Source organism: Ranitomeya imitator, chromosome 6 (genome assembly GCF_032444005.1).
Source record: "Ranitomeya imitator isolate aRanImi1 chromosome 6, aRanImi1.pri, whole genome shotgun sequence".
In the NCBI taxonomy this organism is placed as follows: domain Eukaryota; kingdom Metazoa; phylum Chordata; class Amphibia; order Anura; family Dendrobatidae; genus Ranitomeya; species Ranitomeya imitator.
The window spans coordinates 99,888,530-99,957,460 of NC_091287.1; the positions used below are offsets into that span (position 1 = coordinate 99,888,530).

A 68,931-nucleotide genomic window follows, 5' to 3' on the forward strand; every position below is an offset into this window, starting at 1 on the left:
TATTATCTCCATCCTGCAGTTTATTGCCCCTCTCAACTCCATCTATGTACAGCATAAATCTGCAGTACATTGCTTCCTCAATCCCAGTATATACAGTCCCCACACTAAAGAATATCTGTCCTCCTGGCCGTCTGTACAGTATATACAATCACCATCCTGCGGGATATTTTTTCTCTCTGCTCCTTTTACATACAGTCCCTATCCCATGCTCTTATCCTAAGGTTAGGAAGAGTCGAGGCTCCAGAAATGTGCTACAGCTTCTCATGCTGCCATAGATTTAATTACCAGACTAGTAAATGTTTAGGGCAATTTGGCCACTGTGTGCTTTAGAGGCACTGTACCTGCACTAATCTATAGCCACATCACAATCTGTAAGATGTTGCACATTGTGATACGGCTGCCAGGGATTCAAAGCTACAAGACGCTAAACCACCTGCATTAAAGAATTGCTAGGGAACCAGCCTGGGGGGCATCTACCTCTCTGCCCCATGACCCAGCTTGCCCGTTTTCAAATCAAATATTAGTGTGAGTTAGATTTCAGTATTGTACATTGTCAACTTGCATTTAATTAATTGATGAAAATGAACAATCAATACTTCAATTTTTACATTTTTTTCCAAACCTACCTAAAACATTTGCACGCAAAATATACACAGTATTTAAATCTGTCCCTGCTATAAAGTGATTTTCAGTTTATTTGTATTGCGCTTTACAGGATTTTTTTATCATAAAGTATGGTAATAGTTTAGAAAGTTAATGTGTATCGATAAAATTACCTCTTGAAATGTCTCATTAAATTGTTTCAGCTTATTGTACCGTTTCTTTTATTGTACTGTAATTACATATTTTTGTTTGTATGAAAATCATGTCCACTAAAAATCATTAGCACTGACCACTTCTCTCCCAAGCATATTAGGAACAGACTGCGTTAAAAATACAGTGCCACTTTCAAATAATGGCTGTTAATTCCGAGGTGCTCTATAGTGCAATAGGATTCCTATTGATTTAAGAATAGATTTGCACTCAGACTAAAATGAGTTCATGACAGATAACAATATTACAAAATGGATAATGATTAGATACTTACTATTGCTGCCAAAGGAAGAGCAGCAAACAATGAATGTATTACGCTATATGTTCGATAATACTTGGACTTTCTTATTCACTGTCTCTATTGACAATATATATCTATATGGATATATATGTAATTTCTTTTTTTACATTGATAGAGTTCTTATATAGAACTCAAAAATGCCATGAGAGTTAGGATTGCAATCAGATCCTACTTCCTTTTAATTTAGTTTATATTGGAAAGTATATTTTGTAAAAAGTATGCCATCTACACGATCCTGCAGGGTTATGTTTACAATTGGCGATGGATGCATGATACCCACTACTGTTGCACATGTTCCAGTGAATATCATGCACCTGTCACTAATCATGTTTGCTTCCTTGCTCATCGGCGCTATTCACCTTCTGCTGCAGAAGTGAGTTGTCAGAGCAAAAACAGCATGGAAAACTGAATGTGAGCAGCATTCACCACGGTACATGAAAATACAGCAATTTATTGTGGTCATCAACTGAGGAGAGGAGACATACAGAGGTAAGTAAGCGAGAGCTGTTTTATGTAAACTACGAAGTGAGTTGTGTAAGATAATCCCTCTAAACTTATTAATCTTATATTATTAATTATTATTAGTGCAAGTTATCAATATAAGTTTTGTATAAAGAGTACTTTTTAATGGAATCCCAATAAAAAAGATTTGATTTTTAATCAAATGGATTTGCTGTTTACCCCTTTTTTGGATTGCATCAAGTGGTGGTGGTCTTCAATGGGATGAGCACCCACAGATACAAGAGGCCATATGTATAGATTCAATTAGAAAAATATTTAGAATTGAGAGTCTTCAGTCGTTGATGCCTTTAAATGGCTAACTGAAAAGATGGTAACAAATTGCAAGCTTTCGAGACTACTCCGGCCTCTTCATCAGGCTTAGATGAATAGATAAAGCATAGATGAAGAGACTGGAGTAGTCTCGAAAGCTTGCAATTTGTTACCTTACCATCTTTTCAGTTAGCCATTAAAAGGTGTCAACCACTGAGGTCTCTCAATTCTAAATATTTTTCTATCCACTGGCTAACACGTTACCAAGATATATATCTTTCGTAGATTCGATTAGTGACATGTAAAGCTGTATCAAAGACTGTGTAGCGTACTTACATATCTTGAATTGAATAAACACTACCATGACTGGGCTGTTAACTTACAGGGTTATAGTCTGTTCAGAAATGACCGAATGGATAGACGAGGGGGAGGGGTGTGTCTATATGTAAAATCGTTCTTAAAACCCATCGGCGTGATAATATAGGTGAATCTAATGAAAATGTAGAGTCCCTGTCGGTGGAGATAAGGGGAGAGGGAAAAAATAATAAAGTACTGATAGGGGTTTGTTATAAATCTCCAAAAATAATGGAAGCAGTGGAGAATATCTTTGTAAAGCAAATAGATGAAGCTGCGACTCAAGGAGAAGTCATCATTATGGGGACTTCAACTACCCTGAAATAGATTGGGGAACAGAAACCTGCAGTTCCAGCAAAGCTAATCGGTTTTTTAGAGACAATTACCTTTCACAACTGATTCAGGACCCAACAAGAAGGGGGGGGGGGCACTGCTAGACCTATTATTAACAAACAGGCCAGACCGCATATCAAATATAAGGGTTGGGGGTCACTTGGGGAATAGTGATCACAAAATAATAAGTTTTCATGTATCCTTTAATAAGATGTGTAGTAGAGGTGTTACAAGGACACTAAACTTCAGGAGGGCAAATTTCCAACGCATGAGAGAGGATCTTGGTGAAATTAATTATCCTGAGACATAAAAATACAAAAAGAAAATGGGAGACATTTATTAGCATCCTGGAGAGAACCTGTGCACAGTATATACCGTATGGGAATAAATATACTAGAAATAGGAGGAAAACAATATGGCTAAATAGAGCTGTAAGGGGCACAATAAGTGACAAAAAGAAAGCATTTAGAGAATTAAAGGAAGTAGGTAGTGATGAGGCATTAAATAAATACAAAAAATAAACAAATTCTGTAAAAAGCAAATCAAGGCAGCAAAGATTGAGACAGAGAGACTCATTGCCAGAGAGAGTAAAAAAATGCCAAAATATTCTTTAACTACGTAAATAGTAAGAAACTAAAAAATGATAGTGTTGGCCCCCTTAAAAATAGTCTGGGTGAAATGGTGGATGAGGATGAGGAAAAAGCCAATATGCTAAATTACTTTTTTTCATTAGTATTTACACAAGAAAATCCCATGGCAGACAAAATGACTAGTGATAAATATTCCCCATTAAATGTCACCTGCTTAACCCAGCAGGAAGTACGTCGGCGTTTAAAAATCACTAAAATTGCCAAATCTCTGGGCCCGGATGGGATACACCCCCGAGTACTGCAGGAATTAAGTACAGTCATTGATAGACCATTATTTTTAATCTTTAAAGACTCCATAATAACAGGGTCTGTACCACAGGACTGGCGTATAGCAAATGTGGTGCCAATATTCAAAAAGGGGACAAAAACTGAACTCGGTAATTATAGGCCAGTAAGCTTAACCTCTACTGTGGGTAAAATCCTGGAGGGCATTCTAAGGGATGCTATACTGGAGTATCTGAAGAGGAATAACATCATGACCCAGTATCAGCATGGGTTAACTAGGGACCGTTCATGTCAGACTAATCTGATCAGCTTCTATGAAGAGTGTATATGGACTTTTCAAAAGCTTTTGATACGGTGCCACACAAAAGGTTGATACATAAATGAGAATAATGGGGATAGGGGAAAATATGTGTAATTGGGTTAAGAGCTGGCTCAGGGATAGGAAACAAAAGGTGGTTATTAATGGAGCACACTCGGACTGGGTCGCAGTTAGCAGTGGGGTACCACAGGGGTCAGTATTGGGCCCTCTCCTTTTTAACATATTTATTAATGACCTTGTAGGGGGCATTCAGAGCAGAATTTCAATATTTGCAGATGACACTAAACTCTGCAGGGTAATCAATACAGGGGAGGATGATTTTATATTGCAGGATGATTTATGTAAACTAGAAGCTTGGGCTGATAAATGGCAAATGAGCTTTAATGGGGATAAATGTAAGGTCATGCACTTGGGTAGAAGTAATAAGATGTATAACTATGCGCTTAATTCTAAAACTCTGGGCAAAACCATCAATGAAAAAGACCTGGGTGTATGGGTGGATGACAAACTCATATTCAGTGGCCAGTGTCAGGCAGCTGCTACAAAGGCAAATAAAATAATGGGATGCATTAAAAGAGGCATAGATGCATATGAGGAGAACATAATTTTACCTCTATACAAGTCACTAGTTCGACCACACTTAGAATACTGTGCACAGTTCTGGTCTCCGGTGTATAAGAAAGACATAGCTGAACTAGAGTGGGTGCAGAGAAGAGTGACCAAGGTTATTCGAGGACAGGGGAGTCTGCAAGATAGGTTATACACTTGGGGCTATTTAGTTTGGAACAACGAAGGCTAAGGGGTGATCTTATTTTAATGTATAAATATATGAGGGGACAGTACATAGACCTTTCTCATGATCTTTTTAATCATAGACCCGAGACAGGGACAAGGGGGCATCCTCTACGTCTGGAGGAAGGAAGGTTTAGGCATAATAACAGATGCGGGTTCTTTACTGTAAGAGCAGTGAGACTATGGAACTCTCTGCCGTATGATGTTGTAATGAGTGATTCATTGCTTAAATTTAAGAGGGGACTGGATACCTTTCTTGAAAAGTATAATGTTACAGGGTATAAATACTAGATTCCTTGATAGGGTGTTGATCCAGGGAACTATTCTGATTGTCGTATGTGGAGTCGGAAGGAATTTTTTTTCCCCAAAGTGGAGCTTACTATTTGCTACATGGGTTTTTTTTTTGCTTTCCTCTGGATCAACATGTTAGGGCATGTTAGGTTAGGCTATGGGTTGAACTAGATGGACTTAAAGTCTTCCTTCAACCTTAATAACTATGTTACTATGATATTCTGCTAGATAAGGAAAAATGGTAATATGCTTTAGGGTCGGCAGTTGTAAACTGGCTAACGCACCATCAATAGTAAACATAGAAGGTGAGCTAAAAACACAACAACGAGAGTAGTGATTGTAAGGCCGGCGTCATACCCAACATATCATAATACGGTCCTTTTTTATGGCTGAGATGCGCAGAAAATTTCCTGAACAGTGATCCGTATTGTTAGAGTTGGCGGAACGCACTGAGTATATATATGTGTTATAATAGGTGCGTTCGCAACTCGGGGTCCACCGTGCAGGAGAGAAACCTGCTGCTAGTAATTGGCGGCACTATATGGTGGTATAAGCAAACTCTGTTACTTCACAGAATCCCTTAGATAGGAAAATGCTGTGCCCTGTTAACCTCACAGAGGATCACAGCTACCTAACAGAGCAGAAAGCAAACAGTGGTCATGCAGTCGGCATAGCACACGAACAACTCCTCTCCGGTGGAGCCAGAATTCTAGTGGCTATAAGTCAGCCCTGAATTCATACACACAAAACTCCTCACCAAAGGTGCTTGTATTCTAGGGGCTTATTTCAGCCAACCCTGACCACATGCAGACAAGACCACAAAGTAGCAAAACTCATGACATAGGTTGATACTAACGCATGGCCATGCAAACCTTTTATAGCCGTAGCAGACAAGGACCTTCCTAGTGGTCCAATAGGAGCTGCTACAGGACCTGAGCGTATGACCACAGACCGCCAATGGAAGGTCGACCCTTGGGCATGCTGTTATGACCTGGTGGTCAGGACGATAATGGACCTGGTGGTTAAGAGCACACGGAATGACCTGATAGTTACTGATAATAAGGACGAGCTCTGGGACGTGGGAACTCTGCTGACCGCGATCCCTAAACCTATCAAACACACTAGAAATAGCCGTGGATTGCGCCTAACGCTCCCTATGCAACTCGGCACAGCCTAAGAAACTAGCTAGCCCTGAAGATAGAAAAATAAAGCCTACCTTGCCTCAGAGAAATTCCCCAAAGGAAAAGGCAGCCCCCCACATATAATGACTGTGAGTAAAGATGAAAATACAAACACAGAGATGAAATAGATTTAGCAAAGTGAGGCCCGACTTACTGAACAGACCGAGGATAGGAAAGGTTACTTTGCGGTCAGCACAAAAACCTACAAAAAGGCCACGCAGAGGGCACAAAAAGATCCTCCGCACCGACTCATGGTGCGGAGGCGCTCCCTCTGCATCCCAGAGCTTCCAGCAAGCAAGACAACAAATTAAATAGCAAGCTGGACAGAAAAATAGCAAACCAAAGAAATACAAGCTGAAACTTAGCTTCTGATGGGAAGACAGGTCACAAGAACGATCCAGGAGTGAACTAGACCAATACTGGAACATTGACAGGTGGCATGGAGCAAAGATCTAAGTGGAGTTAAATAGAGCAGCAGCTAACGAATTAACCTCGTCACCTGTGAAACTCAGAAACACCAACCAGAGGAAGTCCATGGACAGAACCAGCCGAAGTACCATTCATGACCACAGGAGGGAGCCCGACAACCGAATTCACAACAGTACCCCCCCTTGAGGAGGGGTCACCGAACCCTCACCAGAGCCCCCAGGCCGACCAGGATGAGCCAAATGAAAGGCACGAACCAGATCGGCAGCATGAACATCAGAGGCAAAAACCCAGGAATTATCTTCCTGACCATAACCCTTCCACTTGACCAGGTACTGGAGTTTCCGTCTCGAAACACGAGAATCCAAAATCTTCTCCACCACATACTCCAACTCCCCCTCAACTAACACCGGGGCAGGAGGATCAACAAATGGAACCACAGGCGCCACGTATCTCCGCAATAACGACCTATGGAACACATTATGGATGGCAAAAGAAGAAGGAAAGGCCAAACGAAATGACACAGGATTGATAACCTCAGAAATCTTATACGGACCAATGAAACGAGGCTTAAACTTAGGAGAGGAAACCTTCATAGGAACATAACGAGACGACAACCAAACCAAATCCCCAACACGAAGTCGGGGACCCACACAGCGCCGGCGGTTAGCGAAACGTTGAGCCTTCTCCTGGGACAATGTCAAATTGTCCACCACATGAGTCCAAATCTGCTGCAACCTATCCGCCACAGTATCTACACCAGGACAGTCTGAAGACTCAACCTGCCCTGAAGAGAAACGAGGATGGAAACCAGAATTGCAGAAAAACGGCGAAACCAAAGTAGCCGAGCTGGCCCGATTATTAAGGGTGAACTCAGCCAACGGCAAAAAGGACACCCAATCATCCTGATCAGCAGAAACAAAGCATCTCAGATATGTTTCCAAAGTTTGATTAGTTCGTTCGGATTGGCCATTTGTCTGAGGATGGAAAGCCGAGGAAAAAGACAAATCAATGCCCATCCTAGCACAAAAGGATCGCCAAAACCTTGAAACAAACTGGGAACCTCTGTCAGAAACGATGTTCTCCGGGATACCATGTAAACGAACCACATGCTGGAAAAATAATGGCACCAAATCAGAGGAGGAAGGCAATTTAGACAAAGGTACCAAATGGACCATCTTAGAAAAGCGATCACAAACCACCCAAATGACCGACATCTTTTGAGAGATGGGGAGATCCGAAATAAAATCCATAGAAATATGCGTCCAGGGCCTCTTCGGGACCGGCAAGGGCAAAAGCAACCTACTGGCACGAGAACAGCAGGGCTTAGCCCGAGCACAAGTCCCACAGGACTGCACAAAAGAACGCACATCCCGCGACAAAGACGGCCACCAGAAGGATCTAGCCACCAAATCTCTGGTACCAAAGATTCCAGGATGCCCAGCCAACACTGAACAATGAATCTCAGAGATAACTCTACTAGTCCATCTATCAGGGACAAACAGTTTTTCCGCTGGGCAACGGTCAGGTCTATCAGCCTGAAATTTTTGCAGCACCCGCCGCAAATCAGGGGAGATGGCAGACAAAATTACCCCCTCTTTGAGAATACCCGCCGGCTCAGGAACACCCGGAGAGTCAGGCACAAAACTCCTTGACAGGGCATCAGCCTTCATATTCTTAGAGCCCGGAAGGTACGAAACCACAAAATCAAAACGGGAGAAAAATAACAACCATCGAGCCTGTCTCGGATTCAACCGTTTGGCAGACTCAAGATAAGTCAAATTCTTGTGATCTGTCAAGACCACCACGCGATGCTCGGCTCCTTCCAGCCAATGACTCCACTCCTCGAATGCCCACTTCATGGCCAACAATTCACGATTACCAACATCATAGTTACGCTCAGCAGGCGAAAACTTTCTAGAAAAGAAAGCACATGGCTTCATCACCGAGCCCTCAGAACTTCTTTGCGACAAAACAGCCCCTGCTCCAATCTCAGAAGCATCAACCTCAACCTGAAACGGAAGCGAATCATCTGGCTGGCACAACACAGGGGCAGAAGAAAAACGACGCTTCAACTCCTGAAAAGCCTCTACAGCCGCAGAAGACCAATTGACCACATCAGCACCCTTCTTGGTCAAATCAGTCAACGGTTTAGCAACAGTAGAAAAATTAGCGATGAAGCGCCGATAAAAATTAGCAAAGCCCAGGAACTTTTGCAGGCTCTTCACAGATGTCGGCTGAGTCCAATCGTAAATGGCCTGGACTTTAACAGGGTCCATCTCGATAGTAGAAGGGGAAAAATGAACCCCAAAAATGAAACCTTCTGAACTCCAAAGAGACACTTTGACCCCTTCACAAACAAGGAATTCGCACGAAGGACCTGGAACACCATTCTGACCTGCTTCACATGAGACTCCCAATCATCCGAAAAGACCAAAATATCATCCAAATACACAATCAGGAATTTATCCAGGTACTCTCGGAAGATGTCATGCATAAAGGACTGAAATACTGATGGAGCATTGGAAAGCCCGAATGGCATAACCAGGTACTCAAAATGGCCCTCGGGCGTATTAAATGCTGTTTTCCATTCATCGCCTTGTTTAATACGCACAAGATTATACGCCCCTCGAAGATCTATCTTGGTGAACCAACTAGCCCCTTTAATACGAGCAAACAAATCAGACAGCAACAGCAAAGGATACTGAAATTTGACAGTAATTTTATTAAGAAGGCGGTAATCAATACAAGGTCTCAAAGAACCATCCTTCTTGGCCACAAAAAAGAACCCTGCTCCTAACGGTGATGACGACGGGCGAATATGGCCTTTCTCCAAGGATTCCTTTATATAACTCCGCATAGCGGCGTGTTCTGGCACAGATAAATTGAACAATCGGCCCTTAGGAAACTTACTACCAGGAATTAGTGTTGAGCATTCCGATACCGCAAGTATCGGGTATTGGCCGATACTTGCGGTATCGGAATTCCGATACCGAGATCCGATACTTTTGTGGTATCGGGTATCGGTATCGGATCCATAGGGATGTGTAAAATAAAGAATTAAAATAAAAAATATTGATATATTCACCTCTCCGGCGGCCCCTGGACATCACGCTAGTAACCGACAGGCTTCTGTGTTTAAAATGAGCGCCTTTAGGACCTGCGAATGATGTCGCGGCTTCTGATTGGTCGCGTGCCGCTCATGTGACCGCCACGTGACCAATCAGAAGCCGCGACGTCATTCGCAGGTCCTAAAGGCGCTCATTTTAAACACAGAAGCCTGCCGGTTACCAGCGTGATGTCCAGGGGCCGCCGGAGAGGTGAATATATCAATATTTTTTATTTTAATTCTTTATTTTACACATCCCTATGGATCCCAGGGCCTGAAGGAGAGTTTCCTCTCCTTCAGACCCTGGGAACTATCAGGATACCTTCCGATACTTGGTGTCCCATTGACTTGTATTGGTATCGGATATCGGTATCGGCGATATCCGATATTTTTCGGGTATCGGCCGATACTATCCGATACCGATACTTTCAAGTATCGGACGGTATCGCTCAACACTACCAGGAATCAAATTAATTGCACAATCACAATCCCTATGAGGAGGTAGGGCACTGGCTTTGGGCTCATCAAATACATCCCGATAATCCGACAAAAACTCTGGAACTTCAGAAGGAGTGGAAGACGAAATAGACAAAACTGGAACATCACCATGTACCCCCTGGCAACCCCAGCTGGACACAGACATAGATTTCCAGTCCAATACTGGATTATGAACCTGTAGCCATGGCAACCCCAAAACGACCACATAATGCAGATTATGCAACACCAGAAAGCGGATATCCTCCTGATGTGCAGGAGCCATGCACATGGTCAATTGGGTCCAATACTGAGGCTTATTCTTGGCCAAAGGCATAGCATCAATTCCTCTCAACTGAATAGGATACTGCAAGGGCTCCAAGAAAAAACCACAGCGCCTAGCATACTCCAAGTCCATCAAATTCAGGGCAGCGCCTGAATCCACAAATGCCATAACAGAATAGGATGACAAAGAGCAAATCAGAGTAACAGACAATAGAAATTTAGACCGTACCAATGGTGGCAGACCTAGCGAACCGCTTAGTGCGCTTAGTATAATCGGAGATAGCATGAGTGGAATCACCACAGTAAAAACACAGCCCATTCCGACGTCTGTGTTCTTGCCGTTCAGCTCTGGTCAAAGTCCTATCACATCGCATAGGCTCAGGCCCATGCTCAGATAGTACCGCCAAATGGTGCACAGCTTTACGCTCACGCAAGCGTCGATCGATCTGAATGGCCAAGGACATAGACTCATTCAGACCAGCAGGCATGGGGAACCCCACCATGACATCCTTAAGGGCTTCAGAGAGACCCTTTCTGAAGATTGCTGCCAGGGCAGATTCATTCCACTGAGTGAGCACAGACCACTTTCTAAACTTCTGACAATATATCTCTGCTTCATCCTGACCCTGACACAGAGCCAGCAAGATTTTCTCTGCCTGATCCACTGAATTAGGTTCGTGATAAAGCAATCCAAGCGCCAGGAAAAACGCATCAACATCACGCAATGCCGGATCTCCTGGCGCAAGGGAAAATGCCCAGTCTTGAGGGTCACCACGTAACAAAGAAATAATGATCTTTACTTGTTGAACAGGGTCACCTGAGGAGTGAGGTTTCAAGGCAAGAAACAATTTACAATTATTTTTGAAATTCAAGAACTTAGATCTATCACCAAAAAACAAATCAGGAATTGGAATCCTAGGCTCTGACATCGGATTCTGAACCACAAAATCTTGAATGTTTTGTATCCTTGTAGTGAGATTATCCATCCAAGAGGACAGACCTTGAATGTCCATGTTTACACCAGTGTCCTGAACCACCCAGAGGTAAAGGGGAAAATAGAGACAAAACACACTGCAAAGAAAAAAAAACGGTCTCAGAACTTCTCTTATCCCTCTATTGAGATGCATTAGTACTTTGGGCCACCTGTACTGTTATGACCTGGTGGTCAGGACGATAATGGACCTGGTGGTTAAGAGCACACGGAATGACCTGATAGTTACTGATAATAAGGACGAGCTCTGGGACGTGGGAACTCTGCTGACCGCAATCCCTAAACCTATCAAACACACTAGAAATAGCCGTGGATTGCGCCTAACACTCCCTATGCAACTCGGCACAGCCTAAGAAACTAGCTAGCCCTGAAGATAGAAAAATAAAGCCTACCTTGCATCAGAGAAATTCCCCAAAGGAAAAGGCAGCCCCCCATATATAATGACTGTGAGTAAAGATGAAAATACAAACACAGAGATGAAATAGATTTAGCAAAGTGAGGCCCGACTTACTGAACAGACCGAGGATAGGAAAGGTTACATTGCGGTCAGCACAAACACCTAGAAAAAGACCACGCAGAGGGCGCAAAAAGACCCTCCGCACCGACTCACGGTGCGGAGGCGCTCCCTCTGCGTCCCAGAGCTTCCAGCAAGCAAGACAACAAATTAAATAGCAAGCTGGACAGAAAAATAGCAAACCAAAGAAATACAAGCTGGAACTCAGCTTCTGATGGGAAGACAGGTCACAAGAACGATCCAGGAGTGAACTAGACCAATACTGGAACATTGACAGGTGGCATGGAGCAAAGATCTAAGTGGAGTTAAATAGAGCAGCAGCTAACGAATTAACCTCGTCACCTGTGAAACTCAGAAACACCCACCAGAGTAAGTCCATGGACAGAACCAGCCGGAGTACCATTCATGACCACAGGAGGGAGCCCGACAACCGAATTCACAACAGCATGCTCAGTAGAGGAAAAGCAGGACTTAGTCCCAGGAGCATCTGCCCGCCGAAGAATAGTGCTAGTAGTTACAATGACTGAGCCTGGAAGATCAGTAGTAACCAAGTGGACATTATCTCCCTGAGCCAGATGCTGAGACCGACGTCTCCGCTGAGCAGGTTCCACTGCAGCTGGAGAAGAATGGGAGACCGCAGCAGACATGGTTCGAGATTCCCCCTGTGCAGCGGTGGGAACTCGACACCTAATATGGACCCCCCTCCTTGGGTCCCAGGAGCATGAGCCCTCCGAAGAATAGTGCTACTTACAATGACTGATACAATGACTGAGCCTGGAAGATCAGTAGTAACCAAGCGCACATTAACTGCCTGAGCTAGATGCTGAGACCGACGTCTCCGCTGAGCAGGTTCCACTGCGGCTGGAGGAGAATGGGAGACCGCAGCGGACATGGTTCGAGATTCCCCCTGTACAGCGGTGGGAACTCGATGCCTAACACGTATTCAATGCGATGATGCAATTTTTTCTCCAAAAATTATCCGTGTGTCACCCGTATGGCATCCGTACTGCGAGATTTTCTCGCTGGCTTGCAAAATGGACATAGAATGGATCCATGGGCTCACATATTTGTGAGAAAATATATACAGTTTATCTATAATATAACGCTGGGAGCGTCAGTCTGTCCGAAGCCTTTATAGACTGCGCAGGCGCAAGTGCCGGCGCAGTCTGGGCCTCACAGAGTGACGCTCCCGGGAGATCGCGGTATGCGTTCACACTGAACGCACACCGCGATCTCCAACAGAGAAGCAGGGACCGCCAGGAGGGTGAGTATCGGCCATATTCACCTGTCCTCCGTTCCACCGCTGAGCGCCGCCATCTTCCCGGTCTTCGGCCTGTGACCTTCAGTTCAGAGGGCGCGATGACGCGCTCAATGCGCGCCGCCACCGCCCTCTGACTGAACAGTCACAGTCAGGAGACCGGGAAGATGGCGGCGCCCAGCGGTGGAACGGAGGACATGTGAATATAGTAAGTGCTGGGGGGCCTGAGCTGGAGGCGATACCGGCACCTGACCCCCACGGCGCGCCGGTGTCCCCGCCTGCTCATGCCCCCGGATGGGTGCAGCACATGACAGGATGGGGACACAGGATGGGTGCAGCAGGATGGGGACGCAGGATGGGGACGCAGGATGGGTGCAGCACATACCAGGATGGGGACGCAGGATGGGTGCAGCACATGACAGGATGGGGACGCAGGATGGGGACGCAGGATGGGTGCAGCACATACCAGGATGGGGACGCAGGATGGGTGCAGCACATGACAGGATGGGGGTGCAGGATGGGTGCAGCACATGACAGGATGGGGACGCAGGATGGGTGCAGCACATACCAGGATGGGGACGCAGGATGGGTGCAGCACATGACAGGATGGGGACACAGGATGGGTGCAGCACATACCAGGATGGGGACGCAGGATGGGTGCAGCACATGACAGGATGGGGGTGCAGGATGGGTGCAGCACATGACAATATGGGGATGCAGGATGGGTGCAGCACATGACAGGATGGGGACGCAGGATGGGTGCAGCACATGACAGGATGGGGACGCAGGATGGGGACGCAGGATGGGTGCAGCACATACCAGGATGGGGACACAGGATGGGTGCAGCACATGACAGGATGGGGGCGCAGGATGGGTGCAGCACATGACAGGATGGGGACGCAGGATGGAGCAGCACATGACAAGATGGGGACGCAGGATGGGTGCAGCACATGACAGGATGGGGACGCAGGATGGGGACGCAGGATGGGTGCAGCACATACCAGGATGGGGACGCAGGATGGGTGCAGCACATGACAGGATGGGGACGCAGGATGGGTGCAGCACATACCAGGATGGGGACGCAGGATGGGTGCAGCACATGACAGGATGGGGGCGCAGGATGGGTGCAACACATGACAGGATGGGGACGCAGGATGGGTGCAGCACATGACAGGATGGGGACGCAGGATGGGTGCAGCACATACCAGGATGGGGACGCAGGATGGGTGCAGCACATGACAGGATGGGGACGCAGGATGGGGACACAGGATGGGTGCAGCACATACCAGGATGGGGACGCAGGATGGGTGCAGCACATGACAGGATGGGGGCGAAGGATGGGTGCAGCACATGACAGGATGGGGACGCAGGATGAGTGCAGCACATGACAGGATGGGGACGCAGGATGGGTGCAGCACATACCAGGATGGGGACGCAGGATGGGTGCAGCACATGACAGGATGGGGACGCAGGATGGGGACGCAGGATGGGTGCAGCACATACCAGGATGGGGACGCAGGATGGGTGCAGCACATGACAGGATGGGGACGCAGGATGGGTGCAGCACATGACAGGATGGGGACGCAGGATGGGTGCAGCACATACCAGGATGGGGACGCAGGATGGGTGCAGCACATGACAGGATGGGGACGCAGGATGGGGACACAGGATGGGTGCAGCACATACCAGGATGGGGACGCAGGATGGGTGCAGCACATGACAGGATGGGGCGCAGGATGGGTGCAGCACATGACAGGATGGGGACGCAGGATGGGTGCAGCACATGACAGGATGGGGACGCAGGATGGGGACGCAGGATGGGTACAGCACATACCAGGATGGGGACGCAGGATGGGTGCAGCACATGACAGGATGGGGGCGCAGGATGGGTGCAGCACATGACAGGATGGGGACGCAGGATGGAGCAGCACATAACAGGATGGAGACCATATACCAATATAAATGCTCGCCACCCGAGCGTAGAACGGGTTCAATAGCTAGTATATATATATACAGTACATATATATATGTCAGTGAGACACATTTATATAAATGTATATTACATACAGAGCTAGATAGCAGAAAAGCCGGTAATTCAATTGCCGGCTTTTGCTATCTCCTTATCAAACCCGACAGGATATGAGACATGGTTTACATACAGTAAACCATTTCATATCCGATATATTTTTACATATTCCTCACTAATAATACTAGAAGTGTCTGTGTGCAAAATTTGGGAGCTCTAGATGTTAAAATAAAGGGTTAAATCATGGAAAAACTGACGTGAGCTCCCGCGCAATTTTCTCCGCCAGAGTGGGAAAGCCAGTGACTGAGGGCAGATATTAATAGCCTAGAGAAGGACCATGGTTATTGCCCCCCTCTGGCTAAAAACATCTGCCCCCAGCCACGCCAGAAAAAGCGCATCTGTAAGATGCGCCTGTTGTTGCACTTAGCCACTCTCTTCCCAATCCCAAGTAGCGGTGAGATATGGGGTAATAAGGGGTTAATGTCACCTTGCTAATGTAAGGTGACATTAAGCCAGGTTAATAATGGAGAGATGTCAATAAGACACCTATCCATTATTAATCCAATAGTAATAAAGGGTTAAATAAACACACACATTATGAATAAAGTATTTCAATGAAATAAATAAACACATGGGGTTTTAATATCTTTATTGTACGCTCAATCCAACTGCCACGACCAATCAACGACTTGGATTCCATGACAGACAGAGGCCGCGACCAATGAATATCCGTGACAGAAGGACAGACAGAAAGACGGAAGTGATGCTTAGACAATTATATAGTAGATTCTATTCTAACCTGTCAGTGTGATTTTACTGTACATCGCACTGAATTACTGGCTTTTCTATAGAACACCGATGCGTATTTCTCACAAGTCACACTGATGGTCCGTGTGTAATCTGTATTTTTCTAGCCACCATAGACTTTTATTGGCAGATTTTTTGCGCAATACGCTGACAAAAGTAGCATGCTGCGATTTTCTCAGCCCATAAAATACGGCCGAGAAATACACAGCTGATGGGAGCTGCCCCATAGCGAAACATTGGTCCGAGTGCAATGCGTTGTTTTTGCGCATCTTGCTCATCCATTTTCCTCTCTAGTGTGATGCCGGCCTAAGTGATGTGACTCCACTGCTGCAGCCGATTGCATAACTAGAGAGAATGTAAGACTTACAGGAAGGAAAATGTCCCTTTGGCTCATAGGAGAGGACTAATACTTTCAATGGCAATGGGTGGCCATGTTTGAGATCGAATGGAGGGTCACTTCTGACATTCCAATCATAATCTAAGAGATTGATGAAGCTACCTGATGAAGCACTTGTGCATGTGTACAGGGAGTTTGGCTTTTGGATTTAATGTTGCAAGTTCTGTTAGAAATTTTGCATTAGAGTCCATGACCTTTAATTTATGCCACTAACTGGAGCTCTGTCATCAAAAACAGTGGAGGGAGCAGCACAGAAGGAGATGCAGGGCTTCAGTAAGTAAATAATGCTTAATTTGTTATTTCAATGCATAATTAGCATTGACTACATTCTTGGATTAAATTGGAAAAGCCCTTAAATATATTTTAAGATATTTATTAATGTATATTAATATCTCCCGGATACCAAAGTGGTTAATGACAAACATTAATGGTGGTTTAAGGTAATAAACTAGGTAACGGATGATGATATGGGTAGTAAAGCAATTAAATACCAGTTGTCCAGTGCTTGCTTGCCTTTGTCAGCCCTGAACTTTCTCTATCCATCTTTGTTGCATTGCACTTATACAGATTATATAATTTTAGCGCTCGCTCGAGAGGGTTGTACAGCCACAGAAGAGCTTCTCAAATCTCTCCACATTTTGTTTAAAGCAACACTCTGAGGACTATTGCTGAAGAATTTCTTTCTTGCTTGCAATGCTCTTATTGTAAAGTGCTGCGGAATTTGTTGGTGCTATATAAATAAAAATTATTATTATTATTATTGTGTTTCTGTTAAGAGTTTTGCTCAGTTTCCCCTCGCTACCTCTAGTCGCGCATCCCGTGTCATTTCTTTGTAAACTAAAGGACAATGCTCTTTTTTGTTATTGGGAATATTGTCTATAAAAGTGACAGAGAGTATGCATTTTAGGTGCTTTTTAGGAGGAAAACATAAATTCTTACAGTATATAAATGTATTAAATTCTTGCTTTGAATGTTGATCCAGAGGAATGACACTAAGAATTAGGAAAGAAAAGTTTACTCTTTAGGGCAGACATGATCATGCATTCGAGACTTACAAACAACTCATTCCCTTATTCTTTCCCATTCCTTGGTTGGTGGACATGCGGCTATTTTCTACCATATAATGTTGATGGCACATTTGTGCATTATCTATCATTTGCATTTATTACTATGTATGTGGAGTGTGATTTTTTTAATATGTTGTTGTGTCTAGTATTTGTATTGAATCGTTTCTATATTGCAGCATGCATCTCCTGTAAAGCGTGTGAAATAATCTCATAATGTCTACTTATCTCATTGTTCTATCTCACTGTATGTGTACTGTGTGTAATTGTGCTCATGAGAATCAGCCTGTCAATCTGTGTTCTAATATAGATATTTTCAAACTGAGAAAGGGGGATATGTTAGGGGGGCTAGACTTATGTTGTTTTCTGCGACCCAGGGGCCTTTAGCTACATCACTGGATTGTTAAAAATGAATAATCCAAATTCGAAAAAGCAATTCTCCGCAGCACCAAAAGTCATTCAAGGACAACATTAAAACTATAAAATCGATGTAAGATACAAATATACTTAAGACAAGTAGACATTTATTTCTAATGAGTGCAGAGTGCAGACATTAGCTTGTATAAAAAATCATAATAAGATATTTATTATTCTGAATAAGAGTATGTCAGCTGTAGAAGTGACCGAAACTTTTTAAATCTCAATTCTTCCTATTCAATGAGCTCTTCCCAAAAATTTGATTTCCTTCGAATATTACAAAGTCTCCAAATGCCCTGAAAAAATGAGTGTCACTCTCCTAGGACTATGTCTATCTCCTTTGAAATTCTTTAACACAAACACAGGTTTAGTATTGTCAACATTACCTAACAATGAATAAATGTGATTAAAAAACAGTAGCAACCAACAAGCCATTTAATAACAAAGAAAACTGACAGACTTTTCATGTCTTTTAAACTTAAAAAAATAGCCCAAAAACTATCCCTTTAGTTATTTGTGACTAGACAGATTATTTTGTCCAGAACTTTCACTCAAACGTATGATGTCGCTGTGAGAAGTAACATCATTCTGCTATGACCGGGACGAGTGATGTGCTATATATTACCAGATGACGTTTGCTTCCTACCAACTGATACACTTGCCATAGGCAAAGGAGGCCTATTGTTTTTTGCATTTGGTAGTACCCCTGCCCAGACAGTTGGTGCCAGTGGTGGTGGTGGTGGTGCTTTTGCTTCTAGTGGTTTCCACATTCTTTGCAGTAGCATATTTCTTTTATCTTTTACACTATCTGTCCATTGCCATTGCCACTTTAACTATTACCATACATTTCGCGTAAACCTAAAATTAATTTTTGACAAACATTTAAACCCGAATTGTTGAATAGTTGCCAAAAAGGACACAACAAGGGATATTAAGTAGGTAGAAATCAAGGTGTGGCATGAGCCTACAGTATATCCGGTACGTGCAAAAACAGACATTTCAATTTTTTTAAATCAACCCTCTTCCCAAAATGGATTCAATTAAATGCTATGTAGGTACTTGTCCAAATAGCCTGCACCTGCAACAAGGCACTGCATTGGCGGGGTGCGTTCATGTGTAAAATTTGACTGCAAAATTTGATATGTACAGTATGTTTTCATCACAAACTTTGTGAGGAACACAGACTCTGCTGCTGGCACCTCGCCTATCTCTCGCTCCCTCTATGAATTGAATCTCTGTATTATAATTCACAGATTTTTACACTGATCTTCTTCACTGCCGCAGTTGTACAACACATTACTGTCTGGGATATTTGTTCAACATTTTAAGGCTTTTTCTTTCATTCTCTATTATCAAACTATGAGCTCTGGCAACTTCTCACTATCTTAATTCACCTTACCATGGCTGATGTATTCCCCGCCGTGGCTGCTATACAGGTTATGATAGTTCTCCTGACTGATTTTCGCTTTACCAGGTAATGTAACACCTACAAGGCATTATGGGGAAGTCAGCGCAGTCCCACTCAAGGTAACGTCAGCCTGTGGCTAATGTAATCTTCTGCAATATGTAAAAAGACATTGGGCATTTTTTTTACAATTTATGTGAATCGAATTGCAAATTGTTCACATTTGCCGGGACCTGAGGATTTCATATAATTCCACTCAAATTTTATTTGTATCAAAATGATTCTCTCATCTCATCTCTAACCATTCTAAAAAGGAGGGTTGGGGTCCTGCTTGCAAGAGCTTACAATCTGTAAGGAAGTAGGGATGACACAAAAGGTAAAAGAGGCTGCTTGTGTATGGTCGAGCCACATTTTATAAATAAGGGTACTCTGTAAAGCTGATTGAATGGTCACCAGCCAGGTGGAGAACTGAGAGAACTTAGATTAGGCAGCTGATGTGATAGATCATCCTAAAAGGAAGTCTGGACACTGAGAATTAACCTGATTGACTGAGATAGTTCATGCAGAGAACTGGCACAGTACAAAAAATTGCTTTTTCATAGGAGTGGGTGGTAGGAATTAAGTTGCTAGTCTTAGGTCAATGGCAGAACAGAGAGCACAGGTATGGTGATAGATAGAGATGAGGGAGGAGATGTAGGACAATGCAACACTGTAGAAAGCTTTGTAAGTGACTATAATAAGTTTGCATTGTATTGTGTAGAAAGGAACACAAATTAGTGAATGAGGTTGTAATTAGGCACTGTAAGTTGTCACATGGCAGCTGCAAAAAATGGCTACCATGGAAAGACTTAGTGCAAATCATTCCATTTAACAGGGTTAGCTGCTGACCGATGGTGGAGGTTGACACGAGTGGTTGGGTAGCCGAGTAGTCACAACCAGGATGGCAGAGAAGGTGCAAAATCCGAAGACTGGAGAGAAGTCAGTAAACAGGTCAAGATCCAAAAAGGAAACAAATACACACAACAAGAGCTGAGCACACACGACTGAACCAGAGAAGCACAAGGCTATATCTGGCAGCTTCTGGCAATATGCTGGAAGCTTTAGTAGGGTGTGGTGCTATCCAATTGAATGAAGCAGGGAGCCGATAATTCCAGCTGGACCACACACACACCCATACTGCCAGACTGGATAGTACTACAGGTACCGGCCATCCTAATCATTTGGTTCCAACATCTCCATCACCAGCCCCACCTGAATGAATATTGCAGCTCCTTGTAACAGAAGTAAAAGTCACAGAAGCAGGTCCTGGAAGAAATGTGACAAGATTAAATCAGAGCTACGGTAACAATTTTTGCAGTTTCGAAGGTAAGAAAATGGCGGATTCTGGAGAAGATTTTGATGTGTAAAGTGACATGAGCATGCAAATGGGTAAAGGGGTGCTCACAAACTAACAATTACTTTATGTACTCAAGTATAAGCCAACCTGAGTATAAGCCGTGGCACCTAATTTTGCCATGGAAAACTGCATTGTCCCCTCATCCCTGTCCTGGTATACAGTGGGGCAAAAAAGTATTTAGTCAGTCAGCAATAGTGCAAGTTCCACCACTTAAAAAGATGAGAGGCGTCTGTAATTTACATCATAGGTAGACCTCAACTATGGGAGACAAACTGAGAAAAAAAAATCAAGAAAATCACATTGTCTGTTTTTTTAACATTTTATTTGCATATTATGGTGGAAAATAAGTATTTGGTCAGAAACAAAATTTCATCTCAATACTTTGTAATATATCCTTTGTTGGCAATGACAGAGGTCAAACGTTTTCTGTAAGTCTTCACAAGGTTGCCACACACTGTTGTTGGTATGTTGGCCCATTCCTCCATGCAGATCTCCTCTAGAGCAGTGATGTTTTTGGCTTTTCGCTTGGCAACACAGACTTTCAACTCCCTCCAAAGGTTTTCTATAGGGTTGAGATCTGGAGACTGGCTAGGCCACTCCAGGACCTTGAAATGCTTCTTACGAAGCCACTCATTCGTTGCCCTGGCGGTGTGCATTGGATCATTGTCATGTTGAAAGACCCAGCCACGTTTCATCTTCAATGCCCTTGCTGATGGAAGGAGGTTTGCACTTAAAATCTCACGATACATGGCCCCATTCATTCTTTCATGTACCCGGATCAGTCGTCCTGGCCCCTTCGCAGAGAAACAGCCCCAAAGCATGATGTTTCCACCACCATGCTTTACAGTAGGTATGGTGTTTGATGGATGCAACTCAGTATTCTTTTTCCTCCAAACACGACAAGTTGTGTTTCTACCAAACAGTTCCAGTTTGGTTTCATCAGACGATAGGACATTCTCCCAAAACTCCTCTGGATCATCCAAATGCTCTCTAGCAAACTTCAGATGGGCCCGGACATGTACTGGCTTAAGCAGTGGGACACGTCTGGCACTGCAGGATCTGAGTCCATGGTGGCGTAGTGTGTTACTTATGGTAGGCCTTGTTACATTGGTCCCAGCTCTCTGCAGTTCATTCACTAGATCCCCTCGCGTGGTTCTGGGATTTTTGCTCACCGTTCTTGTGATCATTCTGACCCCACGGGGTGGGATTTTGCGTGGAGCCCCAGATCGAGGGAGATTATCAGTGGTCTTGTATGTCTTCCATTTTCTAATTATTGCTCCCACTGTTGATCTCTTCACTCCAAGCTGGTTGGCTATTGCAGATTCAGTCTTCCCAGCCTGGTGCAGGGCTACAATTTTGTTTCTGGTGTCCTTTGACAGCTCTTTGTGCTTCACCATAGTGGAGTTTGGAGTCAGACTGTTTGAGGGTGTGCACAGGTGTCTTTTTATACCGATAACAAGTTTAAACAGGTGCCATTACTACAGGTAATGAGTGGAGGAAAGAGGAGACTCTTAAAGAAGAAGTTACAGGTCTGTGAGAGCCAGAAATCTTGATTGTTTGTTTCTGACCAAATACTTATTTTCCACCATAATATGCAAATAAATTGTTAAAAAAAACAGACAATGTGATTTTCTGGATTTTTTTTTTCAGTTTGTCTCCCATAGTTGAGGTCTACCTATGATGTAAATTACAGACGCCTCTCATCTTTTTAAGTGGCGGAACTTGCACTATTGCTGACTGACTAAATACTTTTTTGCCCCACTGTATGTGGCTCCCCCTGTTGTGTGCATAGCTCCTCTGTCCTCCCCCCTTTTGTGTGCATAGCTCCTTCGTCCTCCCACTGTTGTATGCATGGCTCTTCTGTCCTCCCCCTGTTGTGTGCATGGCTCCTCTGTCCTCCCCCTGTTGTGTGCATGGCTCCTCTGTCATCTCCCTATTGTGTGCATGGGTCCTCCGTCCTCCCCCTGTTGTATGCATGGCTCCTCCGTTTTCCCCCTGTTGTATGCATGGCTCCTCCGTCCTCCCCCTGGTGTGTGCATGGCTCCTCTGACCTTCCCCTGTTCTGTGCATGGCTCCTCCCTCCTCCCCCTGTTGTATGCATGGCTCCTCCGTCCTCCCCCTGTTGTGTGCATGGCTCCTCCATTCTACCCCAGTTATGTGCATGGCTCCTCTGTCCTTCCCACGTTGTATGCATGGCTCCTCCATTCTCCCCCTGTTGTATGCATGGCTCCTCTGTCCTCCCCTGTTGTATGCATGGCTCCTCTGTCCTCCCCCTGTTGTATGCATGGCTTCTCTGTCCTCCCCCTGTTATGTGCATGGCTCCTCCGTCCTCCCCCTGTTGTATGAATGGCTCCTCCGTTCTCCCCCTGTTGTATGCATGGCTTCTCCGTCCTCCCTCTGTTGCATGCATGGCTCCTCTGTTCTCCCCCCTGTTGTATGCATGGCTCCTCTGTCATCCGCCTATTGTGTGCATGGCTCCTCCATCCTCCCCCTGTTGTATGCATGGCTTCTCCGTTCTCCCCCTGTTGTATGCATGGCTCCTCCGTCCTCCCCCTGGTGTGTGCATGGCTCCTCTGACCTCCCCCTGTTGTGTGCATGGCTCCTCCCTTCTCCCCCTGTTGTAGGCATGGCTCCTCCGTCCTCCCCCTGTTGTGTGCATGGCTCCTCCATTCTCCCCCTGTTGTATGCATGGCTCCTCTGTCCTCCCCCTGTTGTGTGCATGGCTCCTCCGTCCTCCCCCTGTAGCATGCATGGCTCCTCCCTTCTCCCCCTGTAGTATGCATGGCTCCTCCATCCTCCCCCTGTTGCGTGCATGGCTCCTCTGTCCTTCCCGTGTTGCATGCATGGCTCCTCCGTCGGATGAGAGATGATCTTGGTGCAATTAATGATATCCTGAGACATAAAAATACACAAAGAAAATGGGAGACGTTTATTAGCATCCTGGATAGGACCTGTGCACAGTATATACCGTATGGGAATAAACATACTAAAAATAGGAGGAAACCAATATGGCTAAATAGAGCTGTAAGGGGCGCAATAAGTGTCAAAAAGAAAGCAATTAGAGAATTAAAGCAAGTAGGTAGTGATGATGCATTAAATAAATATAGAAAATTAAATAAGTTCTGTAAAAAGCAAATCAAGGCGGCAAAAATTGAGACAGAGAGACTCATTGCCAGAGAGAGTAAAAATAATCCCAAAATATTATTTAACTACATAAATAGTAAGAAACTAAACAATGATAGTGTTGGCCCCCTTAAAAATAGTCTGAGTGAAATGGTGGATGAGGATGAGGAAAAAGCCAATATGATGAAAATGACTTTATTTCATCAGTATTTACACAAGAAAATCCCATGGCAAACAATATGATCAGTGATAACAAAAATTCCCCATTGAATACTGTATCACCTGCTTAACCCAGCAGGAAGTACGTTGGCATCTAAAAATCGCTAAAATTAACAAATCTCCGGGCCCGGATGGGATACACCCCGGAGTACTGCAGGAATTAAGTACAGTCATTGATAGACCATTATTTTTAATCTTTAAAGACTCCATAATAACAGGGTCTGTACCACAAGACTGGCTTATAGCAAATGTGGTGCCAATATTCAAAAAGGGGACAAAAATTGAACTCGGAAATTATAGGCCAGTAAGCTTAACCTCTACTGTGGGTAAAATCCTGGAGGGTATTGTAAGAGATGCTATGCTGGAGTATCTGAAGAGGAATAACCTCATGACCCAATATCAGCATGGGTTTACTAGGGACCGTTCCTGTCAGACTAATCTGATCAATTTCTATGAAGAGGTAAATCCCGGACTGGACCAAGGGAACCCAGTGGATGTAGTGTATATGGACTTTTCAAAAGCTTTTGAAACGGTGTCACACAAAAGGTTGATACATAAAATGAGAATAATGGGGATAGGGGAAAATATGTGTAAGTGGGTTAAGAGCTGGCTCAGGGATAGCAAACAAAGGATGGTAATTAATAGAGCACACTTGGACTGGGTCGCGGTTAGCAGTGGGGTACCACAGGGGTCAGTTTTGGGCCCTCTTTTTAACATATTTATTAATGACCTTGTAGGGGGCATACAGAGCAGAATTTCAATATTTGCAGATGACACTAAACTCTGCAGGGTAATCAGTACAGAGGAGGACTATTTTATATTACAGGATGATTTATGTAAACTAGAAGCTTAGGCTGATAAATGGCAAATGAGCTTTAATGAGAATAAATGTTAGGTCATTCACTTGGGTAGAAGTAATAAGATGTATAACTATGTGCTTAATTCTAAAACACTGGGCAAAACCGTCAATGAAAAAGACCTGGGTATATGGGTGGATGACAAACTCACATTTAGTGGCCAATGTCAGGCAGCTGCTCCAAAGGCAATTAAATAATGGGATGCATTAAAAGAGGCATAGATGCTCATGAGGAGAACATAATTTTACCTCTATATAAGTCACTAGTTCGACCACACTTAGAATACTGTGTACAGTTCTGGTCTCCGTTGTATAAAAAAGACATAGCTGAACTGGATCGGGTGCAGAGAAGAGCGACCAAGGTTATTAGAGGACTGGGGGGTCTGCAATACCAAGATAGGTTATTACACTTGGGGCTATTTAGTTTGGAAAAACGAAGGCTAAGGGGTGATCTTATTTTAATGAATAAATATATGAGGGGACAGTACAAATACCTTTCTGATGATCTTTTTAATCATAGACCTGAGACAGGGACAAGGGGGCATCCTCTATGTTTGGAGGAAAGAAGGTTTAAGCATAATAACAGATGCAGATTCTTTACTGTAAGAGCAGTGACACTATGGAACTCTCTGCCCTATGATGCTGTAATGAGTGATTCATTACTAAAGTTTAAGAGGGAACTGTATACTCTTCTTGAAAAGTACAATGTTACAGGTTATATACACTAGATTCCTTGATAGGGTGTTGATCCAGGGAACTAGTCTGATTGCCATATGTGGAGTCGGGAAGGAATTTTTTTTCCCCAATGTGGAGCTTACTCTTTTCCACATGTTTTTTTTTTGCCTTCCTCTGGATCAACATGTTAGGGCATGTTAGGTTAGACTATGGGTTGAACTAGATGGACTTAAAGTCTTCCTTCAACCCTAAAAACTATGTTACTATGTTACTATGTCCTCCCCTGTTGTATGCATGGCTCCGCTTGACTCCCCCGTCCTCCCTGTTCTTCTCCTTCCTCCCCCGTCCTCCTTACCCAGCTCTTGCTGTCACTGCATGTCCCTGAATCTCTCTGTTGTCCCGGCAACGGTAGCTTCTTCCTGTGTCCAGTGGTCATAAGGTACCACTCATTAAAGTAATGAATATGCGCTCCACGGCTATGGGAGTGGAGACGTGTCCACATTCATTACTTTAATGAGCGGTACCACATGACCGCTGAACACAAGCAAAAGCTGCCGGTCCCAGGATAACAGAGTGATGCATGGAGGACTTACAGCGATCGCGTGAGGAGTGGGTGAGTATGATGTGACAGCCGCTGGCTCCTGCCACTCCCCCTCCCCTGCCAACCCCCTGGGGAAATGACTCGTGTATAAGCTGAGGGGGGCGTTGTCTTCACAAAAAAATGTGCTGAAATTTTTGGCTTATACACGAGTATATACGGTATTTAATCCTAAATGGCTTTTAAAAGGGAACCTGTCACCCCCAGGCATTTGTAACTAAAAGAGCCACCTTATGCATCACTAATGCTGCATTCTGACAAGGCGGCTCTTTTAGTTCTTGGTGCTGCAACTGCAGAAATAATTGATTTTGCAATTTGTCCAAAATACCTTGAAACAGTCCTGGGGGCAGGTCTTTCCCTCCTAATGCAGACGCAGCACTGCCGTCACTCATGCCCTCTTGGCACCTGGCGCCGCCTCCTCAGCATTGTTTTCAACTGTACCGGAGCCTGTGCTTTTATCTTATGCCTTGGGCATGCGCAGTTAGCGCTGCCCGTCTTTTGACATCATTTGATGTCTTGCTGACTGAGCCTCTGCGGCCGCGCTTTCCGAGATCCCGCCCCGCAGTGTCTTCTGATTTATTCACACTGCGTGGAGGGATCTCAGGCAGCGTGGCCACACAGGCGCAGGTTCCCTTTAATGTAATAATCTAATTGCTTTTATAAAATCCTTTAGTTAGTTTCCCTACTATTCCCTCTCTATCTGTTTTATGCTTTTTTACACATTACAGTGCCTTGCGAAAGTATTCGGCCCACTGTAACTTTTCAACCTTTTCCCACATATCATGCTTCAAATATAAAGATACCAAATGTAAATTTTTGGTGAAGAATCAACAACAAGTAGAACACAATTGTGAAGTTGAACAAAATGTATTGGTTATTTTAAATTTTTGTGGAGATTCAAAAACTGAAAAATGGGGCGTGCAATATTATTTGAACCCTTTACTTTCAGTGCAGCAAACTCACTCCAGAAGTTCATTGTGGATCTCTGAATGATCCAATGTTGTCCTAAATGCCTATTGTTGATAAATATAATCCACCTGTGTGTCATCAAGTCTCCATATAAATGCACCTGCTCTGTGATAGTCTCAGGGTTCTGTTTGAAGCACAGAGAGCATCATGAAGACCAAGGAACACAACAGGCAGGTCCGTGATACTGTTGTGGAGAAGCCGGATTTGTATACAAAATGATTTCCAAAACTTTAAACATCCTAAGGAGCACTGTGCAAGCGGTCATATTGAAATAAAAGGAGTATCATACCACTACAAATCTACCAAAACCCAGCCGTCCCTCTAAACTTTCATCTCAAACAAGGAGAAGACTGATCAGAGATGCAGCCAAGAGGCCCATGATCACGCTAGATGAACTGCAGAGATCTACAGCTGAGGTGGGACAGTCTGTCGATAGGACAACAATCAGTCGTACACTGCACAAATCTGGCCTTTATGGAAGAGTGGCAAGAAGAAAGCCATTTCTCAAAGATGTCCATAAAAAGTGTTGTTTAAAGATTGCAACAAGCCACCTGGGAAACACACCAAACATGTGGAAGAAGGTGCTCTGGTCAGATGAAACCAAAATCGAAATTTTTGGCAACAATGCCAAACAATATGCTTAGCATAAAGGCAACACAGCTCATCACCCTGAACACACCATCCCCACTGTCAAGCATGGTGGTGGCAGTATCATGGTTTGGGCCTGCTTTTCTTCAGCAGGGACAAGGAAGATGGTTAAAATTGATGGGAAGATGGATGGAGCCAAATACAGGACCATTCTTGAAGAAAACCTGTTGGAGTCTGCAAAAGACCTGAGACTGGGATGGAGATTTGTCTTGCAACAAGACAATGATCCCAAACATAAAGCAAAATCTACAATCGAATGGATCACAAATAAACATATCCAGGTGTTAGAATGGCCAAGTCAAAGTCCAGACCTCAATCCAATCGAGAATCTGTGGAAAGAGCTGAAAACTGCTGTTCACAAACGAGCTCCATCAAACCTCACTGAGCTCGAGCTGTTTGCCAAGGACGAATGGGCAAGAATTTCAGTCTCTCGATGTACAAAACTGATAGAGACATACCCCAAGCGACTTGCACCTGTAATCGCAGCAAAAGGTAGCGCAACAAAGTATTAAGTAAAAGGGTCCGAATAATATTGCACGCCCCACTTTTCAGTTTTTGAATTTCCACAAAAATTTAAAATAACCAATAAATTTCGTTCAACTTTACAATGGTGTTCCACTTGTTGTTGATTCTTCACCAAAAATTTGCATTTGGTATCTTTATGTTTGAAGCATGATATTTGGGAAAAGGTTGAAAAGTTCCAGGGGGCCGAATACTTTCGCAAGGCACTGTATACATGCCGGGATACTCAAACAAGAGTTTCAGGAGTTGGACTAGTCCCTGTTCTACTGAGCATTCTTCGATTATCAATTCTATGCTCAGTAGGATCCTGTCACTGAAAAATATTCATTTAAATGCTCAGTGACAGCGCACTCTCTTGTCGGCTTTGATGAGAAGTGATGAGCCAGCAAGAGAACACATTGTCAATATGCAATGTAAAGAGATAACCCAGCAAAAGCAGATATCGACCCTCTCCCCTTGAAAGTAATGTCTGCTTCAGGGGCGTGGCTGTTCCCTGTCCTCACTGATCACTAGGTTATTTCCTTACATTGTGCACTGACAGTGCGCTCTCCTGCTGGCTCATCACTTCTCATCATCACTGCAGATAGTCAAAGTTTTCACACATGATTGGTTCCTCAATACAAAAGAACTTTAAAGTTAGAGGAAATGACAACTATTTTTTTGACACTGACTGGAATCACCTGTGGAGGACTGTGCGTGTTACATGCACTGGTAGTGGTTAAGTATCAAATATACATAAGACATTACAACACAGTTATAAGAAGTTAAGAAGTAAAAGTCACTTAATGGGAAAAATGTTAAAAATGCAAAATAGAAATGAGGGTTAGTTAAAGAATTGACACACAAGAAAAAATAGCAATAAACACTTTTTTTTGTAAGAAATAGTTTTTACTGCAAGAAAAGTTTTTAACAGAAAAAATAAACATACATATATTTGTTATCCTAGAACTTAAAATGACTCATACAATAAATTTTGTCAGTTATGTTAAATAGAGTAAAAAGTACACTGGAAATATACATTATCATTGACTTGTATGTGATGTAAAAAATCCTCACTTGTTCATCAAGAAACAGTGCCCCAGACAGCTATGTGGACATGAAAAAAATGTATAGCTGACATAATGCTTTGGGGCAAAAATCAAAGAGTTCCTGAGGCCCTCTAGGCAGGGCCTGTTTTAGGCTAAGTGGGGCCCTAGGCAAAGTTTAAAATGGGGCCCCAAATGCTAACATATTGCACATCATACAGAAGCATTTGGTTGTATTTACAAGCACTGAGTTCAGGCCGAGTGTGATTGACAATATTGATATCATTCAGCGCTTGTTTCCCGGCCTCTTTCCACCATCTGAGAAACAATGATGGGGACAGAACAATCACTAACAGATCACCATACAGTATCATGTTATCAGCAGCATATCTACTGTTTACACCGGCAATGTGCTGCTGAGAACAATGATTTTTGTTCTGGCATAAACAACCCAATCATTCAATGAATATGCAGCATTTTGCTTGTTTAGTATAATACACCGCATAGTCTTCCATATATTATAATGTGTACAACAGTCCTCCATATTGTAAAATGCACACCGCATAATCCTCCATATAATATAATATGCCTCATAGTCCTCCATATAGTATAATGCACTCAGTCCTCCATATAGTATTATACACTTCCCATAGTCCTCCATATAATATAATACACTCCTCATAGTCCTCCATATATTAAAATACACTGCTCAGTCCTCCATATAGTATAATACACTCCTCATAGTGCTCCATATAGTAAAATGCACCGCCATAGTCATCCATGTAGTACAATTCACTTCCCATAGTATAATGCACCCCATAGTTCTTCATATATTATAATGTATTCCCCATAGTCCTTGATACAGTATCATGCAGCCCACATATAGTACAATGCAGCCATCCCATAGAGCATAAAGCAGTCACCCCACAGAGTATAATGGTATAATTCAACCACCCCACAGAGTATAATGCAACCACCCCACAGAGTGTAATGTAACCCCCCCATAGAATATAATGCAGCCCCTCTCATATAGTATAATGTAGCCCCCTCATAGAGTATGATGCAATCACCCCTCATAGAATATAAATATAATACAGCCCCCCGTAGAATATAATGTAGCCCCATCAAAGAGCATGATGCAATCCTCCCTCCTAAAATCTAATATAGGCCCCCATAGAATATAATGTAGCCCCCATAGAATATAATACAGCCCACCTCTCCATAGTATATAATGTAGCCCCCCATAGAATATGTCCCTTATTTCACAAGATTTCTCACTATTTATACATTAATAATATATATTAGGTCAATTATATATTCGTACACTTAATTTATTGAAAGTCATTTTTTAAATTTTCACTTAGTCTAATAAGATTTCACAGTATGAATAATCTTAAACCCAATATTTTTATTTTTTTTTTTTTTTATTCTTATTTTTCATTTCATTATTTTTACATTTACTCACCGCTGAGTTAGATTAACATAACCCGCATTTAATGTGCAAAACTCTGCCCCTTTTGCACTAGGCTACTACACCTGTGGTTATTATTTTTATTTTCCTATATTTACCCATCACTATTTTAGATTAACATAACCCGCATTTAATGTGTAAAAATCCGCCCCTTTTGCACTACGCCACCTCACTTGTGGTTTTAGAAGATTCATTCATTGTAGCAGCTGCTGTTGTTCTCCTTTGATGACTGCGGGAGCGCATAATGTTCAGGTGCCTTCCTGATTTCCGGTCCTGCGCATTAAGGATCAGCTTGCGTTCCAATGCTTGCGTTCCAGCGCGTTGGTACCGGAAGCACTGAACTTCTATGCGCAGGATAACCGCTGGTCACCAATGAAAATCACCTGGGACTTTCCACTTCCTCCCTCTGTAACTGGGCTATAAAAGTGTGACAGCCTAGCCGTTATTTGAACGCCCCTGTTGAAAAAGCACTTATCAAAATGGCATCATCCGGGGTGGTGACACGTTATTATCATTTCACAGGCATATCGGCACTTTGTAAGTACACTCACTTTCATCTGACAACGTTTTGCCTTTGCTTTTGATGCATTTATTATCTATTTTGTTTCTCAATAAATTTGGTAGCAAGGTTGATAGCTTTATGATTAACTATATGCACATGCACTTAATATTGAAAAGCTGCTGAACTATTGTTGAATTTTGTTTTTGATGCATCTAGTTTACAGTTTTTGCACAATTTTCTTTGTCTAGCACTATAACGATTTGGATAAATAGCTTCAAAATTAATTATATGCACATGCACATTATATTTGGAAAACTGCTGAATCATTCACGAATTAAGAAGATGTGTTACGTAATTTTCTTAAAATATTTTTTCAATATTTTTTCACATTCTCATTTAAACAACACTTTGTTTTTTTTCTGTAATATCTACCTCTAAAAAGTTTTTTTTGCCTGTGATGTTGACCAAATATAGGATTTTATAATCATGCTATTAGTAATAACATATCACTTGGTTTGTGTTCCCCTGCTTGGATTTTTAATAATTTTTTAAGCAATTTTGTAATAAAATTCATATTTTTATCATTTTTTTTCAATGGATCCTCTTTGCCCTTTAATCTATATCTTTGGGGTTGTGATGTTATCATACGTCTAGCAGAAGAATTTACTGCCTCACAAAACATGAGATGTAAAAGTAAGTGATTTAAGATTGCATTGATAGATTCGTTTCACAGATGTCTGCAAAGATAAGATAATGGATGGGCAGAGAAGCAAGGTTCAAGGGCACAGGAGGCGGAATCTTGGATGTGACCTTAGCTAGACAGTTGGAAGTACAGTATGGTCCCCAATGAAGCACCTGACCGGAGGACCAGTCAATAGCCAGCTCATGTAGACACAGCCATGGGAAACCTAGGATAACAGATTTCACAGATCTAGGTAGCTAATAGAAGTAAATCTATTTAGCATGCAGGACTCCAATCTGCAGTATGACTGGTAATGTGATGAATCGTAAATAAGGATGTTTCAGGGTGCTTCCTTCAGAGGATCCTTAACGCAATTTAGAATAAGAGGGCTATATAGCCAAAGAGCCAAGTAACTCTGATGTTGGATATACAAAACTTTATGAAAGACAATAAAAATAAATAAAAACTTATGAAAAAAATTATTGAAAAACACAACGCGTTTCGGTCATGTAGGCCTTCATCAGGTGTATAATAAAATGATTTTGTTAGCAGCTATTTATACCCCATTTTCATTTCTAATGGGTGTGGTTGTATTAACTGAAGAACCAATCGTTATCTATCAAACTGCTTAGCAGATAGAATGTTTATATTATAACTTCATCCCCAAGAAAAGAATATTGTACACTCATATTTTATAACATCACCCTTCTTTCACCAATCCCATGGTTAGAACAATATGTCTATGAAATGTAGGCGATCGCACATATTCACAAAAAACCCGTGTACCTGTACATATGTCTGATTAAACACCTCTCTCATCCTGGTGCGAGCGATCAAGCAGTAAACTAGAAGAACTACAGACACTAATGATAATAAAAAAAATTCTTTCCACAAAAAAAATAAAAAAATATATACATATATATTTATTTCATTTTTTAAAAACAGGATTGAATGCCCACACTCAGGATAGGTTGGACTTATTTAGGTATATACAATTATTTAAATCTGTGAATGTTTTTTTGGCATATTGGAAATGGAAAAATAAAGGAAAAAAGGAAAGACAGATTCTAGAAGTATAGTAGCAAACTAATAAAAAGACGTATAAAAAAGATATGAATTGTAGATATCAACAACCTAAAATGTGCACTCTTGGAGAAAAGAAAAAGAAAAGAACACTTACCAATTCATTGGCCAATGAGTAATGTACAGTATATACTCGAGTATAAGCTGAGTTTTTCAGCACATTTTTTGTGCTGAAAACGCCCCCTCGGCTTATACACGTGTCAATTGTCCCAGAAGCCGGCAGGGGAGGGGGAGCAGCAGGTCACAGAGGCAGGAGCCGACAGTTGTGGCTAAAGCCTGTGCCGATGCTGTAATAGCGCAGAGTCCCAGCCACAGCCGCCGGCTTCCAGCACATATCCTACTCACCTACCCTTGCTGGCACTGCATCTCCTTCATTCCGATGCCAGCAGCTCTACCTGTGCTGAGCGATCACATGGCGCAGATCATTAAAATAATGCACATGCATGTCTCTCCACTCCCATAGGCGTGGAGTGCATATTCATTACCCTAATGAGCGGGGCCACGTGATCGCTCGGCCGGAAGACAGAGCTGCTGGCTCCGGAACTAACGAGATGCAGTGGTACCAAAGGCGCGCAGGCAGATGAATAGGATGTTTTCTTGCTTTTTTTAACTGGAATCATGCATACAAGGATAGGGGATACATAGCCATACATACAATGACAGGGATAGGGCAGTCATGCATGCACTGACAGGGATGGGGGCACCATGCATATAATGACAGGAACGAGGGAGCCATGCATACAATAACAGGGATAGGGGAGCCATGCATACAATGACAGGGACGGGGGAGCCATACATACCAGGATGGGGATGAGGGGACAATGCATGCCCGGCTTATACTCGAGTCAATAAGCTTACCCAGTATTTCTTGGCAAAAATAGGTGCCTCGGCTTTCACTCTGGGCGGCTTATACTCGAGTCAATAAGCTTACCCAGTATTTCATGGCAAAAATAGGTGCCTCGGCTTTCACTCTGGGCGGCTTATACTCGAGTATATACGGTAAGTACAGTCAGGAAAAATGACAATGTTCAGAGAAATGTCAGAATGCACTCATGTATAGAAAACATATAAGTAACAATGTGAATTAAATTATTGTTTTTGAAACATGTATTTTACTCAGTAATTACAGCATAGACGTATAATGTTTTATTCAATAGAAAAATGCCACAAAGAGTTTTTAATATATAGAAAGTCTGTGCACTTAGTTATTGCAGACTGGCCAAATGCATAGTGAACTAAAGATAATTGCATATTTGAACTGTGATTATCCATTCACAGCATCATCCTTTGACAAGCAAACTATATATTTGATTTCTGGGATGGTATTAATGAATGGAATCCTTAGGCGAGAGTACTTTCCCATCTAATGATCACATCAATCTGCTCGCATCAGTGTGAATAAAGATTGGAATTCCAAAATGGTATGTATACTCTCTGCTTGCAATCCAAATGTATGGAGTAAATTAGTAATACTTAAATAACTAATAAAAAAGTTAGTTCTGTTAACTTAACAGACCATATGCACGATTTATCATATGCTTTTTTTTAAGTTACTGTATATACTAGTGTATATGCCGACTTTTTCAGCACATTTTTTTGTGCTGAAAATGCCCCCTTGGCTTATACACGAGTCATTGTCACAGTTTATGGTGGGGGAAGGGGAGTGGTGGAGCAGCGGGTCACAGGAGGCAGGAGCCCGTTGTGCCCGTTGCTAAAGAGAAATGAATATTCACTGCACTGGCAGTGAAAATTCATTTCTGTTATTTCGTGCACAGTGTCAGCCTTAGCAGCTGGCTTCCAGCAGCTGCTGGGCTAGCACGGGTACCTGCTCATTAAGGTAATGAATATTCACCTCTCTCCACTCCCATAGGCACCCTGGCACCTTGTACATGAAAAGATAAAGTACCTTCTACCATGCAGCATGCACCACAGCACACTCACAGGCTCTGTCAAATTCCCCTCAGCTGCTGCCATGCCGGCTCTGCATTCATGAGCTCCACAAATCACTTCAGAGACGAGGTCTTTTTCCAACAGCTTAACTTTACAGCAGCATAGTTCACACAGGGCAATGTTTTCTGTACTTTCCCCTGCCATACGGGCAGACTCTAATATCTCTGTCATTTCTCTCTCTTTGCTCTCGGCATTCACGGCCGTACCACTAGCCAGACTCTATCCTGTCTGCGCTTTCTGTTGTGAATTCCGCTCTTGGGCTCCCTCCAGTGGTTGTAAGTGGCACTTTGTGAGTTCTGCTCTTGGGCTCCCTCTTGTGGTTTCTAGTGGTATGGCTGCTCCTTGGAGTTAGCTGTCATCAGCTGCCTCCACTTATCGTCTCTTCTGCTCGGCTATTTAAGTCTGGCTCTATCTTCAGCCAGTGCCACTTGTAAATGGTTCCTGGTTGGATTCACATCTCTTTGGAGTTCCCTGTTATCCTGACCAGTTCAGCTAAGCTAAGTTTTTGCTTGCCCTTTTCTGTCCATAGATTGTGGACTTATCCATTCTGTGCTTTCTATGTTTGTCCAGCTTATCAGTGGAAATTGATTCTGTCTTGCTGGAAGCTCTGGGAGGCAGATTTGCCCTCCACACCTTTAGTCAGGTGTGGAGATTTTTTGTAAACTCTGCGTGGATTTTTGTAGTGTTTTATACTGACCGCACAGTATTCAATCCTGTCCTATCTATTTAGTTAGAGTGGCCTCCTGGGCTCATCCTGGTTTCATTCTGTGTATGTCTTTTTCCTCTCCACTCACAGTCATTATTTGTGGGGGGCTAATATATCCTTTGGGGATTTTCACTGAGGCTAGATAGCTTTCCTGCTTCTATCTTTAGGGGTAGTTAGCTCTTAGGCTGTGACGAGATGCCTAGGGAGAGTTAGGAGCATTCCACGGCTACTTCTAGTGTTGTGTTGAGCTTAGGGACTGCGGTCAGTACAGTTACCACTTCCTTCAGAGCTTGTTACATGTTGCTCCTAGACCACCGTATCATAACAGTACAAGTGGCCAAAAATGAATTAAATGCTTCTCAAAAGAAGGAAAAGAAAGTTCTGAACCATTTTTTTTTCTGTGCTCTAGTTTGTCTTTTTTTTTTCTTTTCCTCTTGATATCTGGGTGGTTCAGGATATATGCTTTGGCATGGATGTTCAGGGTTTGTTTTCTCGTGTGGATCAACTTGCTGCAAGAGTACAGAGTATCCAGGACTATGTTGTCCAGACTCCGGCTTTAGAGCCCAGAATTCCTACTCCTGATTTGTTTTTTGGGGACAGATCCACGTTTTTGAACTTTAAAAATAACTGCAAATTGTTTTTTGCTTTGAAACCCCGTTCTTCTGGTGATCCCATTCAGCAAGTAAAAATCATCATATCCTTGCTGCGTGGTGACCCTCAAGACTGGGCTTTTTCTCTTGAAACAGGGGATCCGGCATTATTGAATGTAGATGCATTTTTTCAAGTGCTCGGATTATTGCATGACGAACCTAATTCTGTGGATCATGCGGAAAAAACCCTGTTGGCCTTGTGTCAAGGTCAGGAAGCGGCAGAGTTATACTGCCAGAAATTTAGAAAATGGTCTGTGCTCACTAAATGGAATGAAGAGGCTCTGGCTGCTATTTTCAGAAAAGGTCTTTCTGAAACCCTTAAAGATGTTATGGTGGGCTTTCCTATGCCTGCCGGTTTGAGCGAATCTATGTCTCTAGCCATTCAGATTGATCGGCGTCTGCGCGAGCGCAAAGATGTGCACCATATGGCAGTATCCTCTGAGCAAAGTCCTGAACCTATGCTATGTGATAGGATTTTGACTAGAATAGAACGGCAGGAATTCAGACGTCAGAATAGGCTGTGTTTTTACTGTGGTGATCCGGCTCATGTTATCTCTGATTGCCCTAAGCGTACTAAGAGAGTCGCTAGGTCTGTTACCATTAGTACTATACAGCCTAAATTTCTCTTATCTGTGACCCTGATTTGCTCATTGTCGTCCTTTTCTGTCATGGCATTTGTGGATTCAGGCGCTGCCCTGAACTTAATGGACTTAGAATTCGCCAGGCGCTGTGGTTTTTCCTTGCAGCCTTTGCAGAGCCCTATTCCTTTGAGGGGCATTGATGCTACACCCTTGGCCAAGGATAAACCTCAGTACTGGACACAGATGACTATGTACATGGCTCCTGCACATCAGGAAGATTGCCGTTTTCTGGTGTTGCATAACCTGCATGATGTTGTTGTACTGGGATTTCCATGGTTACAGAAACATAATCCGGTGCTGGATTGGAAAACTATGTCGGTGACTAGTTGGGGTTGTCGAGGAGTACATAGTGACGTTCCTTTGATGTCAATTTCCTCTTCCCCCTCTTCTGAGGTCCCTGAGTTTTTGTCAGATTTCCAGGATGTATTTGATGAGCCCAAGTCCAGTTCCCTTCCTCCGCACAGGGACTGTGATTGTGCTATTAACTTGATTCCTGGTTGCAAGTTCCCTAAGGGCCGACTTTTCAATCTGTCTGTGCCAGAGCATGCCGCCATGCGGAGCTATGTTAAGGAATCTTTGGAGAAAGGGCATATTCAGCCCTCTTCATCACCATTGGGAGCGGGTTTCTTTTTTGTTGCTAAGAAGGATGGCTCCTTGAGACCCTGTATTGATTATCGTCTTCTTAATAAGATCACGGTCAAATTCCAATACCCCTTGCCTTTGCTTTCTGATTTGTTTGCTCAGATTAAGGGGGCTAGTTGGTTTACTAAGATTGACCTCCGAGGGGCATATAATCTTGTTCGTATTAAACAGGGTGACGAATGGAAAACTGCATTTAATACGTCCGAAGGCCATTTTGAATACCTTGTGATGCCATTTGGGCTCTCTAATGCTCCATCTGTCTTCCAGTCTTTCATGCATGATATTTTCCACAATTATTTTGATAAATTCATGGTCGTATATTTGGATGATATTTTGATTTTTTCCGATGATTGGGAGTCTCATGTGAAGCAGGTCAGGATGGTGTTCCAGATCCTTCGTGATAATGCTTTATTTGTGAAGGGGTCTAAGTGCCTATTCGGAGTTCAGAAGGTCTCTTTTCTTGGTTTTATTTTTTCTCCCTCGTCTATAGAAATGGATCCTGTTAAGGTCCAAGCTATTCATGACTGGATCCAACCCACATCTGTGAAGGGTCTTCAAAAATTTTTGGGTTTTGCTAATTTCTATCGCCGTTTCATTGCCAACTTTTCCAGTGTGGTTAAGCCCCTTACTGATTTGATGAGGAAAGGCGCTGATGTGACGAATTGGTCCTCTGAGGCTGTTGAGGCCTTTCAGGAGCTTAAACGCCGATTTACTTCTGCCCCTGTGTGGCATCAACCGGATGTTTCTCTTCCTTTTCAGGTTGAGGTCGACGCTTCTGAGATTGGGGCAGGGGCCGTTTTGTCTCAGAGGGAGTCTGATGGTTCTTTGATGAAACCGTGTGCTTTTTTTTCCAGAAAGTTTTCGCCTGCGGAACGCAATTATGATGTCGGCAATCGGGAGTTGTTGGCTATGAAGTGATCATTTGAGGAGTGGCGACATTGGCTTGAGGGAGCTAAACACCGTGTTGTGGTCCTGACCGATCATAAGAATCTGATTTACCTCGAGTCGGCCAAGCGGCTGAATCCTAGACAGGCTCGATGGTCCCTGTTTTTCTCCTGTTTTGATTTTGTGGTCTCGTATCTTCCGGGATCTAAGAATGTTAAGGCTGATGCCCTCTCTAGGAGTTTTTCACCTGATTCTCCTGGAGTCCTTGAGCCGGTTGGCATTCTTAAGGAGGGGGTGATTCTTTCTGCTATTTCCCCTGATTTGCGGCGGGTGCTTCAGGAATTTCAGGCTGATAGGCCTGACCGCTGTCCAGTGGGGAAGCTGTTTGTTCCTGATAGATAGACAAGTAAGGTAATTTCTGAGGTTCATTGTTCAGTGTTGGCTGGGCATCCTGGGATTTTTGGTACCAGAGATTTGGTTGCTAGGTCCTTTTGGTGGCCTTCCTTGTCGCGCGATGTGCGTGCTTTTGTGCAGTCCTGTGGGACTTGCGCCCGGGCCAAGCCTTGCTGTTCCCGCGCTAGTGGGTTGCTTTTGCCTTTGCCGGTCCCTGAGAGGCCCTGGACGCATATTTCCATGGATTTTATTTCAGATCTTCCTGTTTCCCAGAAGATGTCTGTTATCTGGGTTGTTTGTGACCAGTTCTCTAAAATTGTCCATTTGGTACCTTTGCCTAAGTTGCCTTCCTCCTCAGATCTGGTTCCATTATTTTTTCAGCATGTGGTTCGTTTGCATGGCATTCCGGAGAATATTGTGTCTGACAGAGGTTCTCAGTTTGTCTCTAGATTTTGGCGGGCCTTTTGTGCTAGGATGGGCATTGATTTGTCTTTTTCTTCGGCGTTTCATCCTCAGACTAATGGCCAAACTGAGCGAACTAATCAGACCTTGGAGACCTATTTGAGATGCTTTGTGTCTGCTGATCAGGATGATTGGGTGTCTTTCTTGCCGTTGGCCGAGTTTGCCCTTAATAATTGGGCTAGTTCGGCTACTTTGGTTTCACCTTTCTTTTGTAATTTTGGTTTTCATCCTCGTTTTTCTTCTGGGCAGGTTGAGCCTTCTGATTGTCCTGGTGTTGATTCTGTGGTGGACAGGCTGCAGCAGATTTGGACTCATGTGGTGGACAATTTGATGTTGTCTCAGGAAAGGGCTCAACGTTTTGCCAACCGCCGTCGGTGTGTTGGTCCCCGGCTTCGTGTGGGGGATTTGGTTTGGTTGTCTTCTCGTCATGTTCCTATGAAGGTTTCTTCTCCTAAGTTTAAGCCTCGGTTTATTGGTCCTTATAAAATTTCTGAAATTATTAATCTGGTGTCTTTTCGTTTGGCTCTTCCTGCCTCTTTTGCCATTCATAATGTTTTCCATAGATCTTTGTTGCGGAGATATGTGGTGCCCTTTGTTCCCTCGGTTGACCCTCCTGCCCCGGTGTTGGTTGAGGGAGAGTTGGAATATGAGGTTGAGAAGATTTTGGATTCTCGTTTTTCGAGGCGGAAGCTTCAGTATCTTGTCAAGTGGAAGGGTTATGGCCAGGAGGATAATTCTTGGGTTGTTGCCTCCGATGTCCATGCCACCGATTTGGTTTGTGCTTTTCACTTGGCTTTTCCTGATCGGCCTGGGGGCTCTGGTGAGGGTTCGGTGATCCCTCCTCAAGGGGGGGTACTGTTGTGAATTCCGCTCTTGGGCTCCCTCCGGTGGTTGTAAGTGGCACTTTTGTGAGTTCTGCTCTTGGGCTCCCTCTTGTGGTTTCTAGTGGTATGGCTGCTCCTTGGAGTTAGCTGTCATCAGCTGCCTCCACTTATCGTCTCTTCTGCTCGGCTTTTTAAGTCTGGCTCTATCTTCAGCCAGTGCCACTTGTACATGCTGCAGTCTCAAAAGATGCACCACGTGTCCGTCTCCGCACTATGCTGTAACATCTGGCCGCTGCGTGTTTAACGCTGCGGATGAATGCAGTGTGAAACCCACAGAGTTTACTGACTGTCGAAACATACCCTTAGGGCTCTTGGAAGAAGGGAAGGAAAAAACGAAAAACCAAAAAATGGATAATCGCCCGAGGGTGAAGGGTTAAAATGAGTGACAAATTAAAAGAACAATAAGGTGCAAATGAAAAGCAAATGCAGATCACAAAAAAATAGACAAAAAAAGTGCAGATGCAATAATTAATTGGGCAGTTCATGTGCAAATTTACTTTGACATTTCAAGTCAAATAAAAGTCATCGATGATACAAATGTAATATGAAACACATATACTACGTAGGACATAATGCATTGTGACTTCATCATATTGCAGAAGGACCATTACTTCTCAATGATCAAACACTCTCTTTAGATATTCACTCCAAATCAGAAAGCCATAGATAATTATTATAATGCTCACAGGACAAAGGAGGTGGAACAGGGTTTTATTGCTAGTTTTATAGCTAGTTTTCTCTGGAACAGAATGCATGCTAATTCAACTGCAATTACTTTTACTTATGTCGTACAATTAACATTAGATCTTTGAACTTGGCATGACAGGCGCTATATAAGAGATGCTTAGACCAAGACTAGAGCAGACCAAGTGTGTCAGGAAGACATAATATCTCGCTAACTATCAAGGTACATTAGATGTACAGTATAATTTATGGCACAAGAGCCTGAAAACAGCAATGTGTAATTTTTTAGGCTGTGTTGTCATTTTAATACAATCAGTGTTTTATCAGCAGGGGATTATCACTGCCTGACTAGGTGTCATGTGCGCAGCAGTCAGGTGAATCTGTGTAACCCCGTCTCTAATACTGACTGGCTGCTTGCTGGCAATACACAGTGTACACAGGAATCTGCCAATCAGTGGTGTGAGCGGGGGTATATGGACCGCCCCATCAGGGCAGCAGGGTACTCGGTATCGGGTCCTTCGGTTCACAGGGGGATGTCACGGTGGCTGACCCGGTCCGTGGCCCTGGGACGTCCGTGTAAAAGGGAAAGGTCTTTAAAGGGATAAAGTTTGTGTTCGTGACGCCACCTGTGGTATTCGGTCAGGATGACCGACGCTGCTTTTATGGGGTCCGCTGGGGTGATGTTATGGCAGCTAGATGGTATACCTTCCCACAGGTGAAGTATGTCACCAGGGCTTCCCGGTGTGTAGATGGTGGATGGTGAGAGGCGCAGAGAAGAACGAGGACACAAGGTTCCAGTCTCTTTACCTTTACTGAAGACTTCAGCATCCACAGTCCAGAGCACAGGATCTCAGGACAGACAGAGTCCGGCCGGTTTGGAGGCAAGTCCAGAGTCCCCTTGTCCAGGTGGAAATCAGTAGCCTTCCTCTAGCGCTGCAGTGTTGTAGTACCTTACTGCTAAGCTTCTCATAAGGTCCTCACAACTGTTGTAGATTTTATGTCTCTCTCTCTGTCCCCCGGATAAGTTACTACAAACGCATATGACTAGTGGCTTAAGGCGGTTTATAGGGACTCTATCATGCCCCAGCCTCCAAAGGTTGCCACCATGCCTCCTGGGTGTAGGGCGGACAGGTAACGTGAAATTAGCTGTCTTGCCGGTCTCTGGAGCAAGGCATAAAGAACATTACTCCCTCGGTGTTTCAGCTACTGGGCTTCTGCACCTCAGAAGGAGACAGCCTGTGTAGGGTTGGTCCCCTTCTGATATCCACTCCTTTGCTATGACTTCTTTTGCACGCTCGCTGCAATAATATTCTGCCTTCGATGTCTCTTTCTAGAAGCTGCAGCTCTGAGGGCATGCACAGCTCCGTGTCCTTCTCCCTCGATCTCTGACAGGGACCAACTATCTGAGCAAAGCTCAGCCAGCAACTAATTCACTTTCCCTACAGGTCACCAGTTTTACCAATGTGGGGAGTGACCTAATAAATAGGAGCAAGAGCTCCCCCCGGTGACCTGGAGTGTGAAATGTGTTGCATGATTGTGATACCTGGATGCAGTTGTCCTTCTTTGCCTCCAAACGTAACACCACTCTCCCCTAGAGGAAAATGACATTACTGCAGTGACCAGGGCGCTGGGGCACTGCATATACAGGGTGTAGCATTTTGAACACTGCTACATCTACAATAAATAAAGCAAGGATTCTACGAAAATTACACCAAACAGTCCAGTAAGTGATACATTACTGGAATCAGATTTTCTTGCTCCATATTATACAGATTCTCTTTAACCTTCAGTAAGTTGCGCCTATCAGGATTTCTAACCTATTAAAATAAAATTTCTGGACACATGGGCTCAAATTCACGGATGGCCTAACATTTTTATGCACATTTGACAAGCCCTTAAAGACCACTCCCCCTAAAGACCATGCCCCCCAAAGACCAGAAAAGCAGAGCTCTCTGGCAATGAAAGGAATCACAGAGGATGAAAATCATACCTGACCTGTCTGTGATCCATAGATAACCAATGTAGAAAACTGATCAAATATTTAAAATGTTAGAGTTTATCAATAAAAAGCAACAGAAAACACAATTATATAACACAAAGAACATAAAAGACATACCACATAGTCCCCCTTACAGTATAATGGCCCCCAAAAAGTGTTCTATGCAGTATAATGGCCACCACATAGTGCTGCTTAAAGTATAATGGGCCCCATATATAGATCCATGCAATGTAATAGGCCCCATATATTGCTCCATACAGAATCACGGGCTCCATATATTGCTACATACAGTATAAAGGGCACATATATTACTTCACACAGAATAATGGGCCCCATATATTGCTACATACAGTATAAAGGGCACATATATTACTCCATACAGGATAATGGGCTCATATAATGCTCCATACATTATAATGAGCCCCATATATTGCTACTTACAGTATAATGGGCCCATATATTACTTCACACAGAATAATGGGCCCCATATATTGCTACATACAGTATAAAGGGCACATATATTACTCCATACAGGAAAATGGGCTCATATAATGCTCCATACATTATAATGAGCCCCATATATTGCTACTTACAGTATAATGGGCCCATATATTACTCCATACAGAATAATGGTCCCCATACATTGCTCCATTCATAAAACAAAACAAAAAATCAAATACTCACCTCTTCCTGTTCTCCGCTGCCAGTGCTCCTCTGTCGGTGCTCCAGTCTCAGTGCAGAGGGCATGCTGTATTGACATCAGCGCAACCTCTGTACTGAGATGTCACAGAGTTAGAAGACACTGAGCAAACCAGAGCAGTGGACACGGAGATACTGTCAGTGGGGAATGGGGAAAGATGAGTATTTGAAACAGTTTAATCGGTGCCAGCGCTGGCATCGGGCCTCCCTGACTCTACCTGTAGTGTGCCGAGTCCCAGTCCAGATCGTCACGTCAGTCAGCTGCAGCAGGCAAGTCAGCAGTAGACTGCCGGCCATTCTCATGTATTCAGAGTCCCACATGACTCTTCTTCTGGGACAGGTCTTGTTTGTTCTGCACATTGCAGCCTTTTTTGCGCATGCACAGTATAAACTTCAGGATTTTGAAATTTAACAGACACTGTTTTTTTCTGCCAGACACTATGGACGACAGAGAAAAACCTCAGGTTTTTACTGGCTGTCTGTAAATTTAAGGACAATTGGCAACTACGATCCCTATCTTCTATTCTTCTTTCTTCAAAAAGTATCTTTCTCCTTTACTACTTTTCTACTACGATTCATATCTTCTGTGCAGCAGCGTTTGCTGCAGAGAAGATATGAATAATCCATTTTTTGTGGTTTTTCGTGTATAAAATAAAGCTCCATGTCCCCACCCCCTGTGCGCCCCCCCCCCCCCCGCTGTTCACCCAGCCCCCTCGTTGGCTGTCGCTGCTTCCTCTCCTGGCTGCACCTTCTACTATATGCGGTCACGTGGGGCCGCTCACTTACAGTAATGAATATGCGGCTCCACCCCTATGGGAGATGGAGCCGCATATTCATGACTGTAATCGGTGGCCCCACGTGACCGCATACAGTAGAAGGTGCGGCCAGGATAGGAAGCAGCGACAGCAAACGAGGGAGCTGGGTGAGTATTTTCAGAACAGGGGGGGTGCACAGGGGTCCATGTAATGGGTCCATGTAATACGTGCGCTCCCACGAACACTGACATGTCTCCGTGTTTGGCACACGGAGACACGGTCCGCAAAAAATCAATGACATCTGCACAGATGCATTGATTTTAATGCGTCTACGTGTGTCAGTGGCTCCGGTACCTGAGGAAACTGTCACTTCACGTACCGGAGCCACTGACGTGTGAAACCGGCCTTAGCAGGTTTTGTTCCAATTTCATTTTTCACAAAACCCTGAGTTAACAGCAACAACTCCTTTCTCAGATCCTGCCAGAAGAGCAGATAAACCTTTCTTTCACCGGAAATTGTTGTGCAAGACATGGTAGTTAAATATCATGTTAGTTCTCAAAATCCCCAAAATGTTGCTAACGTTAGAAATGCTAAAAAGTCTGACATATCCAATATTGATGGGACCAGATGAAGTGTATCAAGAGGAATCAGGCCTTTTTGATCACTTTTGACTAGTTTAGGAATTTTTCACACAACCGTATTTTCAGTCCTAGTGCTGTCCATGGAAAAAATTTACAGTACTCAGACCATTGTTATTCAATGGGGCAGTGCAGATACAAAATCGGATGTCATACGGAGCCACAGTATAGCATCCAATTTTTATGGACTGCACACAGATGACAAGTGAAAAAAAATAGTCAGAGTTTTCTCAATTACACTTTTATTCGCTCATTTGAACATACCCTTTGGCTTCATTCAGACTTCAGTGAGTTTTCTGGTATGTAATAAAATGGCCTTCTTTTTACCAGTGCTTTTGATCTGACTTTCATCAGGGCTTGGTTAGTTTTTATGTTGATTTTTTTGTGACCCGCTTGACGTGGTTGTTGTACATTGGGGTCACAATGCTATCTCATTTTCAGAAAAATTAAAACATTTAAAAATGCACCACTGCACCAGAACCTAATTCCAAAAACAAACCCTGGAACTATGATGCAACCTATACGACTGGCATGATAACCATGAAAGCCATATAAATATAATGAATATCTAAAATACAGTTAGGGCCAGAAATATTTGGACAGTGACACAAGTTTTGTTATTTTAGCTGTTTACAAAAACATGTTCAGAAATACAATTATATATATAATATGGGCTGAAAGTGCACACTCCCAGCTGCAATATGATAGTTTCCACATCCAAATCGGAGAAAGGGTTTAGGAATCATAGCTCTGTAATGCATAGCGTCCTCTTTTTCAAGGGACCAAAAGTAATTGGACAATGGACTCTAAGGGCTGCAATTAACTCTGAAGGCGTCTCCCTCGTTAACCTGTAATCAATGAAGTAGTTAAAAGGTCAGGGGTGGATTCCAGGTGTGTGGTTTTGCATTTGGAAGCTGTTGCTGTGAGCAGACAACATGCGGTCAAAGGAACTCTCAATTGAGGTGAAGCAGAACATCCTGAGGCTGAAAAAAAAGAAAAAATCCATCAGAGAGATAGCAGACATGCTTGGAGTAGCAAAATCAACAGTTGGGTACATTCTGAGAAAAAAGGAATTGACTGGTGAGCTTGGGAACTCAAAAAGGCCTGGGCGTCCACGGATGACAACAGTGGTGGATGATCGCCGCATACTTAATTTGGTGAAGAAGAACCCGTTCACAACATCAACTGAAGTCCAGAACACTCTCAGTGAAGTAGGTGTATCTGTCTCTAAGTCAACAGTAAAGAGAAGACTCCATGACAGTAAATACAAAGGGTTCACATCTAGATGCAAACCATTCATCAATACCAAAAATAGACAGGCCAGAGTTAAATTTGCAGAAAAACACCTCAAGAAGCCAGCTCAGTTCTGGAAAAGTATTCTATGGACAGATGAGACAAAGATCAACCTGTACCAGAATGATGGGAAGAAAAAAGTTTGGAGAAGAAAGGGAACGGCACATGATCCAAGGCACACCACATCCTCTGTAAAACATGGTGGAGGCAACGTGATGGCATGGGCATGCATGGCTTTCAATGGCACTGGGTCACTTGTGTTTATTGATGATATAAGAGCAGACAAGAGTAGCCGGATGAATTCTGAAGTGTACCGGGATATACTTTCAGCCCAGATTCAGCCAAATGCTGCAAAGTTGATTGGACGGCGCTTCGTAGTACAGATGGACAATGACCCCAAGCATACAGCCAAAGCTACCCAGGAGTTCATGAGTGCCAAAAAGTGGAACATTCTGCAATGGCCAAGTCAATCTCCAGATCTAAACCCAATTGAGCATGCATTTCACTTGCTCAAATCCAGACTTAAGACGGAAAGACCCACAAACAAGCAAGACCTGAAGGCTGCGGCTGTAAAGGCCTGGCAAAGCATTAAGAAGGAGGAAACCCAGCGTTTGGTGATGTCCATGGGTTCCAGACTTAAGGCAGTGATTGCCTCCAAAGGATTTGCAACAAAATATTGAAAATAAAAATATTTTGTTTGGGTTATGTTTATTTGTCCAATTACTTTTGACCTCCTAAAATGTGGAGTGTTTGTAAAGAAATGTGTACAATTCCTACATTTTCTATCAGATATTTTTGTTCAACCCTTCAAATTAAACGTTACAATCTGCACTTGAATTCTGTTGTAGAGGTTTCATTTCAAATCCAATGTGGTGGCATGCAGAGCCCAACTCGCGAAAATTGTGTCACTGTCCAAATATTTCTGGCCCTAACTGTAGGTGTGAATAGACACTTCCCCTGAAGTGATGTGAAATAGAATTCAATAATGAAAAAGGTGCAGTATACAAATACATATGATGCATAAGTAACGCAGTATCAAAAGAATATGAAAGAGGTCAGCAGTAACACTGCGCAATAGAGAGCCATGCACATAGTCTCTTGGGTACATTGGCTCATAAGGAAAGTATTATATGGGAAAAAGGTTCCAATATGTACTGCCACGAATGGTGGTGTGGGCGCCTCATTTCCATGTGATACTTTTCAATTTTTTTTTAAATGTTTTAATATGTCTGGTCTAGGTTTTTGTGCTTGTTACAGAATAAATAATAATATTTTAGTACAAACTTGGAATAAAAGAATCTGGCACTCACCAGATTGAAAAAATTCCAGTGTCCTTTATTTCACCAAAAGATATATTGGCAAAGTGTTGGACATACATGTTAATGAGGCATGCAGGGTGAAATAGATGACGGTTGATTCACGTGTAATCGCTTCAATGGTGAAATAAAGGACACTGGAATTTTTTCAAGCTGGTGAGTGCCACATTCTTTTCTTCCAAGTTTATATAAGCATTTGTGCTTTTCATGCTGAGCACCAGAAACCAGTGGAATTTTTCTGCCTGACTTCAGTGAAAAGGGATTAATCGTCTGAAGAAGTGTTGAATATGTACCCCTGGTGCTGTTCATTTTTCCTTGCATTTGGATAAATAATATTTTTAAATTCAAGAAGTGCAACCAATCTTGCATGACAAATGTGATCTGAATATTGTCCCAAACTTGGTCATGCAGTGAATTTTTCCCTCGGAACACTCTGTCTGAGGAAATTATCGGACATGTGCACGGCCCCATAGAATAACATTTGTCTGAGAGCGATCCGTTGTTTTGCCGTATCGTGCTAGGACTGAAAATACTGTCGTCTGCACCTGCCCTTAGATACACTTAACACCAGTGTAAATATAAAGTGTAACCTTTAGTTGTTCTTTCAGTTGATGTCCAATATCACATACCAATTTCAAAAGACTGACCGTCACATCCAAACATAGACTAAGTGTGAACAGGTGCTGAACCTAGAGTCACCAACTCATATACAGTCAAATAAATAAGGCAGCACACTACGGCGCTAAAACATGCAAACATGAAACATGAAAATTGAACTGTATTACTGCACTAGAAATATGAAAAAATGAGAGCGATTCATGTGTACCTGGTAGCCACATTAGGGCATCTCTCGTATATCAGGTCCTACACTTTCCTTTTCTCGCTGAGAATAAACGTCTTCATCTGAATGGGTACCGCTTCTTAGACTAAATTTCTCTCTCTCTGTGGAGAGGTAATGGACCTGCTGTGATTAAAACATCTGTGGCTAAGAGGCGGAGTGCTGCCTTATTTATTTGACTTTATATGAGTTGGTGACTCTAGGTTCAGCACCTGTTCACACTTAGTCTATGTTTGGATGTGACGGTCAGTCTTTTAAAATTTGTATTCACTAGCCTTCTGACCAAGCACTCTGCCATTTAGCCACAGGTGTTTTAATCGCAGCAGGTCCAATACCCCTCCACAGAGAGAGAGAAATTTAGTCTAAGAAGAGGTTCCACAGGTACCCATTCAGATAAACACGTTTATTCTCAGCGAGGAAAGGAAAGTGTAGGACCTGGTATATGAGACATGCCCTAATGTGGCTACCAGGTACACATGAATTGGCCAATTTATGCGCTAAACGCTTTCATTTTTTCATATTTCTAGTGTAGTAATGCAGTTCAATTTTCATGTTTCATGTTTGCATGTTTTAGCGCCGCAGTGTGCTGCCTTATTTAATTGACAATACCACATACCAGTCATTCTTCAGCTTGTCTGCTGGAATGAGATATATTACACATACAGACACCTCCTGTCAAACCCGCAGCTTCTGATATTTGGGCACGAAGGAAAAGAAACGTGACTCAGTGCTTTGTTTTAAAACCTCGAAGCTAAGCATTTACACCCTTATTGGAAAGTGATGGCTAGCTGCAGCTCTTGCCTTTATATATATGCAAAGAGCCTCTAGTTTGACAGCTCTCATAAACAGAGGAGGGGGCTACCTGTGATTTATCAATCTGGCTGTAGAAATGAAAAACCCACCAACTTATCCTGTATTGTATTGTGTTAATGTTTATGTAACCATCTCACCACCATGGTCTTTTGCAATACAATTTTATCATCAAGCACATTCAAAATAATAGTAGCATGCCACAGATAAAATAAATTGTCTGTTATAGACAGAGGAATAATTTCTTGGTTCACTGCATAAGTCTCAATAGAATAGCTGGCTAAAATAAGCACTCCAGATTTGCAGCTTCACTGTTCTGGATGAGTTTAGTTGTTAGGGCAGCAGGGTGGTTGGTGTGCAGCCAGGGAACGAAGCAAGTTACGTTGCCACTCGGCCACCTGCCCACCTTTGCAGTGTCTAATAGTGCAGATGTGATGCATAAAAAGAGCAGCAAAGAGGGATCCAGCATTGGCCACCCAAGGGGAATGGAGGGGCGAGAGAAACCTGGAACATTTTTTCACAATGACAATTTTTAACTGACAACAGGAAGGTCCATAACAAAATTGTTTTGGCCTGATGAAACTAGGGCATCTGGTTGCCTCAGGCTAGAAGCACTTTTCGTTTTAGCTTTACTGCGAGTGGAAAGTAAATAATTGTTAAATTAGTAGAGGAACTGGAAAAATGAGGAAAAAAAGAAGCAGCTTATGTCACAAAGCAATACGTATTCTGGTGCAATAATTACGCACCATTTCATAGACAAACAGCAATGGCAGCTTCGTTAAGGTAGACCATTAGATGGATCTGGAAATATTCCCCGATGTATCTGTCTGACACAGAATCATGTCGGAGTCGCCGTGTTAAACTGTCATCTGTTCTCCAGTCGGATCCTGCGGTCTGCGTGCAGGATGAACATACAACACACTGTTTAACGCAAGCAGAGCAAATTGCATGGTGCCTTAAAGCTGGTTTGCTTCCACCTCATGGAGATTTCTGAGGTTATTCGGGGCCAGATTAATGCGTAATGAGAAAGAAATTCTACTGATTTTGGAGGCACGCAAAGGCTAAATGCTAAATGATTTGCAAATGTGGAGATTATTTTTAGCGGACTGCTTAATGATACATTTTGTGTTCTGTAATTTTACAGTGTAAATGGCTTGATTTGTAAGTTAAGCTGGTAAGAAGGACAGTGTAAAACTGAACCGTTTTCTATCAATCTGCAGAAATACACTTATATGATAGCCCTTTCATTGAAGACATGAAGATGAGCATTTCCTGTGTTTGTCGTATGTAATCTCTCCTACTGTGAATATGAGACTGGAAAGAAAAAGACAGGGATGTGTCCTCCTCCTCCTGCCGGGTCACAAATGGTTTTCTGTTTGAAAAGCATGACAGGGTTGACTTACTACTTCTATGTCGCTCCCAGATCTGCAGTACCTGGCAGCAACCACTACACAGGTGACAGAGTTGTACTGTTCAGCTCTGCAACTGCTAACTACAGGCTGCCTCTGGCATTGAGAACAGATGATGGTTGGGGGTGCTTTGTGTCGCACCCTCACAATCTGATATTGATGACCTTTCCTTTCGGCTTGTGCAGATGACTATATTTTTGGTCCAAGTGCGATCCAACAAAACATCAGATCACACTTGGATCAATGTTATTCTATGGGGTAGTGCACATGCCGATCCATGGACATTATGTATCAGGCACTGGCTGCATGACATCAGCCAGGTATGTTTTACTCGAAAATGTTGCAGCATTTCAGAGAAGAACATACTTTAATTGTTACCAAACGGCATGGAAGACTAGTTTAACAGGTTGATCCCCGGCGATTTCACCCCGCTTGCTGTCCTGGAGTGACAGGTCTCTCTCTATGTGCATTTGTAGGGAGAGTCCTATCAGTCACTGGCTGTGGGAAGGGCAAAAGCATTGGGCAAAAAGAAAAAACAATCTCCAGAGACTTGTCCTAATTAACTTGGAACCAAACAATCAGCGCTTTAGTTATATTAACCTCATAACAGAAATGGTTGGACAATCAGTCCAAATACAAAATAGTGGTACAATGGATTACATCTATCTATTTAATTTTTTAAAGAATGGTCAGATTATGTTTTTCCCTATTTATCTCCCTGATAAAAAGTTTATGCTATTGATGTAAATTATTTTGTAATCCATTCAAAATGTGGGAGGTTTTAGCTTAGCTAAGATGGAGAACTGCAGTTGGTTGCAATTATAATAGAATTTTTATCACCTAATAGTTATTAATTTGTCAGTATGCAGGCTTTGATTTAAGACGTTAAGCTACAGATAAGCTAAAATGGGAAGGAAGAATTGAGAGCAAATTAATTTAATTTTATTTGATGCCTTTAATGGTTAAATGCTACAGAGACAGTGAATTATTAAAATTAAATACCCAACTCTTATCTAAAACAGGTAACATGGTTGTATGTGTGTTTTTACTTAACCATTTCATGTAAGATTTTTTTTTTTTTTTACATTTTCATATGTCACACATGCAAAGAATGAATCAAGGAGGACACATTCCCACTCCGGGCTCACCTTTTGCGCACCAGCACCACAATACGCTTTTGTCTATAATGAATGTGGAAATCTTTGTGAAGCTTTTCAGAAACTTCTGTTATGCTGTAGTAAGTGATGCTGTAATCAGACATTTATGGAACTATTAGGCCATGTGCACATGTTGAGTATTTGGTCAGTTTTTTACCTCAGTATTTGTAAGCCAAAACCAGGAGTGGGTGAGAAATGCAGAAGTGGTGACGCGTTTCTATTATACTTTTCCTCTGATTTTTCCACTCCTGTTTTTTTCCTTACAAATACTGATGTGAAACACTGACCAAACACTCAACATGTGCATGTGGCTTAACAGTAAACATTTTAGGACCCTTTGTATGTTTATTTTTCTTGTCATTGATATAGATGAATAAATGACTACCAGACATGTTTGATAGGTTTGATAATCCAAAATGATTTATCCTGTCCGCTAATGGATAGATCAGGGAGATTGCTAGATGTCAGAAACACTCATTAGATCAACTGACCGCTATCCTTGTGTCCATTTTTCTCACTATCTTCTTATTAGTCCTTAGTTTAAAATCCTACAGAATATGTTGGTGTTACATAAATAAAGATTATTATTAAGGATATGGCCACTTTTGCTTCCCCAGTACTGTATGGAAACATTTCCTCCTCTGTATTAATTCCTCAAATCATCTCCTATTAGTTCGTTTTGCAAATTTTCAAGTTCGCAATCTATTTAGAATCCAGATAATCAGGCAGTTTTTAGGATTTCTATTCTGAAAAAAACATTTAAAGGGAACCTTTTACCAGAAATAACGCTATTAACCTGCAGATATGCTGTTGATCTGCAGGTTAATAGCGTCATTATGCCGTCTGACCCCTGCACACAGCTGAATGCAGTGGGGAGAAAATGAACTTTTTTCTCCCCGGCAGCAATCGGTTCTTGTCATGGGGCGGAGCAGCAGCTGCTGGTTCAGTCACCATTCTGAGCACACAGAGCAGCGGCTGTAACTGAGCCCCCGGCCTTGACTGACAGCTGGCTGTCAGTAAGGGCTGGGGGCACGGTTACAGCACCCTCTCTGTATGCTCAGAACGGTGACTTTAACAGCACCACCCCCATGACTGAAACCGAATGTTGGTGGGAAGAATAAAGTTAATTTTCTCCCTGCTGTAATTTGCTACTTGTAGGCAACATGCAGCATAATGACACTATAAACCTGCAGATGAACTGCATATCTGCATGTTAATAGCGTTATTTCTGGTGACAGGTTCCCTTTAACCAACATATTTTTGAATCCCTTTCTAGTGTTGGAATCAGACAATTTTAAAGCACCACTACCACTCCATCGTTATTTTTTTTACCTACCAATGGAGTGGTGGCACTAATCTAAATTCCCTCCACCTAGTATTATTATTCACCAGTCGCCGTCGAAGGCCTCTTTCTCACTTCCGTCTTTTCAGATGCGTCGCAATGCGTCGGAGCGACGTATCGACGGATGCGTCAAAAATAGTGAAAAACGGATGCAACGCATCCAGTATTTCGACGGATCCGCTAGACGGTTCCGTCAAAAAACTGGATCCATTGCATCCGTTGTGTCTGTTTTTACCATCCATTTCATCTGTTTTTTTTGACGGATCCGTTTTCCATGCCTAAAAATGGCAGTCTCCCAAATGTGATTGGCTACTGGAAAATAGGGAAACATATATTGACTGTTTTTACACCCCATCTTTGACAAGGTTTAGAGAAAGTGGCAGAGATAGAAAGAGTGCTTGTGAAGATTGCGAACGTAGTTACTGATGTTATTTTTTAGACCAATAGGCTGGAAATAATAGCTCAGGAGAAGGAGACAGCAGCAAGATGGATGATTCTTCAACAGCGACATCACTGGCGATGCCTATGGATACATCCCATAAACGCACAGCGGATGACCCGGGGCGTGTATACAACTCTCTACATGGAGTTGCGGCAGAACCCGGATAAATTTTTTAATTATGTTCAGATGAGGCAGGAGCACTTTGATGTTTTGGTGGAACTTGTTGGGGATGTCATCCGAAGGAAGGACACATATATGAGGTTTTCCATCTCACCGGCGGAGCGGCTGTTGGTGACACTGCGGTAAGCCTACTTGATATTTTACTTTTTTACCATTGTTCATATTTAATGCCATGTAAACATGTTTAACCAATGGAAAACCACATCAGCAGTGAACATGCTGCAGAAAATACTGTGCTGAAACACTGCGTTGCATTTTCTGCAGCATGTCAATTATTTAATTGTTTGTGCCCATTCCACAGTGTTTAACACTTGCCCCATAATAGCAATGCACAGATGTAAAAATGCTGGTTTAAATGTGCACTAAAACAGAACAAAAACATCCGCAGTGGGGTTTATCAAAACTTTAAAAAAGTAATAATAATAATAATATTTGTGAAAATTGCTTCAAAATGTAATGTTGGTGTTTGCAATTTTTAATAACATTTTTATTTGTTTTTCACAGATTCCTTGCTACCAGAGAATACCTAACTTCACTGCATTACCAGTTCCGCCTTGGAATATCTACAATTGCCGGAATTGTAAAAGTGAACTGCCGCGCACTCAGGGATACTTTGCATCAGGAATACATTCTAAATTCGACTATGGACATCTGGCTGCAGAGTGCTGAAAATTTTGAGAAACTGTGCCATTTCCCAAATTGCTTGGGTGCTGTAGATGGCAAACAAATCTGTATTTCAAAACCTACAGGATCTGGCTCAGAGTACTTCAATTACAAAAAGTACTTTTCAATGGTACTCATGGCCATAGCGGATGCCAACTGTAAATTTATTGCTGTGGACATTGGAGCCTATGGCCAGTCAAACGACTCACGAGTCTTCAAAACTTCTCCGATGGGGCGTCGTCTATATGGAGACAGCTATGATTTTCCACCAGCAAGACCACTCACGGGAACATCTGGACCACCTATGCCATTTGTGTGTGTTGGTGATGAGGCATTTCAGCTGTCACCACAGCTACTAAAACCTTATTCAAGTAGAGATTTGACCCGAACCAAAAGAGTATTTAATTACTGCTTAACTAGAGCCAGACGAGTGGTGGAGTGCGCGTTTGGTATTTTAACCACAAAGTGGCGAGTGCTGCTAACAGCCATGAAACTGCACACAGAGACTGTGGATGAGGTTGTCAAGGCCTGTGTGGTGCTGCATAATTATGTTATTTCCCAGGAGCCAGTTTCCATGGATGATGAGGACTCTCAGACAACCTTGTGGGATTACCAAAGCAACTCTGTTCGGGCCGCAGGTTTCCAGAATGAGGGACCACTTTGCTGAGTATTACATGTCACCTGAAGGCAGAGTTCCATGGCAAGACAACATAGTTTGAGATCTTTCTTTGATGTCTGTGTGAATAGTGTTTATGTACAAAGTGTTATGTTTAAATTTACACCAAGTTTTATTACTTAGTTCCCTAAAGTTTGGTATGTTTTCCAATAAACCTAATATGTTATACCTTTTAAACGAGTGTTATGTTTTTGTACCTTTTGCTTCTTATCATAGTTAAATCAAGACACTTAACAATAAAATAGTTTTGAAACAAAACAAAACAAAACAAAATTTTATTTAACATATTTTTATTAAAAGTTTTTTTAAAAATTTTTTGGGTAAAACCAAATTTTTTTGACCCTTTTTTGGGGTAAACACTTTTTTTTTAAAGAATTTTTTATAAAAAATTCAACATGTTTATTTTTAGACAAAAAACATTTAAAATTTTTATAACTCTGTAAATTGTGGGGTGGAGATACCACTGGAGGGGCTTGAAGGTTGGACCACGTCAATAGGGGGGGAATGCCTACTGGGTTGGGGTTGATTTGAAGTGGAAGGGGGGGGGCAAAAACATGAGGCTGAGCAGGGAGGTCAGGTTGGACAGCGGGTTGGGGTTGGTGGAGGTGGCAAAGTGAACGGGTAAGAAAAGTTTGACAGGGAAGAAAACGCTGGGGAGGACGTTTGATATTGGGCCTGGGTTGGCATTTGAGCCTGGGTTGGGATTTGGGCCCAGGTTGGGAATTGGGCCTGGGTTGGGAATTGGACCTGGGTTGGGAATTGGGCCTGGGTTGGGAAACGGCAAGTGGCTTGGAAAGGGATGGTAGGAGAGACAGTGGCTGTGTGGGGAGGTGTGGGAGTTGGAGTGGCTTGGGTGATGACCTGCACTAGAGCAGCATGGCAGCCTTGCATTATCTGCGTCTGCTGGTCAAGAGTCAGCTTTTCCATGCTCCTGAGCATTGGTTGGAAAAACAGGTTGTTTGGAGAATCCCTTGCATTTGAATGCATCCTATCCAAGCGACTGCTGTGTTCACTGATGCGTGTTTGCACCATGTTGAACCCAGCAGCTACTTGCTCTCCCAAAATTTTGAAAGAGCTCTAGAAGGATGCATTCAGATGCAAGAACTCAGGAGCATAGCTCCTTTCCGGACCCCTCTGTCGCTGCCGCCGTGAACCTAATGGTGGTCTAGAGGTGGCAGGATCAGAGGAGTGGGGTAAAGGGAACGCTAACTCTTCACCAGCAGCTTCAAGTAACGAAGGCTGCAATGTTGCTCCAGTGCTGGCGGCGGTTGAAGAGGATGGGGCTGAGAAAGTGGATGGGGCAGAGGTACCGGGAGGGCCAGATGAGGGGTGGGGTCTAACGACGTGGCCCGCGGTGGCTGACTCCAGAGAGATCGCTCCAGAGGGGTCCAAGGTAGAAGCAGGCTCCCCAGTGCTACAGAAGGTGTTGTGAGATAGAAAAAAAACCAATTAATATATTGATAGGAAAAAGCCCTGCCTGAAACCAAAAAAGTTAGACAGGTAAACATGGTGAATTATTCAATGGGCTGTTGAATATTTAGGAAACACAGGGCATGCACGGCTGAACTTGTACTGTGACCTGCATCCTGTTGAGCCACTCGGGGCCTGCATCTCCTTGTTAAACTCCGTCTTGAAGCGATCCCTGAGTGACCGCCACTGCTTCATAACCCTTTCACCTGTAAAGAGAAGAATGACATAAAAAAATGAGTTAAGTACAACACATTCCGACCTGGTCCAGAAATTGCTGAAATTTGACTACTTACGTTCCCGAGTCTGATGCCTTGGATCAAGGTCCTCCCAGTTGCCTACAACATTGTGACATACTTCCAGCCATAGCCGACGTGTAACCAACTGATCTGCATGCCTGCGGTCAGCCATATTCCACAGCGGCTCCTGCTCGCGGACCTCCTCGATGAGGTGGTCCACATCGAGTCTGCCGTCCTCACCATCTGAGTCGGGAACACGCTGTGAATCCTGTGAAAAGAGCAAAAAAAAATAAATTAGTACACTGAAACATAAAAGTACCAAGAGAAAAAAACAAAAAAATTACTCACTGCTGGCTGACCGCTGCGGCGATTACGACGCCGACTCTGGGAGCTGCTTGGAGGACCTTCATGTGCAGCAGACTAAAAAAAAGGAAAAAGAATTATGTTGGATGTAGGCATATATTGTATGTGTACTGTGATATGTGAGGCGACTGTTTCGGCACAACTTAGACTCTGTGCGCCCGCTCCTTGTATTTCTCCACCCATCCAGTCTCCTTCTGAGAGGCCCTCAGCTGCTTCAGCTTCCTGTGAAAACATAATGCATACTGTATAGTGTTTAACAGAAATTTTAACTAGAACATCAAAAACAACAAAAAAATTAAATTACCTCACTATGCTGACACTGTAGAGGAGGGCTCCCAGAAGTAGACTTTTTCTGCCGGCTCGGTGGTCCCTGGTGTATCTGCAAGTATAAAGACACTTGTAAGCTACTATACAAATGATATTCCAAGGTTTGTGGTCTGTAATACTTACATCAGGAAACTGGCTTGATGGCTCAGTGGTCCCTGGTGTCTCGGTGGTCCTTGGTGTATCGGTGGTCCTTGGTTGCTCGGTGGTCCCTGGTTGCTCAGTGGTCCCTGGTGTATCTGCAAAAATAAAGACACTTGTAAACTACTATACATCAGGAAACTGGCTTGATGGCTCAGTGGTCCCTGGTGTCCTGGTGGTCCCTGCTGCCTGAGTGTTCCCTGATGGATCTGTAAGTATAAAGAATTTATACTTAGACCCACAAACCCCTCAAAGTAGCTAAAGTTAAAGATTTAAAAACCACCCTGCTCAAATGATCTGAGCAATGTTCAAGCAGGCCAACAAACGTTTTGAGAAACAACCCCCCAAAAATATACCCAAGGAAGACCTGTCTGAGCTGGATTACCTAGTTTAATAATGTGCCAGCTATAAAACCATGTCCCCCCCACCCAAAAAAAATAACCAAAATATCCTCATGTAAAATTGAAATGCCTACACACAGTTGAAAATGTATTGACCACATATGTGATTTGTAGTGTTGAGCATTCCGATACCGCAAGTATCGGGTATCGGCCGATATTTGCGGTATCGGAATTCCGATACCGAGTTCCGATATTTTTGTGATATCGGGAATCGGTATCGGGATTTAGATTAATGTGTAAAATAAAGAATAAAAATAAAAAATATTGATATACTTACCCTCGGACGGGCCCTGGTTGTCACCGCTGCAATCGCCATGTTTTCCTTCCTATGAATGAGCTTGTTAAGTACCTTCGATGACGTCGCAGCTTGTGATTGGTCGCTGAGCGGTCACATGACCGCTCAGCGACCAATCACAAGCCGCGATGTCATCGAAGGTCATTAAAGCGCTCATTCTTAGGAAGAAAAGCATGGCGATTGCAGCGGTGACAACCAGGGCCCGTCCGAGGGTAAGTATATCAATATTTTTTATTTTTATTCTTTATTTTACACATTAATATGGATCCCAGGGCCTGAAGGAGAGTTTCCTCTCCTTCAGACCCTGGGAACCATTACGGATACCTTCCGATATTTGTGTCCCATTGACTTGTATTGGTATCGGATATCGGTATCGGCGATATCCGATATTTTTCGGATATCGGCCGATACCATCCGATACCGATACTTTCAAATATCAGACGGTATCGCTCAACACTAGTGATTTGAAAAGATCACTAAAACTAAATTAAGCAAAAGTACACCATTAAAAATTTGCTATAACCTTTTATATTGAAAAATAAACACTCAAGCAACTGTGTATTGCATGTGTCGACATTTGTACATACACAATTTTAAATTTTACCTTTGTGAAATGATACTACGGACATTTTTTAAAAAAAATTTTTAATATATTTTCTTCTTTTTTTTAACATCACAATTAGGAGCTACAATGCTCTTTATTTTAAATACAAGCACATAACGTGTAAATGTTTTCAACAATACAATAAAAAAATTAAATAAAAAAAACAAACACACACAAACACACACGCAAGACACACACTCACATCACCATTACACACACACATTGAAACCACATGCTGCACACACCACACTACATTTAATTAACTACATCACAGTGAAAAAAACATGCACGCGCACTCACCCTGACGCACGCACGCACGCGCCCAAAAGCACACAGGAGCACGCACAACACATGAACACGTACAAAAGCACACAAATGCATGCACGACACATGCACACGCACAAAACCACACAAACGCATGCACAACGCATGCACACACACAAAAGCAAACAGGCACACACACAATGCATGCACATGCACAAAAGCACACAGGCGCACGCCAACACACAGATGCACATGCACAAAAGCACACAGGCAGACACAAACACACACACGCACACACAGACACGCACACACATGCACGCAAAAATGGCAGTACTCACACTGGCTGGCAGGCCTCTAGCTTGATGCTGGCTTCTGGCAGCACAGTCAGGACTCTGGCTGCATAGGTTTTATAGCAGGCCTCTGGACGCTGGCTGGCTGGACACTGGCTGGCTTGATGCTGGCCGGCTGCTGTCTTCTGTCTTCTTGCTGGCACAGATGGGGGTGAAGCCCCAGGCCAGGTTTATATAGATTTGGGGCTGTCTGGCCAATTGGCTACAAAATCCTGATTCTGAGCATGCTCAGTGTAAAAAAACGTATTCCAGCGCTAGATTCATATGACGTGTCACAACGGATCATGCGTCCATAGGCTTCCCTTCTAGCCAATGACGCATGCCGCAGGATGAGTCGCGACACGTTTTCCTGACGCAAACGTTACAGTCAATGTTTTTTCCAGACGACGGGCCGCCAAATTCCGACGGATCCAGTGTGATGCGTCGCCAGTACAAGTCTATGGGGGAAAAAACGCAGGAAAATTTGCAGGATGCATTTTTTTCACAAAAAGACGCATTCTGACAGGAGATGAAAGATGGAAGTGTGAAAGAGGCCTTAATCTGCTATCTTTTCCACTCTGGTTGGTAACCAGAAGTTTGTGACCTATCGAATCACTCCACTAATTGCTGGGCAAACTGGAGGTCACTTCTCAATGTAACTCTATGAGAGCCAGAATGAGGCCAGAACAAGACTCTCATTGGCTTACAGTGAGAGCTTTTCACCATTACCTCTGACATCAGATCAGTCAGATGGCGGCACGGGACTGGAGGAGCTGAACACAGCGGCTCATAAGTATAATACTAGGGTCAGAGAACTTACATTAGTGGCATTACTTTGGAGCTGAAATGACACAAAAGCTGGAATGGTGCTTAAATGCAATCGCTTGAACCAAAGTCAGGAGGGAAAACAGATGAGGAACAAAGAGAAAACTGAAAGGGCTCCTACACATGAACTAGAATTTCAGCTTGTAAAAAAAACAAAAACCTTAAAGAAGACCTGTCACCAAGGCAAAAGTGGCCAATTTTTGCTCTTATTTTATTCCCGCTGCTCTCGAGTATACTGTGGGTTTTTTTTAAATCCACCATACGGTTCCAGAGATTTGGATATCTTATTCAGTGCCGATTTTTATGGTTTTTATTCAATCCATTATTCCGGTGATCACCGTATTCTCGGAGGTGTGTTTTTAGGCTGCTTTACATTATTACTCTGACGCTGCCCACTTGTAAAGACCATAGAAATTTGCACAAAATAAAAAGGACAATATTTCTGGAGCCAACTGATAGAAAAAGCCACTTTTGATCTGGTCACAGGTCCACTTTAAAGTTCAAGTGTTTTTCCAAAGTGTTTTGGTGAGGGTTTTTTCTTTTTAACCTTTTAAAATGTTTCTTCTGGCCAAATGCTGCAAACTGCAAAAGGCTCCTTTATTTTTCATCCTCTTCAGGTCCAAACAATGAGTCAAAAGCTGCATGTACAAATTCAGTCTTGGGATATATTTGCAAGAGACAGTTTCATAATGTATGTGGTTTTTTTTTGCAATGCAGCATTCTGTGAAACAATTTTTGTAACAAAACCACAAAAAAGTCTGTAAATATGGGGTTCATTGTAGAAATTTCTTAAATGCAGCTACATTGCAGAAATTCATCAGAATGGGATTTGTAAATATCTACTTCTGTCTTTAAATAAACCAAATGCTTCAAACTGTAATGAGTAGACCTGGCTTAAAAAAAAGTAATTACCGGTATTATATATGTTGTCAATGGTTTCTGAAATAATTGGCAGTCAATTGTTACCCCACACAGGATTATAAAAAATGTGATTTCATGTAATCAAGACATGTGATTTTACAGCTGAGTTTAAATGCTGTAGCCAAATTGTTATTTCTTTGTGACCGGATCTTGTGAAAATATCCCTATAACTATAATCACTTTCTCAATATCTATAGTCATCAAATGATTGCATTATGTCACCCATTGTGCTAACTCTTTATGAGCTCATTGAGCAGATCACTACATTTCAACATGGGCCAGAAATATTACTATAATAATTCTTGTAATTATTATTTTTAACCAATTTACCCCTAAGGCTGCCATCACACTAGCAGTATTTGGTCAGTATTTTACATCAGTATTTGTAAGCCAAAACCAGGAGTGGAACAATTGGAGAAAAAGTGACGGCTGTGGTGCGTCTGTGTCAGGGAGGAAAGACCTGCCCCCCTGACAAATTCGAGGTATGAGGGGCACATTACAAAAGCTATTATTGCAGCATTGGCAGGGACCAGAACTAAAAGAGCCACCTTGACAGAATGCAGCATTAGTGCTGTACAAGGTGGCTCTTTTAGTTAAAAATGCCTGGGGGGTGACAGGTTCCCTTTAACCTGCAGCTATCTGCAGATTAACAGCATTTTTTCACATGACAGGATCCCTTTAAATCATTTCTGCTGCATGAAATTTTGTAAAATCATGTGACAAAAAAACCATTAATGAGAGTCAGGTACAGGATTGGGGCTGAAATCCCTTCCTGGCATTTGAAATCACACAGGCCCATGTTGTCCCCATCCCCAAGCACCAGAAGGGATATATTACTTATATTTCCTTGGATGGAGGAAAGGAAGATTTACTACAAGACCAATATTTCTAATGATACCTACGGCCTGCTGGGGTAAGTGACGGAGTCAGCGACTTTGTGCTCCGTCACAACTGTTAACAGTATGGGTATCTTGAAAACACAGATTCTGCTAACAACATAGCAGAGAAGGCAGCCCACAACCAGGCAGGCCCTTCTGGCATTTGCCAGAATTGCCACATGGCCAGACCATCCCTGATTAGAGTTGAGCAATTCAAACGCTTCCTCTGATATGCTCTTCACTGTTTTAATTTCCTGCCTCTTTCTTCCTTCTTGACCTCGAGCCACTTCTGGGCAGGTTTTCCATTCAATAGGCCCACAAAGTCACACTTTGAATGCAGTTATGTGGGGTGTGACGCATGTCATTGATGTACTTTGCCACCCATGTGATAGCATGGGGAAAGTGAAAAGACCAAGCTGGAAGTGGTCAGTAGCTAGGAATCAAAATTAAAGATAAAAATTTGAAAACAGAAGAGCTAATTGGCTGGACAGGAATGGAGGGGGCCGATGAGAGGTAACTATAAGGCCCCCTTCACTCATCCATGCTTCCAGTACATGTGTTCTGCTTTCACATGTACTGGAGACACATACACACTCATACCCATTGTAATCTATGGGGCTACACACGTCCATATTTTTACACGGACCTTGTGTCCATGTGAACCACATGGAGACATGTCCGTTTTTTACTTTGAGCATGGATCACACAGACCCATACAAGTCTATGGGTCCGTGTAGTACATGAACTGCACACGGATGTCAACCATATGACATATGTGTACCATCCGTCCGACACGTAACTTAATATAATGCATTCAAGAAATTACTGATTTTTAAGTATTAAAGATGTGCAAAGATAATAGATAAAATAATAGATAGATAGACAATTAGGTAGCTTGTAAAGATTTTTATTAAGTCAAATAAATAAATAAATAAATAAAAATGATGAGGGATACCCCCTATTTTTTAAACCACCAACGATAAGGAAGACAGCTGTGATATTATCATGCTGAGAAGGTGGTTGGTTATTGGGCTCTTTCCAGCCTAAAAATACCAGCTCACAGCCGCCCTGGAAGTGGCTTATCACATGAGATGCTCCTATTCTGGTGATTCGCCTTGGCTCTTCCCGATTGCAATGGTGCTTTGAGAATTGGGGTAATAGCTTTTAGGGTTGAGGTCAGCTGTGTAGTGTCCAAAACGCAGCTGGCATCAAGCTTTGATGTTAGTAATGGAGAGGTGTCTATCAGATACCCCATTACTACCCTAGCAATACAAAAAAAAGAACACACGCAAAAAAACATTTAACAGTTCTTGTGGGTGACAGCTGTACTTGACAGCTGACACCCTGCAATATCGTCCCCGGTCTGTTTTAGAATAATAGACAATTGGTATCGCCACATCGAGAACTACCCGATCTACAAAAATGGAATGTTATTTACACTGACGAGCAAAAGGGTAACAATGTTTTGAAATTTTGACTATCAGGCTCCATGTCTCACCATGAACTACAGCTCTGAATCCTTTCATGGACAATAATCTTGGCTATCTCTAACATTTTGACTTGCAACTATTTAGCATATGATTAGTTATGCAGATTCTTGTCATGCCACTGCATTGTTACTGTTTTGCTCTTGAAAATCGAATTTTTTATTTTTATGTTTTTCTTAGTATTTTGTAAATCCACCTTTGACTTTTAACACTGCCTGAATCCTTCTGGGCATACTCTCTATCAGATTCAAGCATGTCTCAACCGAAATTTGATCCCAGGTCTCAGGTTGACTCACTTTGGTATCTAGACAGTTTTTTCTTCAACTCTACCCACAAGTGTAAAGGTACCGTCACACTAAGCGACGCTGCAGCGATACCGACAACGATCCGGATCGCTGCAGCGTCGCTGTTTGGTCGCAGGAGAGCTGTCACACAGACAGCTCTCCAGTGACCAACGATCCCGAGGTCCCCGGTAACCAGGGTAAACATCGGGTTACTAAGCGCAGGGCCGCGCTTAGTAACCTGATGTTTACCCTGGTTACCATCCTAAAAGTAAAAAAACAAATGCTACATACTTACCTACCGCTGTCTGTCCTCGGCGCTCTGCTTCTCTGCTCTGGCTGTGAGCGCCAGGCAGCCGAAAAGCAGAGCGGTGACGTCACCGCTCTGCTTTCCGGCCGCTGTGCTCACAGCCAGAGCAGAGAAGCAGAGCGCCGAGGACAGACAGCGGTAGGTAAGTATGTAGCGTTTGTTTTTTTACTTTTAGGATGGTAACCAGGGTAAACATCGGGTTACTAAGCGCGGCCCTGCGCTTAGTAACCCGATGTTTACCCTGGTTACCAGCGAAGACATCGCTGAATCGGTGTCACACACGCCGATTCAGCAATGTCTGCGGGGAGTCCGGCGATGAAACAAAGTTCTGGACTTTCTTCCCCGACCAGCGACAGCACAGCAGGGGCCTGATCGCTGCTGCCTGTCACACTGGACGATATCGCTAGCCAGGACGCTGCAACGTCACGGATCGCTAGCGATATCGTCTAGTGTGACGGTACCTTAACATTATTACCCTTTTGCTTGTCAATGTATTCCATACGGCGAACACCGTTAAAAAAATAAATAAATAAATAAAAAATGCCACTTTCATCATACAAAAAAATCGACACACGAAAAATTTAATATAAAGAGAAAAGAAACAGATGGAAAAAATGGTATAAATGAAAACATTTATACTGCGATCAACTGAATGTTTAGTTGTCTAACATCAAATTGTCAAATATTTTTATTTCTATATGTTTTATGTTGTTTGTATATCACTTGTGTGTTGTAACAAATTTTAATGAACAAAGCTAATTAGTGCACTGGTATGTTCACCATATAGACAACATAAAAGAGGTCCCTTACCAAGACTACGCATCATGATTAAGGATGCGCAGACACCTGAAACGCATTGATGCAGGTCTTGTGAATTTGTATCGCTGACTGTGTATGTCCTCCGAATTGCCTATGTGAATAAGAATCACAGTTCATGGAGCTGGAGTCTCTTCATAAATGAAAATGTCAAACCATCCTGCAAAAAACAAGCCCTAATATGGCTCATTTGGATAAAGGAATAAAAACCTACATAAATCTGGTATCCCTGTAATCGTACTGATCAGGTGAACAAATCAGTCTTATCACTTTTATCGCACCGTGAACCACGCAATAAATAAAAACAATAATTGATTTGGTGATTTTAGTTCATTATGTGCCCCAAAATGGTACCAAAAATATCTCTAACTTGTCGTGCGAAAATAAGTCTTTATAAGGCAAAAAATGAAAAAGCTGCAGCTCCCAGAATATGGTGACAACCTATTTTTTATAAAAAAAAATTTTTTACTGTGTGATAGTAGCAAAACTTGAAAAAACAATATAAATCTAGATATGATTGCACCAACCCGAAGAATAAAGCTGCCTTATCACTTACACCGCACAGTGAACCACGCAAAAATAAAAATAAGAACTATTCTTGTACTGCTGTCTAGTTGTTAATTCTGCCAAAAATCTGAAGAAGGCTCAGGTCACATTTATTCTTACTTCGGGGTTTTATGTAAATCCCTGAAATCGCAACTCAGATGCAACCCCCGATGGAACCACTCCCTTATTAGACAGATGGAGACACTTTGGATTCAGTCTGGTCTCTGTTGCGGTGGCGTCAAGTTATTTTAGATGTCTTTTTAGCGCATAAGTGTGAAAGACCACAGTTCGGTGACTGCCTAAAAAGATTGGCACCACCTGAATCGGACAGCAAACAGAGTCCAAAATGTCTCCATTTGCCTCATTATAGTGAGGGGATCATAAAATGTTAGAGTTGGAAGAGACCTCAAGGGTCATCGTGTCCAACCCCTGCTCAATGCACGATTCACTAACCATTCTCAGAGTATTTTTTGACCTCACTGTGCTCTTTTGTGACTTCAAGTTTCTTGGTGGTGTGTGAACATATTCCTACAGACTTGTTCAATGTGCAAGTAGCCCATGTGTTTCTGGTTCTATAATTGTTCTCTTGATTATACAAGACTGGGGAGTCCACCACTCCTTATGGTTCACTTGCACCAAAGCTGTTCCATCCAGCATGTCCACATAGATATTCCCTCTCTGAACCCTGCTTATACAGGTACTATACAGATGATCAGGTTTTTAAATACATCAGATAGGGATTATATGCATTAGTTAGGACTGCTCTATATGGGTATACCTTGACGATTGGTGGAGCAGCTTAGTATACATTTTTTTGCAAAAAAACGTATCAACTAAATACCCTGTTTTTTCCATCTTTTGACTAGCATTTGCGGATTACTGTGATTTTTTTTACAACAGAGTATTTTTTTACCTCACTGTGCTCTTTTGTGTCTTCAAATCTCAGACAGATGTCTGTCCAGCCTGTTTGAAGACCTCCATTGAAGGAGAACTCACCACCTCTTGTGGCAGCCTGTTCCACTCATAGATCACCCTCAATGTCAAAAAGTTTTTCTAATATCTAATCATTATCTTCTCCCTTTCAGTTTCATTCCATTGCTTCTCGTGTTTCCATGTGTAAATGAGAATAGGGATGATTCATCTATACTTTGACATCCCTTCAGATATTAGTAGATAGCTATTAAGTCTCCTTTTAGCCTTGCTTTTTTCAAGCTAAACATTCCCATATTCTTTAACTGTTCCCAGTAGGACATACTTTGCAGTCCTCTCACCATCCTGGTAGTTCTTCTCTGAGCTTGATCCAGTTTTTCCATGTTTTTTTTAAATGTGTTACTGAGAGCTGAACACAATATTCCAAATGAGGTATGACCAAGGAGAAGTAGAGGGGAATAGTTACTTCACATGATTTAGACTCCATGCTTCTCTAAATACATCCCAGATCTGTGTTTGCCTTTTTTGCTGTTGCATCACATTGTTGACTCATGTGCAGTCTGTGATCTATTAGTATACTAAAGTCTTTTTCACATGCTGTTGCTTAGTTCTATTCCTCCAATTCTGTGCAGGTAATGTTTGTTTTTCGTGCCCAGATGTAGAGGCTTCTTCTGTTTTGGTTTTTCAAGGATCCTGTAAATGAGACATAGTGTCTGCAATATATTCCAATCAAATTTACTATTCCAAATATTAAATGTCTCTTCTTCCCTTCCGAGCTCTGCTGTGTGTCCAAAGACAGCTTTTTGACTATATGTGGAGTCTCAACACACTCAGAAGAAAGTGGGTAACAAATTTGTGCAGTCCACTTTTTCATGTTACCTCTTCCAAAAGTGAAAAATGTGTAGTTAAACCAACATTTTTGTGAAAAAATTGAAAATTTCCAATATGACGACCAAATGTTATCAAATTTTGTGTAGTACCTGTGAGTTCACAATGCTCACTATACCCATGGATAAAATATCCAAAAACAGGGTTTAAATAAGCAACAATCAGTTAGCAAATAATAACAATTTACAAAAATATTATGAAATAGGGCTAAGTGACAAGCAAGTACAATGGGAGAAAGGACCCTGCCCATGAGAGTTTACAATTTACAAAGGGAAGGAGGCAATACATGCAGGTTGAAGCTGCTGATATGGCTGTGTGGTGGCAGCAAGTTTAATACAGGTAGTAGGATTTCATTAAGAGGTGAGTTTTAAAGATGTGTTTCAAGGATTCGAAGTTCAGTGAGAGTCTAATTAGTTTGGTTGGAGGTTCCAGGGTACAGAGCAAGCATGGGAGAAATCTTAGAGATGGTTATATGAGGAACAGACAGGAAGAGAATAAAAATGGAGATCTTTTGAGGACTGAAAATTGTGTATGGGAAGTTATTGGGAGATTAGATCAGAGATGTATGGCGGGGACAGGTTGTAGCTCACCTTGTACGTTATTGTTATTATTTAGTATTTTCTTCCAAGTGGAGAGCAACTAAAGTGATTTGTTTTGAGGGAAAAGGCAAAAGAGTAGTAAGTAGTAAGGGAAGAGGTGGATTATTTGGGCAGCATAGTTTAAGGGCAGTTTCTGTAAAGTGGTCCCTAAAGTTTCTAAATTACATAAAATAATAAACTAATTAGGTACTCACCCACCCCAGAGACAGAGTTGGCTTCCTATCGCTGTTGCTGTTCTGCACAAGCACTGAGCTCAGTAACTGCTTAGAATAGTGATGACTGATGAGTGCTGTGAAAGTGACATAACTGCTCTAGTCACAAAACCAGGACCACAGTGATATCAGGAAGCTAGTGTTGGACCATGAGTGGGTGAGTATCTGATGACTTTGCTATTTTATGTACATTACATACTTTGGGGACCAATTTAATAAAATTGAAAATCCCTTTTCAGGAGAGATTGGAGGGGTGTGGGATGGAATACCAACAGTATAGATGGGAGATAAAAAGGTCAAGAGCTACCAGTTTTCCTGCTTTAAAATTCAGAAAAGATGGAATTCTAAAACCATTGTTTAGTTGAACACAGCAGGAAATAGTAAGGGCATGAATATGTGGTTTGAGGAACATGTTGGAGTCAAAGGTTACTCTAAGGCAATGATTTGAGAGACCAATACAATTCAGGCATTAAGTACAATAGCAAAATGAGAAACTACTGAATTGTGGTTTTATCTTGAAAAGGAAAACGGCTTGGTTTCTAAACGCATTGACAATCTTCATCCACCAACATCTCGAATGGAGTTTATATATGCACCCAATCACAAAGCAGCAATCCTATCAATGACTTTTATTCCTTCTATTGCAATTTCAAGCTGAGAATTCTCCCTCAACACACGGAGAAGCAGTAACTGGATTTTACACTGCAGTAGGAGTTGTGCCTGTC

General features: G+C 42.7%; 1 protein-coding gene across 1 annotated transcript; it reads left to right on the top strand.

Moving 5' to 3' along the window:
* Positions 1-53,708: 53,708 nt before the first annotated feature.
* On the top strand, positions 53,709-55,077 carry LOC138643314 (uncharacterized). Its single transcript, XM_069732242.1, has 2 exons — positions 53,709-53,869; positions 54,252-55,077. Exons 1-2 carry the CDS (start codon positions 53,709-53,711, stop codon positions 55,075-55,077), a joined length of 987 nt encoding a protein of 328 aa, XP_069588343.1.
* The last annotated feature ends 13,854 nt before the right edge of the window (positions 55,078-68,931 follow it).

Bases quoted from the DNA above. Each gene is read 5' to 3' on its own strand.
- LOC138643314 (XM_069732242.1), top strand. From the start codon at position 53,709: ATGGAGTTGCGGCAGAACCCGGATAAATTTTTTAATTATGTTCAGATG. The intron at 53,870-54,251 runs GTAAGCCTACTT...TGTTTTTCACAG, and splicing joins CGGCTGTTGGTGACACTGCG to ATTCCTTGCTACCAGAGAAT.